Genomic DNA, 70665 nt, shown 5'->3' with positions numbered 1-70665 from the left:
ACCTATGTTACTGAAGAATCTATTTTGTTATGCTATAATATTGAGCCATGAGTTTAATCATGTCTCAACAGGAGGGAGTGATAACGAAAGAGTGTTCACAGCATATGGATTTGCAAACTATTCAAGAAAAACTTTAAGAAAAAACTTTTTTAGCATACCCGATTTGAGTGAGAACAAGATATTCATGAGCTTTATTGAGCTAAAGAAATGTTGTAAAGATTCAGGGATGGGCCGATGACGAGTCAGTTGCTTTCCACTGACCTCTGTGAGAATGTAATTTTAATTGCTGTGTAGTCTACTTCTTCTGAAATTCCAGACAGGAGAGAGATGCTGTCTCAATCCAGTGAGAGGTCCCTGACCTAAGGAGACTGGATTGTGGTGACGGATTTGACACGTTAAGTCCTGGAAAATGACCCAAGGTGAACAAGGTCATTCCTGGCTAGTTTCAGAGAGGATGGCATGGTACATGTGAGTCAAGCGTGCATTTTGTTTGAAGTCAAATTTAAGGAAAACTCCGCGCTGTGTCTATAGTACAGTGCGTTGAGGTTGCCGTTTTGATCAACTATACTACATTTTCTATGAGAAGATTACACAATCATCATGCACACAATCATGGCATCCGTTTCAGCAAATTGGACTTTGAGAAACAAGGAGAAGTAATAATGTAACTGTTTTATTGATAACAATGCAAATGTTAAATAGATTTAGAAGTGAAGTTTTAATCTTGAGATAAGTGAGAAACTTTTCTGTGGAATAAAATTTAGGTACAAACACTCCTATCATGATACGTTCTACCAGTTACGTAAATATGTTCCAGTTGATTTGTTATGTTCCAGGGCAGAAGTTTGAATGTTTTGAGAACAGTTATAGTCTGTCGGAAGAGGTGATAACAATGCTGTTTCATTTGTGACTTGATGAAGTGTTACTTGGGAATTGCATTAAAGCTTCATGTTTAGTTTTTGAGAAACTTGGTTCTACTACAGAAAATTTATATTAATTTGAAAAGAAACAGAAATTGACAACATGTAATGAGATTTCAGGATTTGTGCCAAAGTAATGTGTCTTATCATGCAAAGGTTGTAAAAGAGTTAGCAGCAGGCTGGAAAGAAATGTCTGTTGATCGTAAGTCCTGACTGCTCTGTAGGAGATCACCTTCGGGGGAGGGGGAGAAGCTTTTGCCACCTATAAAATGGAGATAAGGTTGACTGGGGGAGTACATTTGGAGACAAAATCTGGGGTGACTTAAGGGTTAAACAGGTTTTTGTTTGGGTAACTGAGGTTTATGACTCCCTGACCTGGAGAGAAATGCTTATCACTTAACCTGGAGAGGAAGAGCACAATCAGGGCCTGTCTTAGAAAAACCTGACTGACAGTGTACTGAATGTTTGATGGTTTTAGAGATGATCATGTTGACAACAAGTAGGCATGTTCTTATATCCTGATAATTTCTGTATTGATTTCTTTGTTGCAATCTTTGTTTCTATTTTGATTTTGTGTGAAGGAGATCTGAGATGACGTCCAGGTCTGTTGGTGAATGCAACAGACGTCAAATGATCACTGTTGAGTGATGACGGGTTTTTATCCCAATACCATGGGCTTCCGTCATGTCCAAGCATTCACACTACTAGACTATAATGCTGTGTAGTCTTATTGAATTTTACACATTTTTGATTTTTATGAATTATTTTATTTTATGTATTTTTATTTTAATGACTGTGTGTAGGGGTGGTTTTGGAATAAGACATTTTATTCAGGATAAACAGGAGGGATAAGTTGGGAAAATTGAAGATGTAACACATTTATCCTGTATAAGAATGATTCTGTGTTCAGCATTCCTTGTGTGTAGAGAGAGGCCTACCCCCAAATCTGAACTTTGGGGAACACGAGGCATATGTAAACAAGGTGACCTGGGCCGACCACTCTCTTACTGGAGAGGCCATAAAAGATGTCTGGCCTTATCTGTGTTGGGTGAATCATGTGGTCAAGCTTACAGGGGTCAAAAGACACACACACTCTAACACGCACGCACACACGCGCACCAGGTCTGCAAGGAGCCAATGAAGAAGAGCAATGGAACATTTGCATGCCTTTGTCTTAACCAATGACTGTAAAGAGCGGTTCTGCTTAAATAGCTAGCTAGCGCAACATGCTAGCGGACAAATTTTGTAGCACAATGGCGTGTAATGTTTTTGTCTCCTTGTGGGCCGGCCGCAAGCAATAAAGCTTTCTTAAACTTGTTCACCGACTGACTGTGTAATGCTTGATAGATTAATATTTCTGACAATGGGAACCAGTTGATTCAGAAGAATCCAAATCAAAATGTTTTCTGAAGGCCAACCTAGTTAACAAATATGTAACCAGTTGGCTAACTTTTCAGACCTGGTATAGCTCGCGGTGTAAATCAACGGACTTTCGTGTGTACGTCTTTTTGCTCTAGGGCGATCGAATCCCACTTCATGCGAGCCTGCAACTGTTTTATTTTTTCTCCATTTATTTTGTCGCGAATGCTAGTCTAATGTAGTGCGCAAGTAGCCCATAGGCCTATTTTCATATTTGCCGCAGCAAATATGAGATCCGACTTGAAAATCGCCAGTAATTTGTGACAAATCTGGTGATAGAGGCAGACTGATAGGTGCACTTTCAGCTGGGGAACCAGTTAAATTGGGAACCAGTTGGGACGTAACACTGGCCCTCCGCTGCTACACCCTGGAACACGTACTTTGACGATAAAGTACTGCCTCTCGTACCTTGTTGCTTAAAGAACACACGTTCCCACCATCTCAAACATCAAGTAGGCTAATATGTATTTCAGTATGACAGATTCAACAAAAAAAGTACATTCTTTGGATGTTGTTAATATGAATCAGAACTCACCTTGAATTCTTTTGAACAAATCCGGATGACGATCTTTCAGGTGTTTGGCTAAATTGGAAGTATTACCTCCCTTGGTCTGAAGACCACGGTAGCATATTTCTCAAAGTGGCTTCTGCAGATGAATTATAACCCCACTGCAGAATGGCCGATGTTTGACACTGTCATATTATATGATTTGACCTTGGCTGATAATTGAAGATTCTATAGCTAATCGAGAGTTGCTAATAGAAGTGTAGAAGAAGAGCAAAGGAAAAATGTAAATGTGTATGTATACATACTGTATATGGTGTGCAGCATTATAGAAAATTATATAAAAGAAAATTAATGTAAACTAGAAAGTGCATTTCCTGCAGAAAATATGTTGGAATGCTGAAAGCCTAAATTAATTTGTAAAAATTGCTGAAAATACAGAAATGAGAAAATACCCGCAAGCTGAAATGAATTTAAAAAAATGTGTGAGTCACACAAAAGAGGCAGTGTGAAAGCTGAACTGCATAATCTAACAAAGCTCAGAGCCTTAAGTAGAATATTCGTTTTAGTAGCTGAAATTAGAGAAACAGAAATACTACTCTACCGGCAGTTTCAAAAACGTGTTCCTTCTGCTTTCTCTGACAAATTTGTCACCAGATTTGCATTGGTCTCTATGGGGCAAGAGTTGGACTTTGTCTTGCTTTCGTGCGGCTCTGAAAAAATGTATAAGTCTGTTGGATTCCACAGACACCTGTCTACGACCAACACAAATGAGCTATTTATTTATCCAAAAATGAAGCATGAAGAGTGGAAATTGTTGCAATGCTGGCAAACTAGAAATACTTTTTGAAACAGATTTCGAAGCTCTAAGCGTTTCAGTCAGCACTCTAGGCTCTCCACATACACAGGATGGGAGTAACGAGTCCTCTCAGAGTGATTTGTTCATTTTCTCGTGGCTGCGCATAGGGACTGTTGCATAGGCTCGTCCAAGTAAACAGAAATGATTTGTTCATTTCCCAAATCGGTCTTCGGATAAGAGTCTTTGGATAATTTTTCACGTGACCTGTATAGGCTCTGTACTGGTAGCTAGAGGAAACGAACGATTTGTTCATTTCCCAACTCGGTCTTTCTACGAGTCTTTGGATTATTTTTCACGTGACCTGCATAGGCTCTGTAGTGGTAGGCTACCAGTGGTAGCTAGAGGAAACGAACGATTCGTTCATTTCCCGACTTGGTCTTTCTATGAGTCTTTGGATCCTTTTTTCATGTGACCCGCATTGTATTTTTTAGTAGAGGAAACAGTTTCCTTATTCCCTTTCGCGTGGCCGCTGTTTTAGTAAGACGTTAATGATATTCGCTCAAGTCATCATACTGACTGGTTTTATTTTCACTTTACATTTACACTTACAGTTTAGTGCAGTGTAATTGTTTGCCGTGATAATTAAATGCTAGTGTGATAATAAATTACCGAATCATACAAACTGTCATGATACAGTATTTTAATGCAGGATGCAGGAATTTCTTTTGAAATAGTATCTTCTGGTGCACATGTCATGCACTAACCAAATGAGAATATGAGACGTGTTTGCAGTGGACGTATAGCCCCCCCCCCCCCCCCCCCCGTTGAAATGATCGAATGACTCGAAAAAAGATTTGTTCATTTTACTGAACGAGATTCAGTTTACTGAACGAATCAGTAAAATGATCCGAACTTCCCATCACTATTGCACCGACAGTAATTCTGGATTGCCTCCACCAAACAAGTAAATAGGAAATAAGCAACAACTTTATATTTGGATTTTTCTCATGTGGGTGGAGCAAAGTGTGAAATGCCTGTCATTGGCCGAATGTGTCGTCAGCACTACCTGTTCCTTCAAAGTAAAGGTTTCCCCCATCTAACTCGATTAGCCTGATATATGTTATCTATCAGTTACATTTTAAGGTATTCACATTTATAAACTTTTAAGTGTCAAAAATAAGTTGCACTATTAATAATACAAAAGCTGTGTCAAGTTTCATGGGAGTTTTGATGGAGAGCAATCTTCAAGACATGCCACACATCTTTCATTGGATATAGGTTGGGGCTCTCACTGGGTCACTCAAGGATATTGACCTTTTTATTCCTTAGACCACCAATCCTGTTGCAGGAGAGTTCCCTTTGTGTATTGGTTTCACTCCACATGGCCTTAGCTGCCGTTAGTGAGTGATTGCACAACTAACTAGCACACACATGGTGTACTTTTCTCTGTTCCTTTGGGATGCAACATTCAAGTACCATACAAAGTCAAATACATTTCAACACCTAACTGCACCTTCTCTTACTGCATGAAATACCGAATCTTAAATATATACAGATACATGTGTTAGTTATAGTACATGCATTTAAGAACCCAAACAATGTGTAATTTCAACAACATTTCATTTCTGAAGAATGGTCATTTCAGGTTTCAAATCAATTTTATTACAGACAAATGCAAAAGGGCAACATGGCGTTAAACTTGGAGCTTTTTTATATACAAACTGTATATGTCAACACTTAATAGGGCAACAAGAGATGTTAAGGGTGTTAAGGCGTTTGTGTGTGTGTGTATGCGTTCAGTTGTTTGTCTCTGGGAAAGAGGAAGTTATCTTTTAATAGGTTTACAGTTTAATAAGATGGATCAGATGCATAAGAGCATCCTGGAAGGGTGTATATGTATTATATTGTCATGGAACTTTTTTATATACAAACTGTATATGTCAACGCTTAATGAGGCAACAAGAAATGTTAAGAGTGTTAACTCGTTTGTGTGTGTGTGTCTGTGTGTGTGAGAGACAGACCCTTTATAGGTCTTTTATTATGGCCAGAGCAGTTGACAGACCAGCCTCCTGGATGAGGGTCTCAAGGGGGCAGTCGGCCCGGCACTTTGGGCACTGGTTGGATGTCAGTGCCCATTCATCAAAGCATGCCTTACACCCAAGCAAGCTCTGGCAACACCCAGACAGCATAGACTCATCCATTATTTCTGCAAAAGATATAGCAAAGATGGAATACGTGTAATTGTAATGTTTGTCTTTCTCGGAGTATCGCTGCCAACAGAGGAAGTGGGTGGACTACGACCTGCCGAGCATCGCGCACGCCTGCCAAACCCCCGGCCCCTCCAATGGGTGACCAGCCTTACAGTGCGTGTCCACTGCAGCGACGCGATGCGAGCGACAACAAGTTTTCCATTCATTTTCTATGGAGTCAGGCGAATCGCTTGCGTGGTGCATTGTGGGTAGCGACGCGACGCGATTCAAGTTGAGATTTTCTCAACTTTATGCTAATGAGGAGCGATTTTCGCTAGCGATGGCCAATCGGAGTGTTTTCTTGTTTCTCGTAACGTAGAAACCATGGTAAACATTTCTAGCTTTCTAGGTTTCAAACTGGAGGAGAAACTAATTGTTTGTGTGGCTGCTTACCCAGTCCTGTACGATACATATCTGTATTCGTACAGAGATGTTAATACAAAAAAACGATGCATGGCGCAAGGTTTGCCGAAGTTGTGGGTGCTTGTACTTTCAAATTCAGTTTAGTCACATTACGTAACTTCGTTCTGTCCTAACTAGTTAGCTAGCCGGGCTGAAACTCCCTATCGTATCGGCAGATTAGCAGAGATTGAGGAATATAGAGTAAAACGTTTTTTTTACATATGTCAACGTGTATGTCTACAGTATTAAACAGTTTTATATTTTGTAAACAAGTTGTATTTTGATCGATGTTGCAACTACGTAAACCCAAGTCTGCACACTTGGCCATGACAACTACAACAGTGACTTTAGAGAACTACATTCTACATTAATCTGTTTGAAACGCCCCCGAGCGTGGTGAACTGTGGGAAGGCAAGCGATGGCAAGCGATTCGCGTCGCTGCAGTGGACACGCACTGTTACTGAGCTGCCTCTTCAGTGGATAATTGATGCCAATTAAGGACAATTAACGACTTAATTGTCCCTTGAGGGTTTAGGTTGGTTGAGGGGCAGTTCTATGGGCGTATGTGAAGCCCTCTGTGACATGCTTGCGTGTAAAAAGGGCTATACAAATAAATTTGATTTGATTAAATGGGGCATGTTGGCAAAGCAGAAAAAGGTGGACATTGGTGGTATCATAAAGCTGTGCGAACCGAGTGACGTGGGGTAATACGAACTGGTTATACTGCGATCCCCTGTTTTAATGTATCTTTTTAACCTATGTATTATTTGTTTGGTCTAATTGCGGGTGTACGTTGAGGCATTGTGTTGCCGTATTGTGTGCGTGTGCTCACTCATTGCATCTCGTTGATGGTTTGTGTATACTTGCAGTGCCTGTTAGTGTGGTTAGCTGGGCTATGTAGACCTATATCAGTGGCACTAGCCCTTGAATACCTGCCGTATGTTTTATTGTTATAATAAATTGACTACTCTCTTTTGATAACTTGTGAAGTCTACCGGTTGTTCACTGAAGCCCCATCCCAGATCTTTAATTTAGAGCATTCAAGAGAACCTTTACAAAGATATCCAAACATTTATATAATAGTGCTCTATTTCCTAATTCTTTAAACAAAAAATCAGTCTATTCAGATGCTGAACTTCACTGATTCCATACATATAAATGGCAGTAATCCATCGTTAACATACTTCCGTGACATCACTAACTTTGATCAGGTGTTTATATGTTTGTCTGTGACCTGTGTGGTCCAGGCATACACATACAATGGATAAAAGGATAGTAAGATGTCGCTGAGATGTGTTTGTATGCTCAGTGATTAAATCAATGACTTGCCAGATCAAAATAAAACAAGTGTTAGGCTCTGCTCCACCAGATTTCCATTAAAAGTCTGGTATTGAGACCAGCCACTCCAGAATATATCAAATACCTTAAATATGTTCTGGCCTATATGCATGCAATGTACAATAAACAAAATAGTTAACCAAAACTACTTGTTTATAAAAAATAAAATAAAATGTCTGTTTTCTACCTCTGCAAATCATGCAGGTAAAGGACTCTTTCAGGTGGGTTGCCTGGGGGCACGGGATGTTGATGGAGTCTCTGGTGACCAGAGTGGACAGCTCCCTCATCTGGTTAACTACAGCTTCTAGACCTTGGGAGGCCTCCAGCACTTCCTCAACTTTGTCCAAGACCTCCTGCAGTCCAGAATTGTCATCTCTTTGGGAGAAGTAATAAAACAGGACAAAGTTAATAATTGAGTTGTTTTTGATATCTTGGACAGTGACAACAATGTCAAACAACATTTTACATAAAGTTTTCATTCGTTTACAGCATAAGTCAAGTCGGGAGAAAACTACTAATTTCCTTGCATGAGAGAATGTGTCAAAGCAATTGAATGATAATATATACACTGTTCAAACTATTGAGGGAACAACCAAATCACACATTGTGTCTTGATGAAGGAAACATTTGCAAGATGAAAATCGTTATTGTACATTGTGTTATTTATTGAGAACAAAATGACATAACAAAGGTCAACGGAAACCAAAACCACCAAATTGAGCCCTGGATTTAAATGAACCAAAAATCTAAGTAAACGATTGGAATCACAGTCTGTTCCAAGTCATAATGTGACTTATATCAATAATAATGTGGAAAGTAGTGTGTATGGCCCAAATGTGTTAAGCAAGGGATACCATACATTGTAAAAAATGTGAACTACCGCCAACAATATGTTTCTAAAGAGGACCCCAACACATACCTGGTCCTTTTCCTTCTCAGTCGAATAAAAACTGAGTAGGGAATTTTGCTTCCAATACATAGACCCTGGGAAAGACATAGAAAAAACAAACCACACAATGAAATGTACAGTATACTCAGTTCTGGAAAAGCGTTTTACCACCATAGCCGTTATTGAATGTAATGTAATGTGATAGGATACTTCAAGTAAAATACAGAATAATAATTTTATTGAATCAGTATTTAGCATTATTGAGTTAAATACCTTATCCTTCGGTGTCCAACACTTCACACCAATTGGCATCAGTCAGCACCAGTGACTCAGTTGTCTTCAGACCCAGCATCACTTTTTCAATGATGCTTGGTACGTTTGCCTCCATTTCTGTGAAACGTAGTTACAACACTTACTGCGACTGGCTTTCCATTCTGTACCTCACCAAAGCTGATTGCTCTTTAACACAAAATAGAATAAATATTATACTTCATTAGTATGTGATCCCATGGTAATTAAGTGTCAGTGGATTGGAAAATATTTATTGACAATTATTTGTATTACATATCAAAATACTAATAAACAATAGTATATCAAACTAGAGAGGGTACAATTTCTGGGGAAATTGTAGGGTGTGCTTGCTTGCTTCAGATGCAGGTAGGTCCCCTTCTGGTGATATTTTCAAGCATTTAGCCAACTCATTGCATGATTCATTAAGAACACCCTTTGAAACAAGGAACCCCCTTTGAAACAAGCTACTGTAACAACGTTGTCACTGGCAGTATTTCAGATAGAATTGCGATTCAAATAGTACCGTCTGCTAACTGAAAACAAGCCACACAAAAAGTAAATAAGTTCGATATTAATTTACGGGGACATGGCTAATTCAAAAGCAGTTTGCTAGAGGCAAGCTAGCTGCCGTTCCTATCCACACTCGAATGATTGTTTGAAAGCGCAGGAAATTAGAACGTTTCTTTTGTAAGGGATAATTAAGCAATAAGCCCCAAGAGGCCGTGGTTTGCGCTGATTTTAGAACAGGTAAGGAAAGTTGTTAGGCACAACGCAAAGTGGAGTTTGCCAGTTTTGTTTCGCCATGAAGAAGGGTTATTTCCCAAATAATGACCGGCGTTCTATACATTATCCCGCTTATTACACGGCTACTTGCCAACAAAAATAACTTTTTACAATGAATTTGTTACCATTCGTTTTGATGATCAGCAGAGAAATAGTTCGCCAAAGACATTGAACTTCATAGACTTTGAGCATTATTTTGGCTTCAAATCAGCTGACGTTGCTAAGCAACAGAGTACGCTGTCGTCAATGGAGGCTGACAGGCTCTCATGTACCAAACAAATCAACGTTTTTACAGCAATCTATATTAAATTCTCACCACCTGGGTGTTTTCACAATAGTCATATTGTCATAAAATTTCCATCTTTCAGTTTTTTTTTGTAAAATTGAACTATAAAATTAGCTACTAAAAATACAACTATGATGCTTTCTAGCATGGCTGCCGCCTAAAAGACGAGGCGGTCTCATGGGCGACCTGCACTCACTCAAATTTCAAAGACTGTCACGGCCTAAAACAAAAATGCGAGATCGCAGTTCCACTCGAAATCGCTTTCTCTACAAAGCCAAATGGTTGTGATTTTTGGGGGGTGGTATTTTTCACTAATCCAAGCTCCAATTTGCGAGCTAGAAAGTCTCTATCACGTTGTATCCATGCGTCGTTGCTAGCGTGTGTTGACGTAGCTAGCACAGGTTACCCTTCGTCGACAAAAGGCACTTTGTCCCAACAAAAATGTTGTAACCTCCTAAACTGTGCAACGGAACGTAAATCCAAATAGAAGCAACGCAATCGAGACCAAGACAAACTTTTTGACATCGACGTTGTCTATGTAGTCCAAATATTGACTGAGCCTTAGGGGCGCGAAAATAAACAATAATAAATAATAATAATATATATGTGAGATAACAATGGTTTTTGCTCGCCGAAGGCAAGCACACCCTAATGAGAAAAAAATTGGTTGAGTCAAGAAGTGGAAGTGCAACAAACCACACACACATAGGATTAAGAAAAGTAATGTGACACATTACTTACATACAAGTCTTAAATTGGCTTAATGTTATGGTGTTTTTTTTCCCAGACAAGCTGTCAATAAAAATCCACCCGTTAAATTTGTGTTATATTGAGAATTTTGTTTATAGTAGGCCAATCTAATCACAATATCTGATTGTCCATGTGCAACTGATATACTTTTCTAGACTTCCCACCTCAGCAAACCAGACAGCAGAGGTCTCACACACAGGTAAACACAATAGGACATATTTCAAAAGCATTGAAGTGTATGACTGCAGTTCCAAGACCATTAAGTTCCCTTGATAATATATATATTTGTAAAATTACATATATTACTCGGCTGGAGGAGTGGTGTTAGCCTACTGGTTGGTTGGAAGAGAAGGAGGCCAAATGAAGAGTCAGAGCTCAGGAGGAAACTTAGAAAGTAAATTCTAATCAGATTTTAAACAACTTGTTGGTTGCCCAACATGAGGAAGACAGCCTGCTTCTTCAACGACTAATTAGTCCTCTCAAGGGCAAATGATTCAAAAATAAACACCCATCTTTGCTGTATTGAAAGGGTCCCGTGTAAGCTATGGGACGTATATTGCATCGGTCTATTTGTAGGACCGTGTTTCTCAAGTGGTGGGTCCCGACCCAAAAGTGGATCGCAAGCTGGTGTAGGTCATGTTGATTCATAAAAGCATCTTAATACATATGTTTTATGTTATTTAAAAGCAAGCTCAGAAACGTATGAATGCAAAAGGCATCTTTGTAAACCACTCTGATCTGTTGTAATGTGTAGGCCTGTAACTATGTAAACCGAACATTTAACTTACTTGACTGTAAAGAATGACTTTGTATTCTAGATAACCAACAGCGCAAAGACAACAAAGCTGACTAGATGTTAAATATATATATATATATATATATATATATATATATATATATACACACACACACACACACACATCTGGCTACTACAGTACGGCACTATCTGATGGCTGGACGAATTGTCAAGTAACCCCGAAAGCAGTCTGGAACCGAAGACGAAAGGTAGAAAATTAGCTGTAGGATTAACTAATTTGTCGTTATAACTGCCACTCGTATTGTACAGTACCGTAGGCTACCTCTCCAGGCCGAAGCGATCTGGAACGGAAGACTACAAGGTCGCAAATTAGCTCTAACATACGGTCTAACACTTTTGGTAATAGATAGTAGCAGAGATGTGCCGGGGAAACAGCTAGAGCCAACTACTCTGGGAAAATAGGAGACCGTTTAGCGTTACTGTACACTGTTTACGAAAGTAGAGCTAGACTAGCTAGCTATCTCTAGCTATAATCATCAGAGTACAAATTTCACACGTGTTTCATATCACACTTTTTTTTGCTAGTCAAATCGTTTACTAATGAAAGAATAAATCCAAAAACGAAAATGTATTTGTGAGGAATGTTTAATTAAAGATTGAAAACAGATGTAGAGTTACGTTGTATGTATGCCCTGTGTCACCCGGGCAACAGAAGCTTTGTCAAGACTCATGAAGCTAACACCTCAGCCGCAGACCATTGTTTCCGAAAATAGATGTACTAGCTTAATAACAATGTGTACATCATATTGTACACTACATTTCACAATTTTGAGTAAATAGTTATCACCCTGGTCTCTTTGCTTGTGGCGTTTCTAGTTAGCCTATCATCTCCCAGAAGTTAACAAGCTGCTAAACTGATGTTCTGCTACAGGTAGTCAAGCGTGACGTTAGCAACGTCAGTGACTGTGGCTAGCAAGTTAGCCACCGTTAGCTTCACTTTTCGCCACAAACTTAATTTCTACTTAATCCGTGCAACAGAACGTAAATCCCATTACAAGCAACTCAATCGCTACCAAGACGAAACGTTTGACACCTAGGTTGTCTATGTAGTCCAAATATTAACAAAGTTTTAGGGGGGCAAAAATAAAAAATAATAACAATATATATATGTGAGATAACAATGGTTTGTGCTCGCCGAAGGCAAGCACACCCCAATGAAGGTAAACCTTGTCCAAGACTTCACAGTGCTGGCACGGGGGGTACTAAAGGCAAAAGCAGAGCCAGCTGATGCTGATAGCTGCGATGAAAATGTTAACCTTGGTCTCGGTGATGGGCGGAGTGGTGGTGGTGGTTGGAATTTCACTCTCTCCATGAACCTCATAATGGGACCTATAAACAAGGTCAATGGCGCTGAAATAGCCTGGCTCTCCAGGGAATATCCCCCTAAGTTCCCCCTGTGCTGCTACCTTGTCATGGTGGGCAACCTTGCGTGTCTCTGTAACAGGTTAGGGGTTGGGCGTGGGGTCAACAACCCCACCCTGTAAAAAGACATGTTACGGAAACTTCTATGAATACTACTACCACGGACCTCGCAGTAGACTCGAGCCAACCTATTGGCAGTATGGCCGCCCCTGATGAAAACCTCCAGCAGGAAGTCAGGAGCGCGACAGGTTGCCTACTGGGGCCCAAAACTACCATCCGCCTGGGTGCACGGAACGTCCGCACTATGTTCGACACATCCAAAACAGCCCAAGTCACAAATGAAATAAAAAGATGCAGGCTGGACATCCTGGGAATAAGCGAATGCCGATGGACCGGCTCTAGACGCCAGGCGATGAGCGATGGCACAGTTATCCTGCACTTTGGGCACTATGATCAACACATGCGTGGCGTGGCCCTCATAGTCTCAAAGGACAAGGTCAACACCTTGCTGGACTGGGAACCCCTCGGCGACAGGCTGATCAGAGCCCGATTCAACTCCATGCACAGCAAGCTCCCCATCATTCAGTGCTATGCACCAACAAATGAAGCGAAGCAGGAGGAAAAAGACCAGTGGTATGAGGAGCTACAACAGGCAGTCTCTAAAGTTCCCCAGCATTACGTGATAGTGATCATGGGTGACATCAATGCCAAGGTGGGAGCTGATAACACAGACTGTGAGAGAGCTATGGGGAAGCACAGGTGCGGTGTGATGAACCCCAATGGTGAGCATCTTGTTGACTTCTGCCTCATCAACAACTTTGTCATCGGTAGCACCATCTTCTCAGACCAAACAATCCATAAACTCACATGGAAGTCACCTGACGGTTCTACCACCAACAAATCGATCACATCTTGATCAACGGAAAGTGGCGCAGGTCTCTCCAAGATGTTTGAGTTTACCGTGGAGCCGATGCCAACAGCAACCACTACCACGTAAAAGCCATTATTAAGCTGAAACTAAGGAAAGCGGAAAAACTGAGTCAACATAGGAAACATCTTGATGTAGCCAAACTAAAATACCCTAAGACCAACAAAGAGTTCTGCCTGGAACTAAGTAACCGCTTCAGTACTCTGGCCTACGTAGGGGCAGCCACCAAAGTCTTGGGCTATAGAAAGAGGGGTAATAAAGAATGGTTAACACCTGGCAACTGGGAAAGAATAGAAGAAAGGAAAGAGCTGAAAGCCAAGATGCTTAGCACCAAATCGCCCAGGTTCCATGAGTAGGTCCAGAAAGCCTACAAGGAAAAGGATAGATAGGTAAAGAAGCACAGAACTAAAAATCCAAGCCACTTAAAAAGCACAGAACAAACACGGCACAGGTGAAAACAATGTCATAATGAGAACAGATTAACAGAACCAAAAACAACAACACAGCGAGGGCCTCTGGTGGCCAACAAAGGGTCACAACCCTGACAGGACCCCCCCGTCTAGGAACGGCTCCTGACGTTCCTCCTAGGACGGTCGGGGTAACATTCGTGAAAGTCATGAATCAAGGTAGGATCCAAGATGTCCCGGAAAGGGACCCAGGCACGCTCCTCCGGGCCGTAACCTTCCCAGTCCACCAGATACTGAACAGAACCCCTCACTCTGCGGGAATCCAGTAGCCGATGCACCGTGTATGCAGGCCGACCTCCAATGCACCGAGGCGGGGGAGGCGGTCTGCCAGCAGGAGTAAATGGCGATGTGACTACAGGCTTCAACAAGGAAACATGGAAGGTAGGATTTATCCTTAGAGACCTGGGTAGGTACAAACGATAGGTGACTGGGTTCACTAGTCTGGCAATGCGAAAAGGGCAGATGAAACGGTGAGCAAGCTTGCGAGACTCCATATGCAAAGGCAGGTTCCTAGTCGAGAGCCACACTCGTTGACCAGGACGTAAAGCAGGCGCAGCTCGACGATGACGTTTGGCCTGGATCTGATACTGCCGAGAGGTCTGGAGAAACTTGTGCCTGGCCTTCCTCCAGGTAAGGCGGCACCGGCGAACAAAACGTAGAGCAGAAGGGACCGCGACCTCCGCCTCCTGGTCAGGGAACAGTTGAGGTGTATACCCACTGGTACTCAAAAGGGGACATGCCGATGGCTGAGGAATGTAGACTGTTATGGGCGTACTCTGACACATAAGAAAAGACGTCCAGGAAGTTGGGTTGTTTGCTGCCATACATCTCAGTGTGGCTTCCAGTTTCTGGTTCAGTCTCTCAGTTTGTCCGTTGGACTCAGGGTGGAAACCAGACGACAGACTGACCGTCGTCCCCAGCAGTCGACAGAAGGCACGCCAGAAGCGGGACGTGAACTGATGACCTCTGTCCGTGACGATGTCGTGTGGGATTCCAAAGACTCTGAACACATGCTCTATTACTTTTTCCGCAGTCTCCTTGGCAGATGGTAGCTTTTGCAAGGGTATACACCTACATGCTATGGAAAACCGGTCAACCACTATAAGAATAGTAGTGTGTCCTTGGGATGGTGGGAGCCCCGTAACGAAGTCCATCAAGAGGTGTGACCAGGGCCGTCGAGGGATGGGGAGTGGTAGTACCAGTCCCTGAGGTGGTCGATGGGGGACCTTTCCCTGGTTACACGTAGGGCACGCTGCCACAAACGTCCGAGTGTTCTCCTTCAAGGAGGGCCACCAAAACCTTCTTTGGAGAAAGTCAAGGGTCCTAGTTACTCCAGGGTGGCAGGTAAGGCGAGAACTATGACCCCATTGCAGAACTTGAGACCGGACAGTGGTTGGAACAAAGAGACGGTTAGCAGGACCCCCTGGTGGGTCTGGTTCCTGAGCTTGGGCCCTCCTTATGGTGGCCTCGATCTCCCATCTAACCGGGGCCACCACTTTCGTGTTGGTATGATGGGTCCTACTGTTTCCTCATGACCAGGAGGTGAGAAAACCCGAGACAGGGAGTCAGGTTAACGTTCTTGGACCCCGGACGGTAGGACAACGTGAACTGAAAGCGGCTGAAAAACAGCGACCACCGGGCCTGGCGAGGGTTCAGCCGCTTAGCCTGTTGGATATATTCAAGATTCTTATGGTCTGTAAGAACCAGGAATTGGTGTGGCGCTCCCTCAAGCCAGTGTCTCCATTCCTCCAATGCGAGTTTCACTTCGACGATAAATGGCTTGTCAGGGTCAGGGAGGATAAGGACAGGAGCAGAGGTGAAACGGTGTTTTAGTTCCCGAAAGGCCCCCTCGGCATCCGTGCCCCAGATGACTTTGGAGCCTTTACCCTTTGTGAGGGCTGTGAGAGGTGCTGCCGTTGTGCTAAAGTTTCACAAACTTGCGGTAAAAGTTTGCAAACCCCAAAAAACATTGAACATCCTTCACAGTGGTGGGGGTAGGCCAGCTGGCAACGGCCTGGACTTTCCTTGGATCCATCTGGATGTTACCTGGACTAATGACAAACCCTAGGAACTGCACCTCAGAAACATGGAATTCGCACTTCTCTGCCTTTACATATAAGTGGTTATCCAGGAGACGACGAAGGACTCTCTGGACATGCTTGATGTGTTCTTGCACAGACCTGGAGAAAACCAGTATGTCATCCAGATAAACAAAGACAAACTGGTTCAGCATGTTCCGGAAGACATCATTGATCAAGGCCTGAAAAACAGCCGGGGCGTTGGTAAGGCCGAAGGGCATGACCTGATACTCATAATGTCCTGTTGGAGTGTTGAACGCCGTTTTCCATTCGTCCCCCTGCCTTATGCGCACTAGGTGGTAAGCATTGCGCAGATCAAGTTTGGTGAACAGCGAGGCCCCTTGAAGCAGCTCGAAGGCAGTGGACATGAGGGGTAGGAGGTAGCAATTTCGGACCGTGATCTTGTTGAGGCCCCTGTAGTCAATGCACGGGCGGAGGCCGCCGTCCTTTTTGCCCACAAAAAGGAACCCCGCTCCGGCAGGAAAGGTAGAGGCTTTGATAAAGCCAGAGGCAAGGGCCTCCTTGATGTAACTATCCATAGCCACACGTATTGAGAGGTGTAGAGGGGGTGTTTGATGGGTGACCTCACCATGTCCCAGAGGACGCCCATCCAGGGCGATAACAACCAGGGGAGAAGAAAGGGGCTCAGAGGGGAGGTTAAGCCTCCTGGCTAGGGAGGTGTCAATGAAATTCCCAGCTGCACTGGAATCAACCCAAGCCTGTTGCGAATGTAACCTGGCCCCAGGAGAGTGTGACTGGCAGAAGTAACCCTGTGTCGGTGAGAGGGGAGGTTTGGGTGATGCCCGTCACAGACCACCCCTGTCTGGAGGGGTCAGAGCGTTTCCCGGAAGCTCGGGACAGGCAGCTCGAAAGTGTCCAGGCAGACCGCAGGACAGGCAGCACCGCTCCCTCATGCGGCGGTCACGTTCGGCAAGTGAAAGCTTGGTCCTGCCCAACTGCATGGGCTCTGATCTGTCTTCGAGTACAGGCAAAACCGGGGTTACAGGCATAGGGATGGCAGACCTACGGCCCCACACTCTCTCCCTCTGTCTATCCTCTGATATCCTCTGAGAGACCGTTGTGGAAGCATATGATGAGAGCCTCTTGATCCCAGCCGCTAGAGGCTGCAATGGTGCGGAAGTGTATAGCATAATCCGCCACACTGCTTCTGCCTTGACGAATAGACAAGTCTCTTTGAGGCCTCCCTTCCTCGGAGGGGATGATCGAAGACCCGGCTGAACTCCTCCACAAAGGCTGGGTAGCTGGCACAGAGGGGGCTGTGGTCCTCCCAGACGGCTGTTGCCCAAGACAGGGCTCTCCCAGGGGGGAAGGACGAGGGTTGTAATTCGAAAGTCAGACCACATTGCGTCAGGAAACCACTGCAGGTACTGGGGTCTCCTGAGAAGTGCTGCGGTGGAGGCAGCCGGGGTTCAGTCACAGGGTTAGAGGTAGGCCCCAGGTTAGGGGACGCTGGCTGGGTGGCTTGGGCTGGAGGCCCACCTGGAGTAGCTGGCAATCGCTGGAAAATCTCCTGCATGGGATATGAGAATGTCTGACAACAGACCGTCGTGTTTGGTCATCAGAACCTCATGCTGGACTAAGGCAGCCTCCTGACGAGCAACCGCTCCATAGCGCTCCTGTGCTCTGGCTGAAGCCGCTGGGTCCATAGTGGCTTAGTTTTTCTGTCAGGAATGCCAACGTGGACCCAAAAGCAGACTCCAAAAGATGTGTGTTTCCTCCTTTTATTGGAAGCAGAAAATAACATACAAAAGTAGATCAAAAAGGCATGACTCTCACTCTGTGGCAGGTCAGAGAAAAACTAAGCACAGAACAAAAAATCCAAGCCACTTAAAAAGCACAGAACAAACAAGGCACAGGTGAAAACAATATGTCATAATGAGAACAGATTAACAGAACCAAAAACAAGAACACACCGAGGGCCTCTGGTGGCCAACAAAGGGTCACAACCCTGACAAACAAGGGTAGGTTGATATAGCCATGAGTAAATAACTCACCAGTACATGTGATGAATGAGCTGCCAATCCAGGAACCCCCACACACATACAGAAACCTGGAATTCATCAGTATCATACCAGTACTTAGTACAAATAAACAAATATTTTTAAACAAACAATTATTGTTTGACAAATTGGAATGTTGATACTTAATTACTTTAGTTAATGTACAAAATGCACTTTGGAAAATAATTGTATTACATGCAGATGTTCTGATGAAGTTAAAGTCGACGTCTTGGATCAAAAATTCTCTAAGTTTGAAACAGCACAGGAAATCCAGATGTTCTGATGAAGTTAAAGTCGACGTCTTGGATCAAAAATTCTCTAAGTTTGAAACAGCACAGGAAATCCAACAGAGTTTTGATGCAAAGAGTTTTATTAGAATCCAAAACAGCAGGGTGATTCCAAAAAAACGTGAGTGTGATTCTGCAGAACCAGACTGAAGAAACCCTCTCCAAACACTCTCTAACACTATTTGTTTTATCACAATTAATTTTACCTCTTATTGGTCTCTCTCTCTGAGAGATTCAGATTGCAGGTGCATGAGAATTCATCTATTTTTTGTAGACCTACTCTGACCTTGACAGCCAGGCACACTGGGCTCTGGCCTCATCACTGCTGGGTCTTGTAGTTTTTCTTATGATAGGAACTTACTCACATAGATTTATCTCACACCCACCCACAATGATCCAGACACTTTGGGCTTAATTTTCCTTCTATATTATAGGGGAAATACTAAACCGTCAACAACTTTGCATCAGGCTTTTTCAATAGTTTAACATATAAAGGAATAAAGTATAACATATAAAGGTAAAAAGTGTAAAAGTATAAAGTATAAAAGTGATTAAATGGCATTCTTCATCATATAATCCATACTGATTCTTCATCTTCATAATTACAACAGTGTGATATTATTCCACTTCAGTTCAATCAGTTTTGGAAAACAATCTGCAAAAATGGTTTGTTACAGTATATTCTCAGATTATTCAAATGTCAGGATACTACATATTTCTTTCTTCTTGATCTACAGAATTACAGAATTGAGCAGATTTGGCCTGAAATGAACAACAGGGTCAACTACCCAATAAAGACAGCTTTAGTCTATCTACTTGACCAAGAGCGGATCAACATGGAAGACAGTAGAGTGAGGTTCTGTGTTTCTAATCTGACATGTCAGATTGCCAGCATTGGAATCAAGAGTTGTGGACTCATGGAATGCCCATAGAACTCCAGGTATTTTAATGCAGCCTTCTCACATCAGTTCAGGTCAACTATTTACATTATGAGGATAATTATGCAAGCATAATTACGCAAGTAATTTAAAGCTCAAGTAATTAACTATATTGCTCCAATGAATATACAATGCATGCAGTTACATATTTGAATTTTGAATGCATGAAACTCTGTGTCAGTGACAGACTGCAGGGAGGAGGTCAAGCGCCTAGCGGCATGCACAAGCTGTGTCTGAGCAGGGTGCACAGGACTACACACCACACTAACAGACCAATACATTTGATTGATGTGATCTTATAATATTACTAATGCAAATATAAATGGGAAAACACGACTAAGCCTACAGCATTTTGACATTAGTTTATTTAGCCTGTAGATATCAGTAGGCCCTAAAAAAAGTAGATGCATTGAATGAAGTTGGAAAGGTGAACTCCCAAGTCAATAAAGATTAATTGGCAAGTTTATAAACGTGAATAACATAAAATGTAACTGATAGATAACATATATTAGGCTAATCGAGTTAGATGGGGGAAACCTTTACTTTGAAGGAACAGGTAGTGCTGACGACACATTCGGCCAATGACAGGCATTTCACACTTAGCTCCACCCACGTGAGAAAAATCCAAATATAAAGTTGTGTTATGGTTTGTGTTAAAAAAGCGAGAAAACAAAATGACACGTCAGAATACGTTTTTTCGTTTTTGCTAAAAAATGAAACTGACTCACAAACGTTTTTCGTATCCATGCGTGTTCCGTTATAATGGTATAAAAAATTAAACTCTCGTACACAGACCCTACAGGCCTTGTCCTCCATTGATCTTGTGGTGAGGGGCCATTCCCAGGCTGTTACTCAGCTGAAGGAGTTGGCTAGGATCATCAACATTTAGTGCCCTTAGAGGTGGCCAGGAAGAAGAGGAAGAAGAAGTAAAACCAGAAGAAGTGATAGATAATTTAATAGAGTTTGTCTCAGAATAAAAAATGAAATTGAATATTACAAATTAGTGTCGGTGTATTTTGATCTTCAGAATGTAATTTTACTCTGTGCATATAGGGGTGGGCAAGGGATGTCAGGGGGTTGGTGGCAATGTAAGTATGGATATTTGCCACGGGGCAAGGGCTTCAATTACCTCTCTCTTGTTTGACCATACATGTGTTTGCATCCCTGCGGTATAAACCGTGGCTTTATTTAAGAAAAATATGGTAGTAGACTGTTGAGGAACCCCCTTCGTCATATAGCGATGCCTGCAAGAAAACTGCCCTGACGTTGTCTTGAACAACACACACTACTCGCATTGGATCTTTTCATCATCAACCACAGGGACGTCTACACCAAAACAATGTTTTGCAGGTTAACATTTATTCGAGTAGTCCAGTGAATAAAAAGTATTACAATTATTAAATGCATGGCTATAGTAGCATGGCTATTTAAAAATGGTTTGTGCAGTATGTCCCATGTTGAGATTTTCTGTGACCTATCAGTAGTCTGCAGTGTTTTGCAATCACCATGGTATTGTTTCAAGTTGCTTGGAACCTTAACAGGGAGGTACAAAAAAGGTATCAGGTTCTTACGGTGGCCCTGAAGTGCAAAACACCCCCCCTAATATGAGTACATCCCCCAAATGAAAACACCCCCCCGAATACGAGTCAACTCCCCCCAAATCGGATGACTTGTTCACCTCCCCCCAATACAAAAACACGCTCCCCCAAATGGAAAACGACAGTACATTAACTCTGAACGGAAAGGGTAGGTACTACACTTCAGCGCTGATTGGATGCAGTAAGCTAACTAACTAGAAATATGAAATTGATCGACAGAAGTACAAAATGCAATCGCCTGGCAGAGTTACGTGCACCAGGACATTTGTTTGTCTATTGAAGAATGTAGCAAATAGTATGCTACTTAGGCAAAAGTATTTAGTGTTAAATGTAAAAATCGATAGCCAAACAATAACTATCCTGGTCCACGACTCTGTCGTTGTGGCATTTTGGTCTTCTGTAGTGGACTATAGTTTTTTCTTCTGAAAAGTCCTGCTTCCTTCAACTGCGTTTTTAGCGTGCTATTGGCTACTCATTGTAATATTGTGAATCATTAACAGCATATCTAAGATTATTTCATAGGAATGACCCTGATTAAAATAAAGAGTAGTGTCATGACTCTGAATTGTTAACACATATGTTTCCTCTTTCCTTCCAACCAAAACGATCAAGTTCATGATAATGACAGAGTTACGTGGACTAGTTGTCTGGCTATCGATGTTTACGTTTAACACACAATTTATGCTTTAATGCTAATGCTTCGATACCCAAATAAATGTCCCGGTGCACGTAACTCTGTCAGGCTATTGCATTTTGTACTTCTGTCAATCAATTTCTTATTTTTTGTTAGTTAGCCTACTGCATCCAATCAGTGCTGAAGTGTAGTACCTACCCTTTTCGTTCAGAATTAATGTAATGTCGTTTTCCATTTGGGGGAGCGTGTTTTTGTATTGGGGGGAGGTGAACAAGTCATCCGATTTGGGGGGAGTTGACTCGTATTCGGGGGGAGTGTTTTCATTTGGGGGATGTACTCACATTAGGGGGGGTGTTTTCATTTGGGGGATGTACTCACATTAGGGGGGGTGTTTTGCACTTCAGGGCCACCGTAGGTTCTAGGTGCCCAATGGAAAACCAAGAATGGCATAGACTTGGGGGACACTTTCAGTCTATAAACTATACACTCACACAAATAAATAGACAATATATATGTAAACACTGCGTGTAAATGCAGATCCACACACACGTACAGCAACTTTACTGAATGTATCTTTCAGTCTTGGTATTGTATATAACTGTTCTTCCTCATAAAAAAAGAAAGTACCGCACCAATATATGTTTTACGTTGTGATCCAGGTATAAATAAAGCAGTCTATCACAAATGTTGAATGAGTCAGACCCCCAGATCATGGTGTCCTACAGTTGTCCTGTTTGTAGTTCATTAACTATCATCCCAGAGTCTTTTGCAGTCCATTGACAACCATGTTTGTAGTCTCTGTCAGAGAAAAGTGTGAAACACACGAGTCTTCAGGCTCCTGCTCTTGGGCATGTTCTGGACGGAGTACTTGATGACCTTGTATAACTTGGGGTAGGAGCTCAGGTTGGTGAGCGGGAAGCGGCGGACAGAGTGCTTCTTTCTGTGAACGTTCCAGAAGGAAGAGGAGCAGCGCTGGAGAACCTCGATGCTGACCGCAAACTGGTCGGACGCCCACTGGGACAGCTTCACCATGACAACGGTGGAGCTGAAGCCGCAGGAGTGAGGAGACACGCCTCGGAAAAGGGACTCCCCGGGACGCAGGGACACGCCTCTCTCCCAGACCAGCCCCGCCTCCTCGCCCTCCCCGACGTCGCCCAGGTTACAGAGGGCCAGCAGACACACCTGTTCCAGGTCCTTGTTGCCGTGGCAGCGGAGCAGGACCCCTGCCAGGCGGGGCATCACCCCCTGTCTCAGTAGCTGCTCCTGGTGAGTATCTGAGAACAGACCAGGAAACAGGGATGACATCGAGGAATACAGAAAATAAGTTGAGAAAAAGAGAGAAAAACCTGCAGAGCTGCTATACCATGATGATGTACCCATAACATTTCTAGGACGGTTTGTTTTGCGTGTGGGAGTCAGATGGCTGAGGGGTTAGGGAGTCGGGCTAGTAATCAGAAGGGTGCCGGATCGATTCCCCGCCGTGCCAAATGACGTTGTGTCCTTGGGCAAGGCACTTCACCCTACTTGCCTCGGGGGAATGTCCCTGTACTTACTGTAAGTCGCTCTGGATAAGAGCGTCTGCTGAATGTAAATGTAAATGTGTGTCTTAGCAGTGAGGAGACTTGGACTCACGGCTTTCGTAGCTCATGCGCGCTATGGCCAATCCAGTGTAGAGAAGAACTTCCTCATCCCGACAGCTCAACACACACAACAGCGCAGACACCAACCCTGCCTCCCCAAACCGCTTCCTCACTAGTGCTGAAACACACACACACACTCACCAAAACTGTATTCCCTTGACAGTGTATGTTCTTCATAAATCTTTTTGCTCTGTGTGACTCACGTTCTCGAGCAAGTTCAGCCACGAGTCTTGCAGAGATGAGGGTGAGAGGACCTTTGCTCTGAAAGGTTTGGGCCAGCACAGGCAGGATCCCACTTATCACCACCTGCTCAGGAGTGCCCCTCTCTGGACAGACAAGGAATCACCAGTCAGACACAATGCAAATACTCCTCAAATATTCAGACTTCCATATTTCAGACAGAAATACATGACATAATGTAATAATTACATATATGGGAAAGCTTACTGATACACAAAAGTTGCACGAAAGTTTATATATTTTCTACGAAAACATATAAATATAATTTTCTCTTTGAAAAAATATAAACCAAAGGTTTATTTATGAATACAGGCAGGCTATGTGTGCACACACTGTATTCGTTTTTTTAAATATTGCTTACATGCATTGGTCAAAACTGAAGTCAGATTGTCAACTCTTCAGTCAGCAAAACAGAAGTGAATAATATATTTTTTTTATAATGCTTTCACAAAAAATGCATTCAATTACAACATTCTCACTAATCCATGAACTCTTTTTCATTCATACTCCACCACTTGTAAAAGCTGGAATTTATTTGCAGCACATTTTCCAAATGCTAACACACTGTTTCCAAAACGGTTAAAAACACTGGGGAAGCTCGGTTGGGGAAAAACGATGTCCAAACAGCAGCTGGGCGGACCAATGAAATTGTCAGGGCGGGCTTTATACGATGATGGACAGATGATCAACAGTAACGTAATAAACCACCTCAGCAAAGAGTGCTTGGGTTGAATTCATTTTCAACAAACAACATATTACGTTGCTCTGATTGGTTCTAGGTCTATCCAATTGGGAGAGGCATTTGTTTTATGAGTTTGGCTGAAACACACCCCATACTCACAGCCCAACGGAGAGTTATCAGACTCACATTCTGACTAGAATTATGAGTATGACAACGGCAGGCTACAATACATGTTGTTTTTTATACTTATTGCAATTGCATTATCATTGAAAATTTGGTTTTGTGTTTTTAGTTAATGATTGTGTATTTTTAGTGTACGTCTACCATATATATATACGTACTATCTATACAGTAAAGATATTGAAAACATAAAGGATACTGAAGCAAATTTCTGCTTTTTTGATTCATTCTTTTATAGACTTTTGTAGGCAGAGTGAAAAGTCGTTTTTTGTTCTATGATGAAAAACGGATTCATGTGAAAAATAATTCAAACTTCAAAGATAAAAGTCCATAATTTTTGTAATGCTCCGTGTTGTTTCCAGTGTTATGGTCAAACAAGCTTATTTTGAGACATGTATATAGTGTGTCGGCAGTTTGAGTGAGTTTTGGAGGAGAGATTAACTGTTTGGTCCACCTGCTAATGTTTTTGGCTTCAGTTTTGACCAACGCATGTAAGCAGTTGAAAAAAAAACCTAAGTACATAATTAACAGCCTTGCAAGCCCCTCCATCTGTCACCTTCCCTCTCTTCTTTACTACGACAAATACGGCTTAACATGTGTCAGTGTTTATCCTCAGAGGTCAGCCCTCTCCCTCTCTCCCTCCCTACATTTGATACATTTACATTCAGTCATTTAGCAGACGCTCTTATCCAGAGCAACTTAAAATAAGTACAGGGACATTCCCCGAGGCAAGTAGCGTGCCTTGCCCAAGGACACAACGTCATTTTGCACGGCCGGGAATTGAACCGGAAACCTTCTGATTAATAGCCCGATTCCCTAACCGCTCAGCCATCTGACCCCCTGACTCCCTCCTCTCTCTCTCCCTCTGTCTCTCTCTCTCACCAGCCCTCCCACTCTCTCTTCCACCTAACAGCCTTCCATTCTCTTTCTCCCACCCACATACCATCCCTCCTTCCTCCTCTGTCTCTTTCTCTCTCTATCCCTTACCAGCCCCCTCTCTCTATCTCCTACATGCCCCCTCCTTCCCCCTCTCTCACCTACCTCCCCTCCCTCCTTCCCCCTCTCTCACCTACCTCCCCTCCCTCCTTCCCCCTCTCTCATCTACCTCCCCTCCCTCCTCTCTCCCGTCCTCTCTCACCTACCTCCCCTCCCTCCTTCCCCCTCTCTCACCTACCTCCCCTTCCTCCTTCCCCCTCTCTCACCTACCTCCCCTCCCTCCTTCCCCCTCTCTCACCTACCTCCCCTTCCTCCTTCCCCCTCTCTCACCTACCTCCCCTCCCTCCTTCCCCCTCTCTCACCTACCTCCCCCCTATCCTTCCCCCTCTCTCACCTACCTCCCCCCCATCCTTCCACCTCTCTCACCTACCTCCCCTCCCCCCTTCCCCCTCTCTCACCTACCTCCCCCCCATCCTTCCTCCTCTCTCACCTACCTCCCCCCCATCCTTCCTCCTCTCTCACCTACCTCCCCTCCCTCCTTCCCCCTCTCTCACCTACCTCCCCCCCATCCTTCCTCCTCTCTCACCTACCTCCCTCCCATCCTTCCCCCTCTCTCACCTACCTCCCCCCCATCCTTCCACCTCTCTCACCTACCTCCCCTCCCTCCTTCCCCCTCTCTCACCTACCTCCCCCCCATCCTTCCCCCTCTCTCACCTACCTCCCCCCCATCCTTCCACCTCTCTCACCTACCTCCCCTCCCTCCTTCCCCCTCTCTCACCTACCTCCCTTCCCTCCTTCCCCCTCTCTCACCTCCCTCCCCTCCCTCCTCTCTCCCGTCCTCTCTCCCCTCCCTCCCCTCCCTCCTCTCTCCCGTCCTCTCTCCTCTCTACTGAGATGACAGAGCACTGCTCTGCTGGTGTGTGTTTGTGTGGCTCACTCCTCTCTTGTACGATGGTGAGCAGCACATCCAGATGGGGTCGGAGTTCCTCCTCTATGAGCTCTGTGCTGACTCTGATGGCATCTAAAGCACGGTTGAGAGAGTCTACAAGTGGAAAAGAACTTTGAGTAGACAGAACCAGAAAAGAAATACCACACCCTACATGAAATGAACACACCATACGGCTGTACATTTGTTAGCATTTAGTACAGAAGTCTACAACCCTGGTCCTAAGGGACCCCCTGTCCTGCACGTTTTAGATGTTTCCCTGCTCCAACACACCTGATTCAAATGAATGGTCTTTACCAGGCTTCTGCCTAACTTGATAACGACCTATTCATTTAAATCAGATCACTTGGACATTTACAATAAAACCTTTTTTTGCTCCATCTTCCACGTGTCTGCATTTTTGCCTGCCCCATCGTTTGTAACACAACTAGGCTCCTTTCCACAGCCAAACCCGGAGCTTTACAATAGTCCCTACTACGTTTGCTAGAATGTGGCACGTCATTTGCCATATATACAAATTATTTTAAATAGGAAAGTGTTATGACAAGTTGTTATGACCAAAATACAAGCCAAATGGATAGCTTGTGATGCAGACTGCTGTGTATGGTCTGTAATGCCTAGACAGCTGGTCAGCAGCATGTTCAATTTAACTGGAACAGTCAACCAGTACTGTATTTGTGTTGCCTTAGATAACATTGTTAATTCTCATTTGTTTTTTTTCTCTTTTCACTACTACAGCTTTCACTATTCGAACATTTGTCATAATAAGCATCACAGTAAACAAAAACAACACAAGTTGTCACAACTATTCCATTCTTCCAGTGAGTGGTTCTGTAGCTGGCTTCCAGGGAGCTTGCTATCTCATGGATTCTCAGGGTGTGGAGTCTCAGTGCTGTCTTGTTTCCACTCACCTTTAGGAACTCGCTGGACTGGTAGACTGGGCTGCATTTAGCCATAGGTGTTCTTAACTGAGTCGCACAAGGGTCCGATGTGGTTCAATCCCTGCGTTCCATGGTTGGTGCTTGGTCAAGTCTTCTGTGTAGCCAACAGTGTCCATCTCTAGCCTCACCTACACTCCTCTCTGCTGCTGGCGCGTGTTCTTTATCTGTGTGAGTGGTTAACTGATCATGTGAACCCGCTCAGTTCTGCTGTCGCTCATGCGGGTAATGTTTCTGTAGACACACTGACACTGCCTCTCCTGTCCTGATATCTGCATGTTTTCTTCTTCTCACCCACTCCTCAAGTCTTGTTCCACTGTCTCTCTCTCTCTCTCTCTCTCTCTCTCTCTGTCTCTCTCTCTCTCTCTCTCTCTCTCTCTCTCTCTCTCCCTCTCTCTCTCTCTCTTACACTAATTCAGAGTAAATCCTAATTCTCTGCAAAGCTGCTCTCCCTCCCTCCCTTCCCCACTGTTGACGTGTAAGAGGCCCTCGGCTTTCTCTCCAGCTGAGAGTTCCCTCTCTTGTCCTCCCCAGTCACAACAACAGCAGGCTCAGAGAAACAGCACACCTTTCAGCCACTCCAACCAGCTGAGGGCACACCCTCTTCTAAGAGGCCTTCCCAGACTCAGATGGACGTGATGAAGATGTTCTGTGCTAGCCAGAGTGTGCACACACTGTAGAGAAGTAGACATTTAAAGGAAGTCGCAGATTGGAGCTAGTTGTGTCAAGACCGTGTCCCAGGGGTCTCCCTGTCCCCTCTTCTATGTCTCTCTGTCTCCGTCTCTCTGTGTCTCTCTGTCTCTGTGGCTCTCTGTGTCTCCATGTCCACTATTCCCTGTATGTCTCCATGTTAGTGTTATGTCGTGGGCGTGTCTATCTTTCTCCCTCTCCCTCCTGGTTCCAGCTCCACCTACCAACCTACCTTCTATCACTTCAGCTCTGCAGATGATCAACCTTCGCTTCTTCATCCACTCCTCATCTGATTGTCGTTTCGGCTCAGTGTTAGTCCCACTTTTCTGCTTTTTTCCCACTTTTTCCGACCACTTCAGTCTAGTACAAACTCTTTGCAAAGACTTCCAAGTTGTATCTTCTCTTGTGCTCAGGTTCATTCCTCACCTGCCTGCCAGTCTGCCCACTGCCCCAGCCTGTCTATGCTGTTCACCTTCACTCCTACAGCAACAGTCATCTTCCATAAAACTTCCTATACTTATGCTGTGTCTGTTTTCTCTGTACAACCAAGTTATCAAAGCCAGTTATCCATAATATAGAATGCAATGATATCTTGCCATTTTGCACCAAATTCACAACTTGAATCTGTCAAACAAGTTAGCAGACCATGTTATTGGTTGAGCCTATACAAGGCACAACTGGCCAGGACCTGATCACCTTCTGTCCTGTATGATAACTACGAGAGACAAAAATACAAATATGAAGTTTAGTTAAGAAATGTATGCCTTTAATACAAGTATTTCAGCAATACTGGTTTCATTATAAACATACTCTCGCTGATTATTGACATATTGTGATCTGCTTCAAAAGGGAAAAAACAGGAATAGGAGACAAACTGAAAGCCTGGGAGAACTGATATTTGCACATGAATGGATTGTTTTTTGGGATCAAACAAATCTGAGACATGTATTTCTGTCTCTGTCTCATCCTCCATCCAGTGCTGATGGGGACTACTGTTACAAGCATTTATCAATCTCAAGCAAGCTTCTGCTATCATTAACTAAGTAAAAAACTAAAGGAGTGAGCATCATGATCACTCCGTGTGAATGTCCTCTCCAGCCCTGTCCATGGGGCAGACCTGAGCAGCTACGAAAATCCCAGAGTTCTGGACCTCAACAGAGAGCATGGTTCGTCTGGGTCAGGACGCTCTCACACTGCTCCTGGGGTGGTGAGGCCGCTGGAGATGGTCTCATACCCGACGGAAACCAGGGTGAGGACACTACTCTGCACATCCTCGCTCTGCTGCGGCTGGCTCTCCATGATCACAGGGGCTTCGCACTCGGGCCGTACCTTCTTCCTGCCTCTGCCCCGCCCCTTCCCCTTTCCCACACCCTTCCCTTGCCCTTTCACCCCCCGGGCTGCCCTCTGGGGCTTGTCCTCATCAATGCAGCGGGGCTTGCGGTGACGGCGGCGGATGCGTCTCATTGGTGGGCCGGAGTCGGCGGGGTCGGAGGCCGCAGCGCCCGACAGTATGCGGATCTGACGGTCGATCACCATGGTGATCATGTCCAGGGTGATGTCAATCATTCCCAGGCCCAGGCCGTGGGTGACGTTGTCGAACGCACCGCTGTTCACCGGGTCACGGAAGCACTTCCTCATGTCCTCCAGGTGGGTCCTACAAACACCAGAGGGAGAACATGAGGAAAAGGGCCAGGCTAGCAGCAGAACCTGGAACAACGGCAGCAGTCTTACTTGGTTTCAATGATCTTGGACCAGTGCTGGACTGTGTTGGTCTCAGGTATGAGCTGTTTGGCCATTTTGCCAAAGTCGATGTAGTCATGTGAGAAGTCCTTCATGTCATGACATAGTGCCCTGGTGTCACCTGCAAAACACAGCCATCCATGAGAGGAGAAAAGGCATCCCACTCACGCACACACTGTCACACACGCTGTCACACACGCTGTCACACACACTGTCACACACAGCCCTACCCTCAGTGAGCTTGGAGAAGGATGAGGAGACAGCAGTGGTGGTGCTGGGGCTTAGGCCCAGGATGTTCAGGGACTCCAGCAGAGTCTTCTTGCTGGCCGGCCCTCGGCTCACCCTGGTGTAGGCTGCTAGCGAGCGCAGCGACATCCTCTCTGGGGGCTGCAGGCGCCGCTGGATCTCCTCGTACGAGATCAGGTACTTCCCTACAACCAGGGAGACGCTGGGGGGTGATGTCGTTGGACTACACGCTCAACTGCACACCTTCCCATCTCACCTAGTTCACAAAGTCTTCAATATGTTTATTTACATATTTTCCTGTCCAACCAATGATCCTATTTTTACTGCACCACTCTGTTGTACAGCATACTGCTTGATCCGTCTTAAAATAGATTAGTGAGATACAGGATATTTCTGACAGTTTTCCATGATCCTTCCCTGGCTGGTTGTGAGTACTTACGAGCCTTGGAGCCCTTCATGTTGGGGTCCAGGAGAGATGACACCTCAGCAAAAGGCACGTGGGGCACCAGGCTGTGGCTGAGAGCCTGCTCCTGTGTGTGGACCACATTCCCGGCCAGGTCCGCTGCCTGGATTTGGGTTGGATTGACTACTACTCCAGCTTGCTGTCCCGGGCCCTCCACAAGCGTCATAGGGGTGCCGGACAAACCTGGCAACTCCCCACCCATCTGGCCAACACTGTTGGTTTGCTCTGCTGAAACCTGGAAGATCCCCATGACTGGCTTGACCACGGTAAACACCATGTTCCCCTGGGCATCTAGCCCCACAACACTGGGAGATGCGTCCATTTCCATTGACTAGGGAGGTTTGGAGGAATGGTGACTTTACTGCTATATGGCAAGTTTCTCCTACTTATTTGGCTCTACAAAATATACATATGCTTTATATTTACAACAAGTTCACGGCTGGGCTCACGGAGATGCTGGATGTTTAATTGTGTTTTTTGCCGTCTTTCATGGTTTTACCAAGCCATTATTGTTTGTTCTTATCAATTTCAATCTGTAGACAGAAAAAAGGGACAATTTCACAAATTATTTCCAGGTGAATTATCAAGAACAATCTGTCACAACAATGCAGTTGGGATCTGTCTGGTTGCCTGGGGAAAGGACTACTGAAAAGGCTGGATGTGTTGACGACGACGTCACACTCTAATCACCATAAGTAGTAAGTATCTACCACAGCGCTTCTAGTTTGGCTGAGCCAAGCGCGCCTTGTAGCCTACTCGCACCAAAAATATTTTTTCTCACAGATGCTCCGTTAGTAACAAATCAAATAATATCATTCTTTGTGTACTTTTGAAATTATATTTCTATTTCGGTGCTTTGTGCAAACTGGCTAAATAGGTCACATTTCGTGACTTTGTCTGAAAATGGCTGCTAGGCCGCGGTAGGGTCGATTGAATGTTTGGTAAGGACCGAACTATTATAATCAATAAACATTAATATAGACCCAGGACGGGTTGTTCTGAATTTCTCCACTAACCAAACCAACGCAAGTAGTGACGGCTTTCCTACTCACCCTTCTGTTTTTGCCTAAAAGGGCACTGATCCTAGAACGGTCCGTGGTGGAACCACCGACATTTCCTTCTTCACCGCTCTTCCTACAGCGGGTTGCAAATCAGCTGTACATGTACTACCGCCTGAGTTACGTTACCTCTGTGCCTATTGGTCGAATTATCCGTCATTCAAGAAATAGGGCTACACATTATTTGCCGTGAATGACGTCGATCGAATTTAAGGGGTGGAATTTCCGACTGCGCTAAGAATCTTAACAATGACATTTCGCTCCTATTGAGGGAAACGTGTTGTGACGAGATAATCTGTAGGCCTATATAAAAATAAAAATCCAACCCCAACACTTTGGATTCCGAAAGACATTGGAAACCGAACATGACAAGGGAAACGTTAATGGCCGGGTTTCCCAGATTCGTTAAGAAGCACTTAATGCTAAGTGCTTCTTATGAGCGTTCTAAGAGCGTTCTTAGCGTCAAGAGCTTCTTAACGAATATGGAAAATCCGGCCAATATCAGGTCAGCAAGTATCATGTTCGGGCCAACCACGTCTTCGCATCCAATTTCTTGCACTTTCAACGTTTGAACACAAGGTGGCAGTATAGGCTAGCCAAATGTGTGTGTGACTCATACTTATTATTTAAATAATATTCTTATTATCTGGAATCAACATGCACAGATTCTCATTCAAACAAACTTCTTCAAATATCCTCACTAACTAAAGGAGTGTCAAATAATTCCAACACACACAGCTCATGTGGTGTCTCCATATGGTGGAGGTGGGAGATGCCGGTAGTGTTTTGTTATGAGCATCTTCTGACACACACACACACACACATCACAGACACACACATCGAAGACACACATCACAGACACTGCCTGCTGTGGATGTTATCTGTGAACGCAGCCAGCAGCAGGAAACATATGATAAGCGATCTGCTGCTGTGTGGGCCCAGGGGAGTGCTACACTACAGTCACTACAGTCTCCCTCCCTCCCTCCCTCCCTCCCTCCCTCCCTCCCTCCCTCCCTCCCTCCCTCCCTCCCTCCCTCCCTCCCTCCCTCCCTCCCTCCCTCCCTCCCTCCCTCCCTCCCTCCCTCCCTCCCTCCCTCCCTCCCTCCCTCCCTCCCTCCCTCCCTCCCTCCCTCCCTCCCTCCCTCCCTCCCTCCCTCCCTCCCTCCCTCCCTCCCTTCCTTCCCTCCCTCTCTTCCGTTAGCTGTGTTTCTCATACAGCCTTCTGAGACAGGAGACAGGTGTTCCGTAGGCACTGTGATCCTTGTATGATCTAAACATATGTCCATCGTCAATTTACCTAGAGTTCATCCAATGTCAGTGGTATATTTGCTGAAAGTGACACATTACGAGGAGGACAGCCTAACAACAATGGCCTCAAAGCAGGACATAACATTTGAAACTAACAAGGTGACGTTCCTTGTATCCCAACTACTACAGCTACATTGAGGCATTTTTGGACCATTACGGATAATCAGATCATTTTTGGGAGTTGAAGACATTTACATTTATGCATTTAGCAGACGCTTTTATCCAAAGCGACTTCCAAGAGAGAGCTTTACAAAAGTGCATAGGTCACTGATTATAACAACGACATGGCCCCAAACATTGTGAGCAGCCAAAACATGAAGCATACATTGTGAAAACCAAATAAGTGCCAAAGGGAAGAACCATAAGAGCATGCAGTTAAACAAGTTACAATTAAACAACATGAAACTCAAAAAGTGCAAGTGTACCTGTAGAAAAACAATCAACAGTAAAAATATTTCAGTGAATACAAGAATGTAAATCCGTTACAACTAACCAGCAACAAGTCTCTCAATAAGAGTCATTGTGATCCTGGAGGAAACTGACATCAGATCCAGCCAAGTCTTCCTAATTGCCGTTGTACTCCTGGAACAAGTGCGTCTTGAGCCTTTTCTTGAAGGTGGGGAGACAGTCAGTATCCCTCTCGTTCACCACCCGGAAGGTCAGTACCAGGGTCTTGAATCTGATGCGGGCCATGATGGGTAGCCAGTGGAGGGAGATGAGGAGCGGAGTATTGTGGGAGCGTCTGGGTAGATTGAAGACCAGATGGGCCGCCGTGTTCTGAATCCTCTGGAGAGGACGGGTTGCGCATGCTGGGAGACCGGCGAGCAGCGAGTTGCAATAGTCCAACTTGGAGAGGACCAGTGCTTGGACTAGCAGCTGGGTGGAGTGCTCAGACAGGTATCTCCTGATCTTCCGGATGTTGTAGAGGGTGAATCTACACAACCGGGAGACCGCAGCAAAGTGGGCTGTGAGGGAGAGCTCGTCAACCATGGTCCCAAGGTGCCAAGGTTCCTGGCAGAGGATGAAGGGGTCACCGTCGCAGATCCCAGGATGATTGAGAGATCGTGGGAGATGGAAGGTTTGGCCAGGATGATGAGGAGTTCTGTTTTGGAGAGGTACAGCTGGAGGTGGTGCTCGGTCATACAGTCAGAGATGTCTGCGAGGCAGGCCTCGATCCCCGGATCAGTCGGGGGGAACGACAGGTACAACTGCATGTTGTCAGCAAAGCAGTGGTAGCATGATGATTGGTCCAGGTGAGGTGGTGTACAGAGAGAAGAGGAGGGGTCCAAGGACGTAGCCCTGTGGGGCACCAGTGGAGAGCTGGCAAGTCTGACACTTTGCCTCCCCAGGAGACCTGGTAGGATCTTCCCGACAGGTAGGATGAGAGGACATCATCTTCAAGACATTGAACAGGGTGAAGTTCCAGTAACATCCCAGGTTAGTACCATTAGATCCTGGTTAAAACCATTAGATCCTGGTTAGTACCATGAGATCCCGGATCATTACCATAAGATCCTGGGTTTAGTATCACTAGCCATCCCCATGATATCAGACTGTGACCGGTTTCTAATTCTTTTAATAAACAACATTTGCTTTATCTTGTACATTTTCATATTTCGAATTAAAAAACAATTGGATAAATAACCTTGTCAGTTACTAGTTGACTGCTTTGGTCATTTTTTGCTCCCATAATAAAAAAAAACATGAAATGCATTCTAATTTCTGTGACAAATGTGCATTATGCCTGTTAATTTGGAAAGTAAAAGGCAAATGTAATTTAAATTTAAATCTTCAAATGATAATGAAGCCGCCTGCCAACCTGCAACTTCATACAGTTCTTGAGATAATGGAGATATACTCAGACACACACGGAATCCTGTAATTTCAATGTCCATGGTGCCCGTGATGCAGCCGATGATTAAGATGTTGATAACTTGTTGATTTGGTGTTAGCTTAAATGGAGTTTAAGTTAATCTGTTTCACAGTTTGGTTAGAGCTAGTACTCTGCATCCACGTGGATGATCAGTAAACACATTCAGTGCTGACTGACAACGCTGTCATAATAGTTTCTACTTGCTTTTTCATGGATGAAAGCTGGCAAGCTAGCTAACAGAGGCACGGGGGTACATTATTTTCAGTATAGATAGTTAATTTTGTTAGGCCTAACTGGATGATAATGTCCACCAAACAAGTTCAAATGGAACACAACTTAAATTGTGATGGAGTTTTATTCACTCACAAACTATATGCTGTATAATAAACATCCACAACATTAGACTTACTCTGGAATATAAGATATATTAAAGCCTACTACAATATTCTGCTCCATAATATTCAAATCTCACTCAAACATACTTCATATACTTAAGCAACCACAGATTGACCTTAATATTGAACACAGTTTCTATATTGTTGAACCCAATCAGCTGCTCGCTTCTTTTGCGAGTGTTGTCTGCCATATTACCGAAGCGAACGCTGCTGCTGCTACCGCTGTTGACAGCTGTGTGCTTTACTTGCATGTGATAGTTTAGGCTGGAAGTACTCCGGTGGTAACTAAACTCAGCCTGACAATCAGTACATACGCCAGTTTTGTCAACCGAGCCGTCTCACAACTTTTGAAATTGAACTTCCCATCTAAAATCCCTCTCTCCATCATTCAGCTACCGTCGGCACTCAAAATAATGTGACGACAGGTGATTCCCAGGGTCAAAAAGAAACCAGCGTTAGCGGCACTATTTATTTTTTGTCGCGTTTAAGATAGATTGCGTTATTAACGCGTTAACTTTGACAGCCCTATAAATTACATGTTCACTTGATCAAATCTAGCATGAACACTCATTGCAAGACATTTGCTGATGTGTGATAGAATAGAGGACAAGGTGGGGCTCTCAGACTAATGCGTGCACCATGTAAGCTGAGGTCTCAACGGGGCGGCCTGGGTCCAAGTCCAGCCCAGGTCCCACTCCGTGTGTCATCCCCTCTCCCCATGTTTCCTGCCCTCTCAACACACAGTTTCTCCATCAAAAATATTGAGAAAAAATATGGAACAAATATGGAAAAATATGGAACAAAAATGATCCAATACCATAAGATCCTGGGTTACTACCATAAGATCCAGTCCTATAAGATCCTGGGTTAATACCAAAAGATCCGGTCCAATAAGATTATGGGTTAGTACCAAAAGATCCAGTCCAATAAGATTATGGGTTACTACCATAAGATCCAATACTATAAGATCCTGGGTGAGTACCATAAGATCCAGTACACTATAAGATCTTAGTTTAATACCATTACACAGGCTCTGGCATGACTTTATCAACAAGGCATTGATCAATATGTTTTTTTATATTTATATTTATTTATGTATTCACTTTTTGGAGAGATGGACAAATATATATAAACTTCTACCAGTTTTGCAGGGGTAACTGCCAAGGAACAGTTGGTAATTTGCCAAAGAGTGGAACAACGACAACAACAACAATATCATCATAAGGAGAACTTCCACATATATACTGATTTTCTCAACATAAAGAAACACATTATTGAAATGCTGGATATTCAGCATTTCACCACTGCCTTCGTCAATGTATCCACTTAGTTTACATTTCCATAAACAATTTGCAAGCAGTTACATTTCTGAAGACTTCAACAACAACTGTACCAAATGTACTCCTAAATGTACATTTTGGACAGTAAGTTTAGTAATGACACAGTTACTGACACAAAGTTTTATTATTTTGGCTGTTTAACAAAACATATTCAAGTTACAGTTAAATAATAAGCTTAAAGTGCAGTCTCTCAGCTTCAATTTGAGGGTATTTACAAAGAAGACAATAGGGGTAGATGATCGCAGAATCCTTTCCATTGTGAAGAAGAACCCCTTCACAACATCCAGCCAAGTGATGAAGAACACTCTCCAGGAGTTAGGCGTATCACTATCTCTAAGTCAAACATAAAGAGAAGATTTCACAAGAGTAAATAAAGAGGGGTTCACCATAAGGTGCAAACTACTCATAAATCTCAAGAACAGAAAGGAAACAGATTAGGTTAAAATAGGCTGTTTAAAAAGACAGCCCAGTTCTGGAACAACATTCATTGGACAGATGAAACTAAGATCAACCTGGATGATGTTCTTAGTGTTTGGTGATGTCAATGGGTTCCAGACTTCAGTCATTGCTTGCAAAGGATTCTCAACAAAGTATAACAAATATTTTACAATATAGATGATCAAAATACATTTGAGCCCCTAAAATAATACAAATGTTTGCAATTCCTAAATGTTTCAACCAATATTTGTGTTCAATCCCTTGAATTGAAGCTTAAGTTTGCACTTCAGCTGCATTTCAGTTGTTTAATTTTAAATCCATTATGTTTGGCGTAGAGAGCCAAAATTATTAAAATGGTCACTGCCCAACTATTTCGTGAACTCACTGTAAATACAAGTTAAAATATTATTGCCATTTTCTAGCATGCACAAACGTAACTTTTCTAATGAAAATTATTCTATTCGATAACTCATAAAAAGGGAATTCATTTATTTTTCTGATTTACAGAAACATTTTCACGTATGGATCCTCATCCACTATAAAGCACAGTATTGTTAGATTCGTACTGTAGAAGCCATTTCAGGGACACTTTTGAGCCACGTAGCTCCCAGTAGGATGATATATGTAGGAAAATACTCTCTTGATGATTTATTTGTTTTATGATGTAAATGGTTCTAGGTTAATCATGTTACTGCTATTGAGGGAATTTTATGGGATGGCTGCAACCAGTAATAGGTTCTTAAAGCTGAGATTTGAAGCTCCACTGATCTGTTTCCATACCAACGGTTTCTGCTGAGGTGATTGGCTCCTCTCTATGTGACAGTTTGGGGAACTGGGGGGATAATGGGATTGGAAGGACTGCTTCTGGGTAGAACTGAGACACACAGATGAGGATGTACACACACGCAGGGACAGTGTGTGTGTGTGTGTGTGCATTTCTGTTTGGCACATGTACATGCTGCTCCTGAGTTGAGTTAATCTTCAAAGCTTTCTATTTCTCAGTGATCCAGGATTTTACAGAGGCTTGCTCCCAAATGGCTAATACTGATTTATTCTCAGTATTTTAATAATACTCAACACATTTATCCAAATTTGACAGAATTTTTTTTTGTGGTCTTGTTGTAGGTTTTCAAAGGAACAATAGAGCTTGGACAAAGCCCTGTCAACCACTCACGCCGTTTTAACTGCCTCTGTTGCCATGACAACCGGACATTTGTAAAATCATTATGGTTTCCTCATGTAGTCATGCCGCCTGCTGATCCAGACAAGATACAGTGTGGATCCAACGAGTCAAACGTGGGGTTGGGTTGTTCAGGGGTGGGGGAGGGGGAGGGGGGGGCTGATTAGTTGTGGGACTGTCTTCTGTACAATGCAATATAACAAGGTTTAACACTCTGTTTTCCTTAACTTCTATCGGAGCCAGGAAGAAGAGACAGTAGGCCTGCTTTTATTGGGAGGGGAGGTGGTGGTGGTGGTGGTGGGGGGGCAGTGGTTTGGGGTACATAGATTTAGGTTAAAGATAAACTATTAACTGTGAACACTGACATCAAAGGCAAGGGAGAAGAAAATAATTAAACTTGGTGACTTATTTTATAAGTAATATCTGGTCCTAAGGCTTGTGAATATACTATCTATATATATATATTTTAATAGTATTCCCAATCTGACTCACACAGGCTCCAGGGACAAGCCACAGTGCAGTGTCTTTGTCCATGCTGCAGTGATAGTCTTCAACAAACTTGAATAGCCAGGTATATACAGTACATACACTTCTGAGATGTCCTGGCCTAAAAATCTCAAATTGAAACCGAATGTAGGAATGCAGGCTGTGGGTAGGAATGCATGCTGTGGGGATACACAACCACCTACACACCAAACTGAAACCACCAGCATGTCTGCATCGTTCAACCTTGAACAGGCACAGTCATACTTTGCTGTTTGCTGGGACACACATGACTGTCAGCTATCTTCTCCTTAAAAGTATTTTTAGATTCGGTAACAGCAGATGTTTCCTATGTCCAGTACCAGCTGGGACTTTCGGGAATAACGATTAATGAAGTTGTCCTTATTGTGTGTATAAAGTCATCAACTGGTTAGTTTCGTATAATTGATCAGTCTGAAGGAGTGCATTTACATGTAATCATTTTACATTTAGTCATTTTAGCAGACACTCTTAGTACACAAAAAAAAACGCAAAATGATAAATGAAAGAATGTCCCATAAGCACAATGGTCACAGCCTCTGAGAACCGGGATGTCGGTGTTCCATGTGCACGGCCACTGGAGAGCTTCTGTACCATGTGGCACAACAATCTCCTCTCGCGCAGCTGTAAGGGAGGCCGACAGCGGTTTAGGTTTTGACACGTGCTTTTCTGTCAATTATTTCTATGGGCATTCACTTACCAATTACGAGACAAAGGTTGAGAGGCAAATATCAAACCCCCAGAGCGTTACCTATTGGACGGCTGTGTGGCCGTTTAATCATTATAAATTTGTTTCTACAATACGATACAAATGATATATTCAGTAACATGCCCCACCTATGTGTTTTAGGCTTGGGGTATCTCAGTTGAGCGCAATGTTAGCTTGGCTAGCAAGTTGGCTTCATTTCAGAAATAAGGGTAGGCTATTTTCTCTAACATAGATAGGCAATATTATGGCATACAGGCATACAGAGGTTTTCACAACCAGATGTTTTAGTAGCTAAGTAGACTGCATGGTATCTTTTCCTTTGGAAAGTCTAATAGTCCGTGCGTGAATATATGGCTCGGTCATCCAAAGTGGGTCCGTCACATGGCTGTGTGTATGTGTGTGTGTGTAGCCTATATACAGTATGTGTGTGAGAGAGGGGGGCAGGAGTTTGTGCGCGTGTGCTGTGCGTATTTTCTGCGCTTTAAACGCCCCTTTGTACGCCCACTGTTCCCAGGCTGGCCAGAGAACGGTTCACCTCACTGGGAAATTGTGACAGAAATGGGAAAGGTGTGGTGGGTTTTCAGGCTATGACACTGACACATCGGGCAGGATGGATGTAACTGGCCGAGAAATCTTGCTTCTTATCGGCGTCAGCTGCCTCTGGCTACCAGTGTTGGCAGAGGTATGTTATCGGAGAACAATTATTGTAATATCTGGCATGTTTTATAAATGCGTCCCTTGTAGGGGCTCACTCCTGTCTGCTGCAGATTGTCATTTAGTCCAGTTCAAGGGTATAAGGTGAGCTTTAATGGGTCACTAAAGCAGCCTTTTATCAATGCATAACCTTGATGTTCCACCTTCTGGTGATGGGATTACGTTCGAGCATTAGTGTGGGTGCGCGTGGTCTTGACATGACGCTCTCAAAAAAAGCGTTTTTTCTTTTGCTTTAAAATGTTAATGTAAACTCATTGTATAGAATAAGAATAACATTGTGAATTACCATTGCTATATTGTTGTTTTTCTTATTTCGCACAATTTCATTTCTCGCATTGTCTAATAGAGCATTAACACACTCGCGCACATAGCCTACACACCCAGGCGCATGGTATCCCTTATGGCGGGCTATCATGATAAGATCCAGTCGTTCACCCGTTCGCCCCCGGTGGCGCGTGAATGAATGCTATCACGGGCTATTGCCCTTTGTCGCAGCAATTTAACATCAACAACCAGGCACCCTCAAACATACGCTTATGTGGTTTATTCATTTAATTATTATCTAATAATCAATTGTCTATGATATGAGAATTCAGATTGGGTGTGTAGCCTACACAACTAAATTTTGCCCTACATTCTATTAACCTAAAACACAAAAAACAGCTAGATACACAGTATGTTAGGTGGGTGTTTCCCATCCGTCTAGTGTTCTTTGTCCAATAGTTATTGTATGATAACCTATAATTGTATATACAGTACTTTCATTAATTATATTCAAGTTAGGTAATCATGGCAGATTGGAATAATCATGCATTAATTGTCTCAGAAGGCATTTGATGCAGCCACTGCTGTGGTGGATACAATATGAATGGGATCAGGGGAGCCCTAGAGGGAGAGAGGTGAGACAGGATAGCACTCAAACACAACACCAGAGAGGTGAGACGGGATAGCACTCAAACACAACACCAGAGAGGTGAGACAGGATAGCACTCAAACACAACACCAGAGGTGAGACAGGATAGCACTCAAACACAACACCAGAGGTGAGACAGGATAGCACTCAAACACAACACCAGAGAGGTGAGACAGGATAGCACTCAAACACAACACCAGAGAGGTGAGACAGGATAGCACTCAAACACAACACCAGAGGGGAGACAGGATAGCACTCAAACACAACACCAGAGGTGAGACAGGATAGCACTCAAACACAACACCACAGAGGTGAGACAGGATAGCACTCAAACACAACACCAGAGAGGTGAGACAGGATAGCACTCAAACACAACACCAGAGGTGAGACAGGATAGCACTCAAACACAACACCAGAGAGGTGAGACAGGATAGCACTCAAACACAACACCAGAGAGGTGAGACAGGATAGCACTCAAACACAACACCAGAGGTGAGACAGGATAGCACTCAAACACAACACCAGAGGTGAGACAGGATAGCACTCAAACACAACACCAGAGGTGAGACAGGATAGCACTCAAACACAACACCACAGAGGTGAGATAGCATAGCATTCATAAACACAAAACCAGAGAGGTGAGACAGGATAGCACGACAAAGCATGAGAAGACAGAAGTGAGATGAGAGAACTATAAAAACCAAAAATAACCACTCTAAGCGGGGCAGTCAGAAAATGATCACTTCATCAGCAAGCCGAGCAGGGAGCTCAGACAGGGTAGAGCCATGGTCCCAGTACCAGAGCTGAAGCCATGTTGAAATGTGTGTGTGTGTAATACTGGACTGGTGAACAGTGCACAGATGTGTGTTTCGTGCAGCTTTGTTTTTGTCTGTGTGGTACAGCCATGCTGGACTCAGCTGGCAGAGCGTCACGTTCAATTAGTTCTGTAACCAGCCCATGTGATTGACATGAGTGGAGATATCAGCACTCATGTTAGGTATCAGAGATCGCTGTTCCCAAGGTAATATGATTAGCCTGGGTGAGACATCAGGGAGAGGTGTGTGTAGCACATACACTCACACACGTAGCAAGAGCAAATACATTGTTTTAAGTTAGGATTAAAAATATTAAGAATTAAGAATCCTTAAGATTTCATAGGTTAAGAATTCCGATTTTAGTTATGAACCTCTGTCCTCTCCTCTCCTGTCCTCTCCTGTCCTCTCCTGTCCTCTCCTGTCCTCTCCTGTCCTCTCCTGTCCTCTCCTCTCCTGTCCTCTCCTCTCCTGTCCTCTCCTGTCCTCTCCTGTCCTCTCCTGTCCTCTCCTGTCCTCTCCTCTCCTGTCCTCTCTTGTCCTCTCCTGTCCTCTCCTGTCCTCTCCTCTCCTGTCCTCTCCTGTCCTCTCCTGTCCTCTCCTGTCCTCTCCTGTCCTCTCCTCTCCTGTCCTCTCCTGTCCTCTCCTCTCCTCTCCTCTCCTGTCCTCTCCTGTCCTCTCCTCTCCTGTCCTCTCCTGTCCTCTCCTGTCCTCTCCTCTCCTGTCCTCTCCTCTCCTCTCCTCTCCTCTCCTGTCCTCTCCTGTCCTCTCCTGTCCTCTCCTGTCCTCTCCTCTCCTGTCCTCTCCTGTCCTCTCCTGTCCTCTCCTGTCCTCTCCTGTCCTCTCCTGTCCTCTCCTCTCCTGTCCTCTCCTGTCCTCTCCTGTCCTCTGTCAGACTGTTCAGTGTGGAGTAATCTGACCTGATTTATGTGACTAAAACTCTGTAACATACAGCGTGCTGTCAAATGCCATCTGAAATAATCTGGTTCCTTGGCTTCAGTGCAAATGTCTGTCTGTGTATGCCATTCTGCCTGTATCTGCTATCAATCGATGCCATTTTTTCCCTATTCAGTTCAATGAAATATAATTATTCCTTAAAGCAAAAGTTATCTGAAGCAGTGTATAGATGCAGGCTGTGTATGTTGTGTCACACCCTTTGTTTGCGTGTGTATGTGTGTGTGTAATTGCAAAACGTGTGTATTTGCTATAAGTGTGTGTGTGATTCAGGCCTGGTCTCTGACCTGTCTCCCTATCCTGCAGGTGGTGTCTGATGACAGCTATGTAAACGAGGTGCAGAGCTCAGGTAGGCTGTCGTTCTTTCTGGTACAATCTCTCTCCCAAATCACTAGTCTTTCCATTCTCTCTCAGTATTTATCTTATCATTGGTTTATACTGTACACCCTCCTCTCCATCCTTCCATCCCTCAATCTTTCCTCACTCAGAGTCACTCCCTTCCATCTGTCCTCCTTCTCCATTCACACCCTCTACTGCTTCCCTTCTCCTGTTCCCAACAAGCTGTCTTCCCTGTATCCCCCCTCCTCCCTGCCTCCCCCTGCTCTCTACCATATCCCTGTCTGATGGGGGTGGGGCACATCATTCTCTCTGCTGAGAACCAGCCAAGTCATCATCTTTCTTTCTTCCTGCATGGCCTAAAATACCCCTCAATACATACATACACACACACACACACATTTCTAGCCTGTCATAGCACATTTTCTGTATAACTTGAAATGTGCAAGACAAAGATCAGATATAAAATATTTGGTTTGATTGAACATAACGTAATAAATGAACGATAACTGAAACGACAATAACGTGTGTGTGTGTTTGTGCTTGTGAATGTATTTAGCTGTAGCTGCCACACACCCCCACCCCCCATGAAGAATGGCTTGTGAACCATGTCAAACACTCATTGTGGCGGGGAAATGGATTATGGGAGCAGAGAGACTGTGTTCCCATGGCGATAGGAAGAGTAGGTTGTTGTGGCAATGAGGGTTGTCTCAGCTATTACATTTTTGTGAGTGAAAATCTAGGCTGGTGTTTGGAGTTAATGATGATACAATGTCTGCTGCTGGGGCTGTCCCTCCTTTCCTTTAAGAGACACACAGCAAAGGCAACGTCAAAACATTTGATAGAACACTCGTGAACCGCTTCTTCTGGAATACTAAGATTTTAATGTTGGAAGAAAAAAAACGAGGGAAAAAAAGGTTTGTTCTTGAGAACGTTTAATAAAAGTAATGTCATTTGTTTAATTAACTCAGCAGATTTGTCCATAAATATATTAAGTATGCAGGGATTTGAACTCTATCTGCAGTCAATTGCTCTAACCACTTAACTACAGTATATCTGTTATCGGAGACAATTCATTGGTACGTTCATGGTGATTTAGTTTGTGATTACACAAACCCTACTGGTGCTGGATGTGTGTGGCTGAAGTCTCTGGGTGACCGGTTAAACAATGATTTACTTTTGATACCAATAAATCGTCCACCATATTATTCAACAAATCAGCTTAAATTGATATAACTTTTTCCTTTAAAAGTATATGAGCAGCAGTGGACCCTTTGCAGTTTGGTCATAACACCACAATATGAAACAGAAACATTAGTCATCCACCTGATGAATCCTATGGTCCAAACTCAACATCATTACATTGGATTTCATTACATTGTATTCAATTGTATTTGTAGACTTACTTAAACTCAAAGCTCACATTATAATCAAACTGTATACCGTAAATATATTTTTTTTTAGGAACAATTATTTTAATCAGAATAATCAAAAGACATTTGTTCGTGTTCGACTGGACAGATGACCAAGGGTTCTGTGTTGGGGCCAAACTCATTGTCACATGGATTCAAGTATGGGTAGAGTGTCTCAGTGAAGGTCGTGCCAGAGTAGGAGTAGATGAGCCATCCGTTTTTCACATCATAGAAGGACACCTGACCTGCCTCATAATGCACTAACACCCCCACCTTCTCCACCTTCTCTCTCGGGTGTATGTGTTCTGGACGGGGGTTCAACACTACAAACTTGTTCACTTGAAACGTTAGAGCCCAGACTCCGTCCTCAGGTCTACCGGCTGAGGGTTTCTTTCTAGTGATGGAATGACTGGCCACCCCTAGTGACCATTCAAGCTTGTCAGTAACGTTCACCTCAAAGTAGAACTTCCCTTTGTGGAAGCCTTTGTTCCCCAGGACAGCCAACAAGCTTTGAAACCGCTTTGGGTTGTCAGGAAGAAAATTACTCAAGCCATTATACTTCACCTGTTTCCTGTCCCTGGACAGGGCGAGTATAGGATGTGCTGTATCAATGTCCAGAGTCACATCCACTGCATGCTGCTGCAATGCCTTCAAGTCAGGCATCCCTTCCTTCGTGTTGGTGAGTTCCTCAAGCTCAGAAAAGGCTCTTTTAGCAGCCTCCTCCAGTTGAGCTACAGAGCTCCTTTGAGCTCTCCTGAATTTCCCCAAACCCAGGTGGATGCTGACACCTGACCAGTCCTTGCCGAGTGTGGGGGGGCAGAGGGGTGGAGAGCTCTGGAGGAGGTGGAGGTTGGTGTGTGACAGCTGCTCCAGTTCAGTGGCTCGTCTCTGCAGCTCAGAGATCTCCTCCTGCAGCTCTTCAATAAACCCTTCAGCCTGTTGCTTCGTTGCTCTCTGCTTCTCCTCAATCATCTCAGTGAGTGCAGCCCGACAACCTTCAAGGGAACTCATCAGATCCATCAGGACCCTGTTGCAGTCTGCCATCTCTCTCTCTGTGTTTCTCTGACTGAGCTCTACTGAATGTTTGATCTCTTGGACCTTCTGGAGTCTTTCCAGGATCATCTTCCTCAGCTCAGCATTCCTTTCCCCACACTCTTCCTCCAGCATCACCACGTGGTGATTCTTGTGGTCTGTCGCGATGCAAGTCTGACACACCCAGATCTGATCAGTCTTACAGAACAGCTCCAGGAGCTTGTTGTGCTGGCCACACGCCCTGTCCTCCAGGCTCCCCACGGGTTCCAGCAGCTTGTGTCTCCTCAGGGCCGGGGCTAGCTGGTGAGGCTCCAGGTGAGTCTCACAGTAGGAGGTCAGACACTCCAGGCAGGACTTGAAAGCCTTGAGCTTCCTGCCAGTGCAGACATCACAGACCACCTCTCCTGGTTTGGCAGTGGATGCGTCTCTGTCTCTTACCGTCATGGCTCGAAAATGATCTGCAATCTCTTTGAGTGTTGTGTTGGTTTTGAGCTCAGGCTTTGCATCAAATGTCTCTATACACAGTGGACACATATAGTGACAAGAGTTGTTCCAGTATCTACCGATACACGCCTTGCAGAAGTTGTGTCCACACGGAGTAGAGACTGGCTCAGTAAACACCTCCAGACAGATAGAGCACTGGAACTGCTCCTCAGATAGGAAACTGCTGGATGATGCCATGAGGGGATGATTTCAGAGTATAAAAGCAACTTGTGTAATCTGAAAACAGAACGTAGAAGTGGTGGTGAGTTTCCCAACAACATAGATCCTGCTTTATTGTCATGATTCCTCAGGCAGAAACAGTAAAGAGGAGTGGAAAGAGAGGAAAGATCTTCGGGAGAAATGGAAAGACAATATAGCCAGGCACATTTACCTTTGTTTTGTGCCCCAATCATGTGCTCTGCGTCCTTCCACAACACAAGGCACAGTTGAGAAGGAACTCTGGTTAATGATTGATATACTGGAAACAATCAGCTGAGGGAAAAGAGAATTCAGTTTAATAAATGACTAATTCAGACAATTCCTATAGAGCGAAGGTACGTCCAAAACAGATCATGTGCAGAGGAAAACATTGTGATTCATGTGGTTTCCATGTTCAGATCCTTTTTGGGGCCCATGGAGAACAGGCAGTAAATACTCAGTGGACACATCCACCCTCTCCACTAGGAAAGGAGCAATGTTTTAGAGGAATATTATGCCAGTAGCAAACAGGGTTACATAAAAGCAGCACTGTGTTAATAAAACATGGGTTAGGACACGGTACTGACGACTTTCATCAAGTCTCATTAAAAACCAGCAAACATTTTAGGTCCTAGATCCGGTTCTCTGATTACGCTGGCCAAGTAGGTCATCACACCTTGCCAGCAGAGGGGACACATTTGGGCTTCAGGCAGCCAGTGAGCTCCTATCTCCAAGGGAATTGGGAACAGCCGTAGATAGGGAAGGCAGACTTAGAGCAGGGGACACAGTAGGAGAGAGGAAACACAAATCCCATTGCTAAATCATTCACTTTATCAAACCTGTCTCACTGTCAGGGTATGTTAGAGTTGTAGATTTGGACCTCCACTGATATTGGTTTGAAAGATACAATAGACCACTCATTCACACATCAATACATGTTCCTTTACTCATGCTTCATTGATACAGTTTCACCCGTTTAGCATGTGAACCTGTTAGGTATCTTGTAATTAGCCACAAATGCCCACTCAAGGCACACCTTTGCCAGCAATGGTAAATTGAAAGCTGTTCTTGAATAATTTGGAGTAAATGCATGGTTTTGGTCTCTTTTGAAAAGATGACACTCTGAAATGTCCCTGTAAGTGCTGGTGGTTTTGAGTAAAAGAAGTCTGAACAAAATTCTATCCGCCTGAATTTTGTTTTGCATACACAGATGCCTGCAGATGACTATAAATCGGAGTCATTACCTTGAAGTACAGCTTAGTACACATACATGCTCAATGTAGCATGTTAGCTCAAACTGTTTGTCTCTACTATGGATATGGAGTTGATCCACCGTCCCAGTATGCAAACACCCCCAGAGGCTCCAGTGAAGCTCCAGTAAAGCTCCAGAGCATGGCCAGCCCTATTGTAAGTGTCTCAGACGCCTTCAGTTGGACCTGCTTCAAAAGCATACATGACATGAACAGTTAATAGCCGTGTCAATCCAACTAGCTCAAAGTATTCACCACCTTAGTGTGAGAGATGCATACAAGGAGAACCAGTAGCTTTGTATGCAAAATTAGAGTTTATTATCTAAATAATATGATAATCACTAAACAATAATCATGAAACAATCAATACAGAAACATACCTCCAGAGTAATCATTAGCAAAGGCAGCTACAGTACATAAAACTGGGAGCCTTACTCACTGGAGTTAGTATAGTAAACAAAACTGGAAGGGTCTACACTCCTATGCATGGGAGAACAGCCTCAAATAAGTTAAAGATGATTGTCTAAAATACAGAACCCACAGGTCTAACCAGATAGGCTTCAACAAAGGGGAAGCCTGAAAGCATAACAAATTGGACCATTACCATTACTCAGTGGCCATAGCAGACCAAATGTGATGCCTTTGGAAGACAAGAGAAATATGCATACACATTTTGGACTTCTGCATGCACAAGCTCTGTAAAACAATTAAATACGCTCTGTACATCACAAAAAATGAGATGCATAAAAAGAAAAAAAAACATGATCTTAATAGCTGTTCAAAACAGTATTTACAGAAAAACAGCTTTTAATGACCATTTCAGAGTCTTCATCAATTCCTCTTCCTCTCCAACTGATGTAATCCCCTCTAAGGAGTCGTACTCCAAGGTGATAGTCTGCTGGGAACAATGGTTTCCACAGAGGAGGAGGGAACTCCCCCCACCCTCTCTTAGCATTTGAAAGAAAATGCTAAGTCTGGATATCCACTATGGGCCATTAATTAGGTACCCCCAAATTCAGCCCAACACCATTATACTCAAACTATTTACATCCATTTTTTCACAAAATATGTGCAAACTATTTGATGTCCCTGGCAGCATGCCAGTCATTGTAGCAGTCACGTTTGGGGACAAAGCACAAGGCCATATCACAGCTGGAGCACTTCACTGGCGTCTTGGCACCACAGTGCCTGCACTTCAGCCGACCAGCCGTGCTGTCTCCACTGATATGCACTAGCCTGTGATGTGCTATAGGTGGAGCAGAAGACACCTTTGCACGCCCTGTGTGACACCCCACCTTCGCCAGCTCCTCAGCAAGAGTCTCTCTGAAGGCCTTCTGGGTCAGAGGTACCCGTCCTTCACTTGTTGCAATGTCTGTGTGGAGGAGGAAGGCGTTCACCATCGCGATGTCCAGGAAATAATGGAAGAAGGCCTTGTACCAGCTGTGGGTCTTGCGATTTAGATTATAGTTCCCCATCAGGGTGTCAGAAAGGGCTACTCCACGCATGCACTGGTTGTACTCCTTCACTGCTGGAGGAACTGGGATGTCTTTCAGTACCCAGCGCTGATCTGCTCCTTTGACCCTCCTCTGCACTGTGTCCTGTGCATGCGCAGTGTGGAACGTTGAACACAGGTAGACGTGCTTTGTGTCTTGCCACTGGACAAAGAGGAGGGAGTCGTTCCTGATCCAGCGTATGCTGCCGCTAGCACATTCAGAGTCCACACTGTTTACTTTCTTTTTCGGGCATCCACTTCTCTCGGTAAGGATGGGTCCGCATGCCCAGATCTTCTTATGAAGGAGGACGAGGAAAAGGGCAGGACTCGAGTAAAGATGGTCAACAAAGAGCTTGTATCCGTTGCCCAGCAACGGTGTGTCAACTAGCTTCATGACTGACTCATAACCGAGCCCCAAGCCACTGCTTCCCTGGAGCTTTCCCTCGTACACAAAAAAGTCCCACATGTAGCCGCTCTTGGAGTCCACCAGGACGAAGACTTTATACCCCCCACGAACGGGCTCATTTTTCAGATGCTGTTTGCCCCCAATGTGGACCGTTCGAGCATCGATGGCAATCTCCTGGTCAGGGTGGTAGTTCCTTTTGCAGGCCTCTCTCATCTCATGGTAAAGTGGCTTGATTTTGCTAAGACAATCAAAGGCTTCTGTGCCACTCTTCTGCTTGTTAGCCTCACTGTCCGCCATGCTACTGAGGCGAAGGGCCCGGGAGATTAAGAAGAACTTCTTACCGGTCATTAACTGTTTTGTGAACGGGAAGTTGTACAGTTTGCCCCCTCGCCAGTAATCAGTCAATGCAGAGCATTTTACTAGTCCCATGTAGATGATCGCAGACAGGTATGAAAACATGTCCTGCAATGTCAAATCAATCCATGGTTTACTTGGTGTTGATTGGTGAGTTGAGCCAAAGTCATTGGTGTTTTGAATGATTGTTTGTAAAACAGCGTTAGTAAAAAAAAGTTGGAAAAGCTCCAGGACTGTGTAGGTAGCTGTTTGGTCGAGCTGGGGTCCAGGTGGGTTGGTAGGTGCGAAGGTAGGCTGTGGTGGTGTTATGTCTGGAACGTCAACATCATTCCATCTCTCTTCAGGTGTGCTTGTAAACACTCCAGATTGACTGCCGCCCCTCCCCCATCCTCTTGACAAGGTGCTGCCTTGCTCCTGCTTCTCCTCTTCATCTGAATACTTGCAGAGGGGTGCACAACAATCCTGCTCCCAATCGATTTCCGATTCCTCAACAAGCCTATAAAAAAGGAACAAAATAAAGACATTTGTCATTTATAAAGCCAGACAAAACATTTCCATATTTTTTGAATTCTAACTTTTTACAACTCGCTGCCTCACAACTCAGTTCACGCAATGAAACAAACACACACTTCCCCCAAAGGTCAGCAGGAACACTACAAGACACACACACACAAAATATATATAGAATTTATGTTTTCGTGTGTTAAAATGTGTATATATACTGTAAATACAGTACCCTTTGGCAATATATATTAACCCAAAACATTGGGCTTTACACACGCTCAAATACAAACACCGCCTGTTTAAAATACACCAATAGTTCAACAGACTCACGTCAAAGGGTAATCTACAAAATACGTATTCATAATTCCAAAGCGTATTTATGCGGGACATACATTATTAGATTATTAGATAGATAATTATGGGAAATAGGCTACTTACTTGTGGAGAGCAATGTTTCTGGACATTTCCTCTGCCTCGTAATCTGGATCTGATCCATCAGTATTTATTTCGGATACATCATCTTCAGACTGGTCGCTTTCCACTTTGCCAGTCCACTTTGCCATAATTCGAGTTCCAAAGGTCTCAACAGCGACCAAAACTACACTTATTTACCTTCCACGCACCGACGCACAAAACCTGGGGTAAATACGAATGGTCTTCTTATAAGCAGCTTTGAAACTTCCGTCTAAAGCGGTTTTCAGAATTTCATTGGCTATACTACGTACAAGTTATCCAAATAATCGGTTGTAATTGGCTCGATCTTTCCACGATGGAAAGAGTGGGGGGGGGGGGGGGGGTTCCTTTCAAAGCGGTCTCTCGTTGGCTATGGACACGCCCTATAAGCTCCTATTGAGTGAAATTAGGGTGTCAACCAAAAGGTCAGAGTGCCGTGGCCATTTAGACATCAAGATATCAGAACTGAAGTAGGAGAAAACTTCAAAGAAATATCACAGCTGAGAGACGATGATTCACCACGGAGTTTCTGGCGTGATGCCATATAGACTATACATGTAGCCTATATAATCTCATTATCAGTCAAAAATATAACATTTAGAGAAAACCAACTTAGAACTAAAACATATAATGTGTTTATTAAACAATGATGAACAATGATATCTGAAAAAAAGGCAAACCTACTGTGAATCATATTTTGTTCATTGCTTTCACACAAAATGCATTGAATGATTATTGAATGTATGCATTCTCCAAATCTACACCTGCACTATACAGAACACTGTATTTGCAGCACATTTTTCCAAATTCTGACACATTTTGACACAAACCAAATTATGGCAAATGTTGTGCATTTCTGCTGTAACCACATTGAATATATATAAAACTTTATATTGCATAAATAAATAACAGTAAGTCTAGCCTACAAAACGAACCTAAATCCATGCATATCTTCATATTCCCGGCACAAAAAGCATGTAAACGGGTATTGGTTCATATATCGGTTAATAGTAAAACAATGTCGAAAAAGTCTACTTAAATGTAATAAAGGGTGTATGTTTTTTTTATCAATAAAGTTAAGGTCTATAAAAAGGAGCCTACTTCAACCTATCGTTCATGTCAATCATGCCGTGTCATTGAGGGAGCTGTCATATAGGCTATACATAGGCCTATGTGCTAATATGTGCAATGTATCAAAACATTTAGTAATTTAGCGATCGCGTTTAGATAACAGAAATTACCGTCTGAAGACAGCCGTTTTGAACGTCTTAAAGATCCTATAAAGCAAATTACATGATTTGCTTCTCGGGACATTATATAGGCTACCTGTGAACTAAGTTCCTGAAAGCGTGTGCAAAGCGCGAAAACTTTTTTGCATTGAAATGTGGAGTTAGACTGTTGAACAGTTTCAGCTCAGGTTTTGTATAGGTGGAGCCAAAACCCGACTGATCTATGTCACAGCGACTGATCTACGTCACAGCGACTGATCTACGTCAGATCACAGACGGTTGAATTCTGTTACTCAGCTGGTCTGATGCAAAGACAAAGTAATTAACGCATAAAACACTCAGAGACTGCAGGTATGGCTGTTCTGATATCTGCAATTGATTTAGCTAGTGTTGCTGTTGTTGCTAAATTCAATAAATTCAGGGGGGGGGGGGCTTCAGCTCCTTCAGGCAACACGCCCCCCGAGTCTAAAGCAGAGAAGACAGCTGATTTTCTCATGATTTCAAACCCTAATTTAACATACTTGTCTGTTTAAAAAAAAATTCAAATTAAGATGGGTAGTAAACATAGGGTTGCCAACTTCCTCAACCCCAAATGAGGGACACTTTCTTCCAGGTGCGAGCGTGCATGCTTATAGCTGACCAACAATAACGGAAATCGCAAGCTTTCATTAGTCATACCATAAACCTACTAATTCAGTGTAATTTTGGCTAACCACAACTGTACTCGCTTGGATGTATTGTTCTTAGAAATAGTCAAGAAGACAATTATTCCAAGTTTCTCATTTGGACACAAGATAACCTCCCCAGTGGCCAGTTCACACACACTGTCACCAACAAGCAACAACCATGTCCCATAGCAATGTTTGCGTGAATTTTTGCGCGTTTACAGTGTAGTCTATAATAATAATTGTCCGGTGAGGCTGTGATTGGAATGTGGGACTGGAGCTGTCCCTGGCGGGACAAATCAAAATCACCCAGAATTCGGGATGTCCCGGACAAATCGGGACGGTTGGCAACACTATCAGTGGACCAGAAGTAGTAGTGTGCAGTATTGAGGCATGTCAAGCCTACTTTCTTTCATCCTACTTCTTATTACGCAGGGGGGTATCTGGAGCTGCCTCCTCCATTCTTTCAAATCGACTCTTCGCCAAGAAACCCGCCCTCCTCTGACTTTTTGGCCGTGAACCTGAAACAAACCGATCAAACCAATGATGGCAGCGAGTAGGCCTTTTACCCAATCAGGGGTAGGATAGGATGGGTCTTCACAGAATGCGGGTGGGATGATTTGCATGGGATGCTGAGTTGAAATTAACTTTGAAAATACGGGACAAACCCTATCCTGTATTGATTCAAAACGGGACGTGCTATTTTATTCTCAAATATGGGACAATTCCGTATTTTAAGGGACGGGTGGCAACATAGATATATGTCTATGGGTGGCAACCCTATGGCCAAGGGCGTAACCATGCATTCTTTGGAGGGGTCGTGTCCCCCCCAATATTGAGAAAATACCTATCTGTCCCCCCCAATATACAGCAGAAAATATGTAAAATATATGTTCTCCTTTTATGAACCCTGTCCATGGATCGACTTCTTGTTATGTTTTATTTATTTTCTATTTATTTCCGTTTGTTAAGAAAGTGTGTAAATCCCCCCTCCTAATGATACACTTGTGTGATTTAGTTTGATTCCACCTTGCGTAGTTCTGCGTTGTCATAGTTACCTAAAACCTTTTCGTCAGTCAGTTGAGAGCAAAGAAAGTCATGTTAGTTAACTTGTTGGAGAGGAGGTAAAGTAATGGAGGATTTGAGGTTATCTTAAAAGTGGAGAAAACTGCACTAGCAGCCAAGCATACGCTATTTTTTTCAGACAGTAAGTAACTTGATACCGAGCTAAATGTGTAAGCAAATAAAACAAGTAGCCTCATAAAAGCATGAGTCGATGTTTTTCTGATAAAATGTGGTCACAATGCAGGCACTGTCTCTGAGAAATTACACTATTCTTTTAGATGTGAATTCAAATGGTCAATGTAGTCCTCAAAACTATGTTCTAAATTAGCACATTTGTATATATAAATATAGAATTGTAGGCAATGCACTTAACAACAAAAATATTATGGGGAAGGGTATTCATTTGGACCCCCACAATGTCTAAACCATGGTTAAAACCCAAGTCTTGCGTAGTCATTGTGAGTCATTGTGATCCTGGAGGAAACTAACATCAGGTCCAGCCAAGCATTCCTAAGTTCCGTTTAACTACATAAAAAGTTTTGTTCATGTAAATATAGTTTTAAACAGCTTTTAATATCATGTTTGATATGATTTTGTTTCTTATTTTATGTATTACATTTTAGTAATTATTTTAATGTTGTTACGTATATATTTACAAGGTTTACAGAGTTTGTGCATGCAGTAGTCCAGGCATCACACTTGGTCTATTGCAGCCATTGAGTAAACCGGTGATGGTCCAATTTGAATTTGTATGGGTTAAGCAACCTTTCTTTCATAGAGCCGGTGTCCCTATTTTCATATGCAGGTTTGGGTGTATATATGGTGAAGCCCTCTGCTAATCATGGCTTCAGTTAGCAAGTATGTTTCAGTAGGGTGTTTGCTCTACTGATGTTACACTTGGTTTAAGACCAGGAATGTTACAGGCCTTATGTTGACATTTAAAAACAAAATAGTCCATTTACAATGTATTTTTCTCTCACCTTTGGTATGACTTCTTTCTCTACTGTCTGTGACTGTCAGGGAGACGCTGTTAGGAGCAGGAAAAGAGTTAACTTTCACAAAGAAACAGACAAAGCTTTCTGTGTTCAGGTTTCTACTTTCACTTCTGGAAAGTGACATAATAATGATACACTAATGATACACGTGTGATTTAGTTTGATTCCACCTTGCGTAGTTCTGCGTTGTCATAGTTACCTAAAACCTTTTCGTCAGTCAGTTGAGAGCAAAGAAAGTCATGTTAGTTAACTTGTTGGAGAGGAGGTAAAGTAATGGAGGATTTGAGGTTATCTTAAAAGTGGAGAAAACTGCACTAGCAGCCAAGCATACACTATTTTTTTCAGACAGTAAGTAACTTGATACCGAGCTAAATGTGTAAGCAAATAAAACAAGTAGCCTCATAAAAGCATGAGTCGATGTTTTTCTGATAAAATGTGGTCACAATGCAGGCACTGTCTCTGAGAAATTACACTATTCTTTTAGATGTGAATTCAAATGGTCAATGTAGTCCTCAAAACTATGTAAATTAGCACATTTGTATATATAAATATAGAATTGTAGGCAATGCACTTAACAACAAAAATATTATGTGGAAGGGTATTCATTTGGACCCCCACAATGTCTAAACCATGGTTAAAACCCAAGTCTTGCGTAGTCATTGTGAGTCATTGTGATCCTGGAGGAAACTAACATCAGGTCCAGCCAAGCATTCCTAAGTTCCGTTTAACTACATAAAAAGTTTTGTTCATGTAAATATAGTTTTAAACAGCTTTTAATATCATGTTTGATATGATTTTGTTTCTTATTTTATGTATTACATTTTAGTAATTATTTTAATGTTGTTACGTATATTTACAAGGTTTACAGAGTTTGTGCATGCAGTAGTCCAGGCATCACACTTGGTCTATTGCAGCCATTGAGTAAACCGGTGATGGTCCAATTTGAATTTGTATGGGTTAAGCAACCTTTCTTTCATATAGCCGGTGTCCCTATTTTCATATGCAGGTTTGGGTGTATATATGGTGAAGCCCTCTGCTAATCATGGCTTCAGTTAGCAAGTATGTTTCAGTAGGGTGCTTGCTCTACTGATGTTACACTTGGTTTAAGACCAGGAATGTTACAGGCCTTATGTTGACATTTAAAAACAAAATAGTCCATTTACAATGTATTTTTCTCTCACCTTTGGTATGACTTCTTTCTCTACTGTCTGTGACTGTCAGGGAGACGCTGTTAGGAGCAGGAAAAGAGTTAACTTTCACAAAGAAACAGACAAAGCTTTCTGTGTTCAGGTTTCTACTTTCACTTCTGGAAAGTGACATCTCCCAGCTGCTCTCAGGCCTCTCTGTCTTAAAGGACCAGCAGCAGCAAGATGCTCTCTCTTGGAGAGCTAATCTGTCTGTTTTGTTAGCAGTTGTTTGATTTGGTGTGAGATTCTCAAAGTCTTTCTATGAAGTCGCAATTGTATAATATGCCCCACTCTCTCTCTGTCTTTATGTTCCATTTTCTTCCTTTCCCGCTCTCCGTCTCTGCTGTCTGTCTGCTCTCTCTCTTTCTCTGTCTCTCTTTCTCTCTTTGTTTTTCTCTCTTCTCTCTTTCGCTCTCTCTCCTCTCTCTCCTTCGCTCTCTCTCCTCTCTCTCCTTCGCTCTCTCTCTTTCTCTTTGTAATTCTGTATGTTTGTGTTCCAAATTGGAACCATTTGCAAGGAGTGGGAGTAGAGTATGTGGTAGTGTGAGGTTGTGTGTCGTGTGCGTATGTCTGTGTATGGCTGTGGATGGTTATTGTTGATAAATCTCCAGGACAGATAAGCTGTGTGTGTCGTTGAGATAGCGCTGCTCTTAATTAGCCAATCCTGTCTTCCATAAATCACACTACAAAATGGCCACTCAACTGTTTCTCTGCCTGCCTGCCTGCCTGCTTGGCTGCCTGCTTGGCTGCCTGCCTGGGCTTGAGGGCTTGATGAGTGTTCAAGGATTAGTCTTCAAAGTGAAGAAGACAGAGGGACAGGGGAAGATAGGGGAACACCACAGTTGAACGTAGATCAGCCTTAGAGATCCTCCTCAGAGCCAGTCCATACAGAGAGTCACACAAACCAATCATGGACAGCAAATTTCAGTATTTTAGATGCACAGAACCACACAAGGTCAGACTGGGCACTGAAATTCTTGGGACAAGACAACACAAAGCAACCTGGCACGAAATAACATATAAGTACACGGAACATGAATTACATCTATGATAAGTTAAAATATATTAACCTCCGAAATATACAAAATAATATACAATATACAATACAGTAAACTAAACCTCTCGAATACACATAATAACTTATACTAACCTTATAAACCTATCTAACCTAAAGACAAGTGGGGTACAATTAGTGCATTAGTGCAATATTGCTGATAGTGCAGCCAGTAGCTGAAAGTGTTAAGTGTTAAGTGTGTTAAGTGTGCAGCCACAGTACAAGAATACATATTATTTACCTTCAATCCCCTCTTCTCCCAAACCCTCTCTTTCCCCCCCCTGGTCCCCTCTCCTCTCCAGCCCCTCTCTCCTGTTCAGAGGGCTTCACAGAGCTGGGCTACTACAACGGCACTGTGTCCCAGACAGACTCTGGCGCCCCCTGTCTGCGGTGGACTGAGTTCCCAGACTACGTCCTCCAGTACCCGGGCCGAGGGCTGGGGGAGCACAGCTACTGCAGGAACCCAGACAGAGAGTCCAACCCCTGGTGCTTCTTCAGACAGAGCTCCGGAGCCATCGGCTGGGCCTACTGTGACTGTCACCAAGGTACACATATGGCTTTCAAAGCAATCTTGACTGCTACGCACTGAGCTATATAACACAGCTGCACTCAAACACACATCCCCCAGTCCTGCTCCGTTCCAGAGTGTGCCTGTCCAGGTGTGATTCGTGTTTGACGCTAACGGACCCGCCTTCTTCCCCGTCAGGCGCGGCCCGGCTGGTGGGGGGGGTCTCTGGAAGTGGCCGTGTGGAGGTGTATCTGAACGGCCAGTGGGGATCTGTGTGTGGCTCTCACTGGACGGAGCGGGATGCCAGCGTGGTCTGTAGACAGCTGGGCCTGGGGTGAGAGTGCTGGGACAGGACAGGAGCCGGCAGACTGGCTGTGTGGTTAGGAAGGATGGACCCGTGGTGTCAGTCATGGTGTCATTCGCTGTGTTCTGACTCCAGATTGTGTGTGCGTGACCCATTCCTCCCCTCAGTGAGATCGGCACACCGGTGCAGCCGTCCACGTTCGGCTCGGGTTCGGGCCTCTTTCACTACGAGCGCTTGGGTTGCCGTGGTGACGAGACCTCCCTGAGTCAGTGCCGAGGCAGGACGTTTGTCACCGGCGACTGCAGCCATGGAAACGAGGCTGGACTGGTGTGCGCGCCTCCGGAAGGTCAGTGTGACCTTGTGACCTCCTACCGTTCCAGGGACCAAAAAATCTGGTCCCTGAGAGAGAGGAAGAGAGTGAGCGGGAGAGAGAGAGAAGGAAAGGAGAGAAAGAGTGAAGGGGAGAGAGATGGGGGAGAGAGACAGATAGAGAAGGAGAGGGAGAGAAAGCAAGATGGAGAGAGAGGAGGGACTTGCAAAGGAGGGTAGGACATTGAGAGACAGCCAAAACAGTAGAAACTAAAGTCAAGGGTGTACACAGATGTCCACATGAAAAGCCATCGCTCAGATTCATCTCAGCCTTTCCTCTGGATGGTCCCCCTCTCCCTTCCTCACGCCAGGTGTGCTTCCCCCCCAGGCAGCGGGCCTCCCTTGAGGCTGGTGGGAGGGGATGAGGACTTTGAGGGCCGCGTGGAGGTGTTCCATGGAGGTCGCTGGGGCTCTGTCTGTGATGACCAGTGGGATGACAGAGATGCAGAGGTGGTGTGCAGACAGCTGGGCTTCAGGTCAGTCTCTCCCACAGGGGCTGGTGGTGCTTCACAGTGTTCGGATGGTGTCTGATCTCATCTCTTTCTGATCATATTGTCCACTGTTGATGTGATGGTCCTGATAGGTGACCATGCTTAAAATAGCTTAGTCCTATCAAAGACAACACCTGGCACCCATACCTCTGATTGTTTCACAATAAAACAATTTAACGGTATTTAAACAGAAGAGGAGTAGTGTTTAAGAACAAGTAGGGAGTGCTTGTGTTTCCCAGCAGGTGTCTAAAGAGCTGTGTGACGCAGTCACAGGGGCACACACACAAGGTCCACAGTCATGACCCCAGAGTTAGCTTGAACTCAGATCCCAGTGGGCAGAGAATGAAAGCCCTTCCTTCACTGTGTGTGTGTGTAGAGATGGTTTCTTATAAATAATAGACATCCTGTGGTGTGTGGTCATGTACTGGTCATGTACTGATCATCACATACTGGGAGCTGTGGGTTGTGCTCATGGTGTGTGTTGTGTGTCTGTGTCTGTGTGTGTGTGTGTGTGTGTGTGTGTGTGTGTGTGTGTGTGTGTGTGTGTAGTGGCGTGGCAAAGGCCTGGTCCTGGGCTCACTTTGGCCAAGGCTCGGGACCCATCCTGCTAGATGCTGTACAGTGCACTGGAAACGAGCTGTCGCTGGAGCAGTGTATCCATGGCGACTGGGAGCAGCACAACTGTGATCATATGGAGGATGCAGGAGTGTCCTGCAGTCCCTTTACAGGTGACACACACACTGTACACACATTGTACACACGCACACACATACTGTACACGCACACACACACACACACACACACACACACACACACACACACACACACACACACACTGTGTACACACACACTGTACACAGACACGCAGACGTGCTGACTGCTGCTGCTGTGCCGTGTGTGTCAGACGGCGTGGTGCGGCTGGTGGGAGGAGAGCGCCCCTGGGAGGGTCGTGTGGAGGTGCTCCACTCAGGAGACTGGGGCTCCGTGTGTGGCCACCACTGGAGCCAGGACCACGCCCACGTGGTCTGTCAGCAGCTGGGATACAGGTCCTCCACTAGCTACCTTCTCCCTCCTCCACCACCCTCCATACTCCACCACTCACCACCCTCCCTCCTCCACCCTCCATACTCCACCACTCACCACCCTCCCTCCCTCCTCCACCACCCTCCCTCCTCCACCCTCCATACTCCACCACTCACCACCCTCCCTCCCTCCTCCACCACCCTCCCTCCTCCACCCTCCATACTCCACCACTCACCACCCTCCCTCCCTCCTCCACCACCCTCCCTCCTCCACCCTCCATACTCCACCACTCACCACCCTCCCTCCCTCCTCCACCACCCTCCCTCCTCCACCCTCCATACTCCACCACTCACCACCCTCCCTCCCTCCTCCACCACCCTCCCTCCTCCACCCTCCATACTCCACCACTCACCACCCTCCCTCCCTCCTCCACCACCCTCCCTCCTCCACCCTCCATACTCCACCACTCACCACCCTCCCTCCCTCCTCCACCACCCTCCCTCCTCCACCCTCCATACTCCACCACTCACCACCCTCCCTCCCTCCTCCACCACCCTCCCTCCTCCACCCTCCATACTCCACCACTCACCACCCTCCCTCCCTCCTCCACCACCCTCCACCCTCCATACTCCACCACTCACCACCCTCCCTCCCTCCTCCACCACCCTCCCTCCTCCACCCTCCATACTCCACCACTCATCACCCTCCTTCCCTCCTCCACCACCCTCCCTCCTCCACCCTCCATACTCCACCACTCACCACCCTCCCTCCCTCCTCCACCACCCTCCCTCCTCCACCCTCCATACTCCACCACTCATCACCCTCCCTCCCTCCTCCACCACCCTCCCTCCTCCACCCTCCATACTCCACCCACCACCCACCACCCTCCCTCCTCCACCCTCCATACTCCACCACTCACCACCCTCCTCCAACTTCACCCACCACCCACGCTCCTACATGACCCCAGCTTTCTGACGCAACACATCTATAGGCATGTTTGTAAAGTATTGTTAGAAAAATGAAGGATGGAACCTTTATAGTGCATAAAAAATACTGTGTTCGGCATTCCTTTAGTGCAGAAAGAGGAACCCCCCAAATTAACTCAGGCAACGCCAAGCTTATCTTTACAGTATGCCATTTGGTAAGCCTAGCAGGGCAAAACACCAAGACGCACATACACACACCCGCGAGAACTTTAGGATATACACTATCAGCTAGACAGCTGCTATGCAGGGGAGGAGAATTCTTACCAATGTTGTATAAATGGTCTTGCATGAAGACTAGTTTTTCAGATAACTTTGTACCGTGACCAGACTTGTCTCCCTGCTACATGCGCAAGCAAATAAATAAAATCATCGACTCTGTGCACTACTTGATACACATTTTTCTAACAAGTGTTTATTGGTTTACATTTATATTTATTCATTTAGCAGACGCTTTTATCCAAAGCAACTTCCAAGAGAGAGCTTTACAAAGTGCATAGGTCACTGATAATAACAACAAGATAGCCCCAAAGCATTGTGGGTAGCCAAAACAAGAAGCACACATTGTGAACAACCCCCAAATAAGTGCCAAAGGGAAGAACCATAAGAGCATGTAGTTAAGCAAGTTACAATTAAACAACATGAATCTCCAAGTGCAAGTGTACCTGTAGAAAAAGCAGCAGCAGTAAAAATAAAAATAAGATGAATTAAAATAGAATATTTTGCAGCAGGTTTGTATGCCGTGTGTCTTAGCTCATCCCAGTGTGCTTATCGTTTCTCTGCGTCACTTGTAGGGGGCATGCTGAGGTGGTGGGGGGCGGGGCCTTTGGTGAGGGAACTGGGATCATCCTATTGGACGACGTCCACTGCGAGGGCTCTGAGTCGTCCCTGCTGGACTGTCGCCATGGCATCTGGGGGCGGAGCACCTGCTCGTACAGTGAGGTGGTGGGTGTGCGCTGTAGAAGAGACCCCAGCACAGACACCAACCAGCTACCAGCACTGGCACCTGCTACAGGTGTGTGAGGGAGGGAGTGAGTGAGTGAGTGAGTGAGTGAGTGTGTGTGAGTGAGTGTGTGTGAGTGTGTGTGAGTGTGTGTGAGTGAGGGGTGAAATGTCATGTGTTGACAGCATAGTGAATGAGGTCCGCTGGTTGTGGGAGTGTTTCTGTGCTCCTGGTGGGATGTGCTCTGCTGTTCCTACTGCTGGATTAGAATGACAATACAGCTGACATTTACCTCTGTCCCTACACTGCCTGGACACACACACAATGACCTACATACTGTGTGTGTGCTATATGTGTGTGGTGTGTGTGGTGTGTGTGGTGTGTGTGGTGTGTGTGTGTGTGTGTGTGCAGGACCCCTGCTGCGTCTCAGGGGCGGAGACAGCCCCAGAGAAGGTCGGGTGGAGGTCTATCTCCATGGAGAGTGGGGCAGCATCTGTGACTCTGGCTGGAACGACCTGAACGCTGCTGTGGTCTGCAGGCAGCTGGGCTACAGGTAACACACAGAGAGAGAGAGAGAGAGAGAGAGAGAGAGAGAGAGAGAGAGAGAGAGAGAGAGAGAGAGAGAGAGAGAGAGAGAGACAGAGTGTAGTGGTGTGTACGTGTGTGTAGAGGGATGTGTGAGTGTATATGTGTGTGTAGAGCGGTGTATTGTATGTGTGGAGTGAGAGAAACTTCCAGGAAGCTGTTGAACCCCGCAGCCGTCTGTCCTTCCCCAGAGGGCGTGCAGAGGTTCTGGGGGGGCAGGGCCGGGGGAAAGGTCCTCTCCACCTGGACCAGCTCCGCTGTACGGGCCAGGAGGACTTCCTGGGGGAGTGTCCGTCTCTGGGCCGCTCTCAGGCCTGCGCGCGGCAGGAGGACGCAGGGGTGAGGTGTGACTCTGAGGGCCCCAGGCCAGGACAGGACACCTGTGGGCAGAGGAAGGTTCCGGGGGTCAGCAGCCCAGAACAAACAGGTGGAGGACAGATCTCTCCCAGGTGAGGGTTTTGTTTAAGGCGCATCATTTTCTGTGGAACCTGTAGATTGAGATGAAGATTGTTTCTTCTCTGTGTCCTGATCTCTCCTCCTCTTCCTCCTGTTCCTGATCTCTCCTCCTCCTCCTGTTCCTGATCTCTCCTCCTCCTCCTCCTGTTCCTGATCTCTCCTCCTCTTCCTCCTGATCTCTCCTCCTCCTCCTGATCTCTCCTCCTCCTCCTGATCTCTCCTCCTCTTCCTCCTCCTGATCTCTCCTCCTCCTCCTGATCTTTCCTCTTGTTGTTCCAAGGAGCTCCATGCCGTGGCAGCTGTCTGTGTGGCTGCAGGGTGACAAACAAGATGGCCCCCCTCTCTGTAGTGGAACACTTATCACCCCTTGCTGGGCACTGACCTCCGCACATTGCTTCAACAAGTACGATTCCTCCCGTCTCCCCTCCTTTCTCCTCTCCTCTCCTCTCCTCTCTTCTCCTCTCCTCTCCTCTCCTCTCCTCTCCTCTCCTCTCCTCTCCTCTCCTCTCCTCTCCTCTCCTCTCCTCTCCTCTCCTCTCCTCTCTCTCTCTCTCTCTCTCTCTCTCTCTCCCCCTCTCTCTCTCTCTCCTCTGACCACACCTCCTCTCCCTCAGGTACGGCCGTGAGCCCTCCAGGTATGTGGTACGTGTTGGAGGCTTGGGGCTCACTGTTAGCCCAGAACAAGTGGTGGTCCACAGGAAGTTCAAAGGTGAGAGTGGGGGTCATGACCTGGCCCTGTTGAAGCTACCCAGCGCAGAGGGTCGCTGTGTCCGTTTGGACGGCGACACAAACGTCGCCTGCCTCCCCAGCCCTGAGAGACTGGGGGCCAGCAGCCCCTCCTCCTGCATTGTCACGGTGACCACAGCCTGGACTGGAGCAGGTAGGCCTGGGGCCAGTTGCATAAACTCAGTTTAGACTAGTCTCCGAAGCTACAGTCCAGCCGGTAGCAGCAAACACTCAGTCACATGACAATGTAGGCAGTTTAAACATCTTCAGCATGAGTTTCTGTGAGATGTTTAGGGTTTGCAAGATATTTATTTGGTGTACTAACATACTGTAGAAGATTCCTCAAGATAACCATGATTGAGATTGATTCCTCAGGAAAATTATATATACTGTATAATGGCCAGTTTGCCTGGCACATTTGATTCAAAATCCTCCCCAAAACGTTTGTAGTTTTTACAGACAGTAATTAATAATGTATGTATTGAATTCAACTTGTTACGACAGCATTTTGAAACTCCAAACTCCAAACACAAAAGTTCTGTTTCTGTTTTTCCCTCTGTGGTCTCTCGCTCGTCTCCTCTCTCAATCAGATGCTGTCCTGCCATCCTGGGTGCCTCTCTTGTCACCGTGGCAATGTAAGAAGCACTATGGCGACGGCTACTCCAGCCACGGAACGCTGTGCGCCGGCAGCCCCCCGGACACCAGCCGTGTCCATGGCGATGGTTGTCAGGGCAACAGCGGCGGAGGGCTGGTGTGCCAGGGCGAGGGGGGCCGCTGGGTCCTGACCGGGACCGTTGCCGGGGGTTACGGGTGTGGCGAGCCCTCAGCTCCAGCCCTCTACACCCGGGTCAGCAGGTTCAGGGGCTGGATCCACCAGGTCACACACACACACACTCAGGAGGATCACACACACATCACAGAGCAGAACATAGACGTTCTGGAAGACCACTCAAACACAGCGGCAGTCACACACGCCCGGGGTCATCAGCACCTCTCACACACAGAGCAGCTTGCAGACACACAAGATGACCTCCCACACAGTCAGAATGACATCATAAACACCCACAATGACCTCACACACAGTCAGAATGACATCATAAACACCCACAATGACCTCACACACAGTCAGAATGACATCATAAACACCCACAATGACCTCACACACGGGCATAAAACGATGCATCACTCAGCTGTGCATGAGCACCAGAAACACACACACGCTCCGCACACTAGCACGCATGCACCCGCTGCCAGTGAGTTCAAACAAAACGCTCACGCGCAAAAGGATCACGGTAACACACACGAGAAGGGCACTGCCACAGCCCCCCCCATCCTGGTCTGATCCAGGTCGAGCCAGCAGAACCACCGCCTCCTCAGAGGAAGAACAAGAGGAGGAAGAGGAAGGATGAGGGAGAGAAGGGAGTGGAGGTTGTTGTGAACCTGTCTGAACGCTGACTGTCCAGTGTATACTCACGTGATCTCTGAACTCCAGGGCCTCTTCAAAGGCCCTATTCACTGCACAGTGATGCAGTATGATGATAATGACCTCATCAGTGACTGCCAGGGGAAGTACAGTATGACTTTAAGATGTGCAGTATCATGTGTGTGTGTGTTAGGGTTTAGGTAGCAGTAGTTAGTTAGGTCGTAGTTCGGCAAGTGCTTAAGGAAGTCTGTACACTGGCTGATTATGGATTGGTCGGGCTGATGTGAGAAATACACAAACATATCATTGAATAGGGTACAAGTCAAGGGTTTCTTCTGAAGGATGTTCATCTCATGTTTTCCTGTGTCCTCTGTTCTTCTCTGCATACTAATCTCTTCTCTCAAAGCCATTGGATGGCAGTGGTTAGATCCTGGTTGTGTTTTGTACTGATATCCGCGAATGACTCAATAGATGCACTGTCTTGGGTTTAAGATGTAGCTTAGACTGTCTGTATTGTGTGCATTGTTGACCGAGTTTGATGGTCAAACTGTTAACCCTGCTGTCTGGAATGTCTGTGAACTGAGCGAGGGTGTGCAATCTAACCAGGAGATGGCAACAGTGTTCTATGTTTGCACCTCCCAGTAACACCGTACCTGTATTTATGACTGGGAGGATTGTTTTTTTTACTCTTACTTATGGACCTCAGATCCATCTTGTGCTGTGTCAAGGTATTGTGAAGCATCTTGTATTATATAACTACCTGTCTGAAACAGGAGCTTGTAATTGGCATCTTTTGTAACCCTGTACATAGTCCTGCCCCTTGACTGTACAGGAGCTTCCCACCCTGTCCTGCGTAAGGGGTCCTCAGACTCAGAGGTCCTCTGCTAAACACCTGTAAGACAGTAGATTAGCTCCATGTTCAGTCATCTGATGTACTCAGAGAATGAAGTGATCATTTCTGCTGTTTGTCTGTTCCTTATAATGTATGTGAAGTAACACAGTATTAAACTACATGCTTGATGACACCTGATTCCTAGTGTGTATATGGGTGTACCAGGTCGAACAGCTTTTATTAATATGGGAACTAATAGTATTATGAATTGTATATTCATAATCTATTCCTGTTTATATATAGTATGTTGTCCAATAGTTGCTACACATACCTTTCCCATCGTTCACATGTAGTTTAGTTAAGAAAGTTGCAACTATAGAATGTGTCTGACCAGGGTGTTAAACCATTCAGTGTCGCCGATAATGCTAGCACAAACCACTACTTGACCAGAGTTGCTTCATCCAGGACAGGAGTTCACAAACCTGATGTTGAAAATGAGGACCAATGTAATGAAGTGACACCACAGTTTTAGCCCTTCTGAATCCGAATCCGAATGGGCTTTATTCCCCAAGGATGTTCACACAAACAAGGAATTTTCTGTGGCAGGAAGCATACGATAAACATATATGAATCTTAAATATAAAAGTAGAAAAGTCTAAATAATTCTAAACAATACTATACAATGGAAAACTTAAAATATAAAATAACATCTAAAATAAAATAAGATGACTGGTAGATGACATATGCAATATGCAATAGATAGATGTGATAGAGGGACTTATGAATACAAGTTATAAATAAAAGAATAATAAAAGTGTTAATGGCAGTGGGAGTCCTTTTTAGCCATGTTGAAGAGACCACACTTGCAGCAGGATGGATCTGGATCTGCTGCAGTATAAAGGGTCATTCAGGACCTCAACCCTGTCTTACAGATACCTCACTAATGTCAAGGTGGGCCAGGGGAACGAACACAGATTAAAACCGATCGTCAATCCAGTCTGAGGGCTGCACTCACTGAGATGATTGAGGAGAAGCAGAGAGCAACGAAGCAACAGGCTGAAGGGTTTATTGAAGAGCTGCAGGAGGAGATCTCTGAGCTGCAGAGACGAGCCACTGAACTGGAGCAGCTCTCACACACCAACCTCCACCTCCTCCAGAGCTCTCCACCCCTCTGCCCCCCCACACTCGGCAAGGACTGGTCAGGTGTCAGCATCCACCTGGGTTTGGGGAAATTCAGGAGAGCTCAAAGGAGCTCTGTAGCTCAACTGGAGGAGGCTGCTAAAAGAGCCTTTTCTGAGCTTGAGGAGGAATTCAATAAATCCATGGCACATTTCCCTGATTTGAACCTGAAAGTGATGCTGCAGTATGCAGTGGATGAGACCTTGATGCAGCATGTTCAGAAATGATCCTGTCTGGAGATGGGAAACATTCATTTAGAGTCTCCCTTCAAATCCCCCAAAGTTTGAAAAAGTCCTGTCTGTCTTGGCACCAAACAGTTTCTCTTCAGGGTTATTTGACTATGAGGTCTTGATGGGGGGATGGGAAGAATGATTGGGCAGTTGGATTAGTGGGTTGACTGAAACTGGATTCTGAACTCTGAGGCACTGAGGTAGACACACACGTTAAACCAGCACCTGTTCAGCTTTACCCCAGCATGAGGGAGGTGAGTGTTTTACGCTAGCATGAGGGAGGTGAGTGTTTTACACCAGCATGAAGGAGGTGAGTGTTTTACACCAGCATGAAGGAGGTGAGTGTTTTACCCCAGCATGAGGGAGGTGAGTGTTTTACACCAGCATGAGGGAGGTGAGTGTTTTACACCAGCATGAAGGAGGTGAGTGTTTTACGCCAGCATGAGGGAGGTGAGTGTTTTACACCAGCATGAAGGAGGTGAGTGTTTTACACCAGCATGAGGGAGGTGAGTGTTTTACACCAGCATGAGGGAGGTGAGTGTTTTACACCAGCATGAGGGAGGTGAGTGTTTTACACCAGCATGAAGGAGGTGAAGGTTAGTAGATTATGAAGAGCCCAGGTCTCCTGTCATGATTTAGATGTCATGTCTACTCTTTCACATCCTGTAATTTAACTGAGGAATTATATCGGTGTCTATCGTGGATGTACACACAGATATCCACTGGTTAAAACACATAAATCAGGGGAAAAAGGATGGTCTTAAATTAGATTTTAAAATGAGTACTCCAGAATGCAGGAGTGTTGAACATCCAGAATGAGGTGAATTGGTCCAGAATGCAGGACTGGTCACAGAGGTATCAGTCAGAAGTGTTAAAACTGCATTATGGGTCTTTTTTCATTTAAACTACAGTCATCAGGAGATTACCTCAGGAGACCCCTGCGAACTGTTAATACGTATTTAGTGCTCTAAACAAATTGCAAACAACAGAAGAATAAATCTATCAATTATTTCCTACGTGATCATAAAACATGGCAGGATGAATGTTGCCTTAACAGGACTCCTCCTGTTGAAAACTGCAACCTGGGATTCTCACAGGACTTTTCATGCCACCTTGTGGCCACAGATAAAAGCACAATCAGTAGTGAAGTCAGAAAGATTCCATAATATATTGCTGAAGGTACAGAGGTCAAAAAGGGTTCTCAGTTTTTCACCCTTATTATCAGGACAGTGTAGTGGGCATCCGCCCTTTGCAGTTTTTCAGTAATGAACCAGCATCAACAGGGGCCATGCCTATTGCTGTGACTGTCCTGCTACAGGGGATGTGATACAATAAGGATTAGTAGAGATGTTAAGTTAATTATTAGAAGTCAGTTAAACACATCTAGCTGTGGTTAGACTACGGAGGCTCTGGTTGTCCTTCACCTCTGTTGATTCTGTTCCGTAACAACAGAATAGAACTGCAGTCAGCTTTAGCTGCAGGAGAAATAAGACTTGTTAATAACCATCAGGTGATCAGCTAGTGTTCTGATCTGTTTCCTGTCTTAATATTCATATTCTGAGAGGAAGATCATGTATCACAGTCCTGTACAGCTGGGGTGTAATCCCGACATACAGGAGTCATTGATATTACAGTAGGAACAAACACATACATGATTGAGTGTAGAAAACTGAACACATAAGCAAATATTAAGACAAAATCTACTGACTGTGATTAAACAAACACGGAGAAAACCCAGATTTTGCCCAACTGAAGCAGCTCCCTGTAGAGCTCGTCCTCTGGACTCACAGGGACCATGGCGTCTGCTACGGTTCAGTTTTAGAGTCAGTGCCTCGCATCCATCCATCACCTTTCATCCATGCACATCTGGAGCTCTCGAGGTCTTCTCCATGTCTTTCAGATGCTGTGGAGGAGGGCTGGGGGTGGAGGAGGGCAGGGTGGGTGTGGAGGAGGGCTGAGGGTTAGGAGGGCTGGGGGTGGAGGAGGGCAGGGTGGGTGTGGAGGAGGGCTGAGGGTTAGGAGGGCTGGGTGGGGGTGGAGGGGGGCTGGGTGGGGATGGAGGAGGGCAGGGTGGGTGCGGAGGAGGGCTGGGTGGGGGTGGAGGAGGGCTGGGTGGGTGTGGAGGAGGGCTGAGGGTTAGGAGGGCTGGGGGTGGAGGAGGGCTGGGTGGGTGGAGGTGGAGGAAGGGTGGGTGTGGAGGAGGGCTGAGGGTTAGGAGGGCTGGGTGGGGGTGGAGGAGGGCTGGGTGGGGGTGGAGGAGGGCTGGGTGGGTGGGGGTGGAGGAGGGCTGGGTGGGGGTGGAGGAGGGCTGGGTGGGGGTGGAGGAGTTGACCTGCTGTGAAGTCCTCTTCATTAATCACAGTGTAGAAGCACCTAGAGAGCTGTCCTACATCTCACACACAACCTAAAATAAAACAGAACAGCTATTATAAGAGCCCGTCTTAAATAAGACAACAGTTCCTTCTTAAACAGGGCCATGCTGTCACCTTAAACAAGGCTGTGCTGCCCTTGACTGTGGACTGACTTACCAGCCATTACAGTCAGAAAGTGTCGACTTGCAGTATAGAGCATAAAGTGGGGATGTATCCGGTCTTGAAAACAGCAGTTTCATTAATGACATGGAATAAACAGACTGCCAGACTAAGCAATGCTGAAATAGTATTTTTATTAAATACTTTCAAGATCCAAGTTTTGAAGAATAACAAAGCTATGATGAAGACCAACTAACATTCAGACAAACACTTAATAGTCGTCAATTCATGGTTGTATTAATTGTACATCATGATCATGCAAAAAACTCCAGCGTCCGAGTGCAGGCTGGAGAGAAGCACAGCCCTGTAATAGTAGTAGTAGTAGTATATCGGTACAATGCTGGGGAAATACTAACAACAAGGGCCTCATACCAAGCTACGGCTCCTCAAAACGTTTTTTTCAAATGCTTTTTTGTGTTTTTAAATATATATATTTTTTCATGTCACCTATTCAACATTCTGGATGGAGGCTTTCATTTCAAAGATGCAAATATTGTTATACATGATAAACTCTTATCTCCATCCGTATTCAATTAGGTACATGGTAGAAATGCTCAACTGAAACATGCATATACTAGATGTCCCTCTGGTGTTCCACAGCTCGGTACATCTCATCCTGCTGGCCAACACTCTCTCCCTTTCTCACCCTCTCTCAGAAAGAGCCCTGCAATTCAATTACCGCTAAAGGGTAGATTACTACAGATCAATAATTGTACTTAAATCAATAAATATTCAATCATATTCCAATGTTTTCAATTACTGCTTATTGTTATTTCCCTTTGTATTTATGTTTATGTGTGTGTGTGTGTGTGTGTGTCTGTCAGTGTTTGTTAACTTTCAGTTTCAATCTGGTTGGCGATCATATTATAAATCTAACTGAATCATTGTGTCAATAAGGGGCATTCAGTCAACGTCTGTGTGTGTGTGTGTGTGTGTGTGTGTGTGTGTGTGTGCGCTACAGGGAGACTGCAGAACTCTAGCTTGGCTGAGCGGTACATTACCAACAGTAAACAACAGTAAAACAGCAATAACCACAACAAAACCCAACACAGAAACAGAGAGACAGAGAGACAGCCATGTCTGAAACAGCCATGTCTGAAACGTGGATGACCAGGTCATGATGAAGGGGGCACAGCTGCATGGGTGGACGAGCACACAACATCAGCACAGCAGCAGGCCAGCATCTCCCCCACACAGGCATCTCCCCCACACTGCTCCACAGCCAGGCCCTGCCCCCAGGCCCTGCCCCCAGGCCCTGCCCCCAGGCCCAGCCCCCAGGCCCAGCCCCC

At 44.9% G+C, this 70665-nt stretch overlaps 6 protein-coding genes and 1 long non-coding RNA gene across 23 annotated transcripts in view; 1 reads left to right on the top strand and 6 right to left on the bottom strand.

Moving 5' to 3' along the window:
• Positions 1–7825: 7825 nt before the first annotated feature.
• LOC146260494 (uncharacterized) lies at positions 7826–8920 on the bottom strand. Its single transcript, XR_014729488.1, has 3 exons — positions 8795–8920; positions 8552–8616; positions 7826–8007 (listed from the first exon to the last, which is right to left on the bottom strand). It is a non-coding gene; the product is annotated as an uncharacterized LOC146260494 (long non-coding RNA).
• A 5377-nt stretch (positions 8921–14297) lies between these two features.
• Positions 14298–17950, bottom strand: LOC146260493 (uncharacterized). Its single transcript, XM_084670549.1, is given in 5 exon segments — positions 14298–15257; positions 15781–16132; positions 16134–17053; positions 17447–17691; positions 17848–17950. Coding segments are annotated over 5 exon segments (2580 nt in total).
• A 4463-nt stretch (positions 17951–22413) lies between these two features.
• LOC146260492 (rap1 GTPase-GDP dissociation stimulator 1-B) lies at positions 22414–27333 on the bottom strand. Its single transcript, XM_084670548.1, has 5 exons — positions 27297–27333; positions 26377–26481; positions 23605–23727; positions 23394–23519; positions 22414–23035 (listed from the first exon to the last, which is right to left on the bottom strand). Exons 1-5 carry the CDS (start codon positions 27331–27333, stop codon positions 22563–22565), a joined length of 864 nt encoding a protein of 287 aa, XP_084526674.1. The 3' UTR covers positions 22414–22562.
• A 1424-nt stretch (positions 27334–28757) lies between these two features.
• LOC146260491 (uncharacterized) lies at positions 28758–31651 on the bottom strand. Its single transcript, XM_084670579.1, has 5 exons — positions 31515–31651; positions 30439–30995; positions 29984–30184; positions 29745–29874; positions 28758–29667 (listed from the first exon to the last, which is right to left on the bottom strand). Exons 2-5 carry the CDS (start codon positions 30788–30790, stop codon positions 29202–29204), a joined length of 1149 nt encoding a protein of 382 aa, XP_084526705.1. The 5' UTR covers positions 30791–30995; positions 31515–31651; the 3' UTR covers positions 28758–29201.
• Positions 31652–39838: 8187 nt separating this feature from the next.
• LOC146260489 (neurotrypsin) lies at positions 39839–64590 on the top strand (the record flags this gene model as incomplete). Its single annotated transcript, XM_084670547.1, has 16 exons — positions 39839–39967; positions 42985–43027; positions 57096–57338; positions 57500–57635; positions 57773–57951; positions 58303–58450; positions 59015–59193; positions 59370–59511; positions 61266–61486; positions 61826–61967; positions 62191–62448; positions 62736–62858; positions 63070–63335; positions 63772–64094; positions 64221–64305; positions 64529–64590. Coding segments are annotated over 16 exons (2679 nt in total), but the record flags the coding sequence as incomplete, so codon positions are not given.
• Positions 43926–55850, bottom strand: LOC146260490 (E3 ubiquitin-protein ligase TRIM39-like). Of its 2 annotated transcripts, XM_084670577.1 has the most exons (4): positions 55734–55850; positions 54538–54584; positions 46333–46433; positions 43926–46178 (listed from the first exon to the last, which is right to left on the bottom strand). In XM_084670577.1, the coding sequence occupies exon 4, from the start codon at positions 46137–46139 to the stop codon at positions 44490–44492; it is 1650 nt and encodes a 549-aa protein (XP_084526703.1). In that variant the 5' UTR covers positions 46140–46178; positions 46333–46433; positions 54538–54584; positions 55734–55850; the 3' UTR covers positions 43926–44489. The 2 variants fall into 2 exon arrangements, with proteins under 2 accessions (XP_084526703.1, XP_084526704.1); XM_084670578.1 differs by lacking the exons at positions 54538–54584; positions 55734–55850 and having other exon boundaries at positions 46333–47080.
• A 4901-nt stretch (positions 64591–69491) lies between the features above and the next one.
• The window catches only part of camk2g1 (calcium/calmodulin-dependent protein kinase (CaM kinase) II gamma 1), a 36293-nt gene continuing 35119 nt past the window's right edge, over positions 69492–70665 (bottom strand). For all 16 annotated transcript variants that reach the window (XM_084671016.1, XM_084671017.1, XM_084671023.1 and 13 more), the window contains one exon: positions 69492–70665. This exon is cut by the window's right edge. The gene's annotated coding sequence lies outside the window, so the exon portion shown is untranslated.

The sequence above is a fragment of the Hypomesus nipponensis genome, chromosome 13, assembly GCF_054491055.1.
Source record: "Hypomesus nipponensis isolate SF chromosome 13, ASM5449105v1, whole genome shotgun sequence".
NCBI classification, from domain to species: Eukaryota; Metazoa; Chordata; class Actinopteri; order Osmeriformes; family Osmeridae; genus Hypomesus; species Hypomesus nipponensis.
Note: the sequence above shows the minus strand (reverse complement) of the source record. Positions and strands in the feature narration are given on the sequence as shown.

What these genes read in the sequence shown, in the direction of transcription:
- LOC146260492 (XM_084670548.1), bottom strand. Translation starts at nt 27,333, where the DNA reads ATGCAGCCCAGTCTACCAGTCCAGCGAGTTCCTAAAG. An exon ending in AGTCCAGCGAGTTCCTAAAG is followed by an intron (nt 26,482 to 27,296) that starts GTGAGTGGAAAC and finishes TTCCACTTGTAG; the next exon opens with ACTCTCTCAACCGTGCTTTA. An exon ending in CACCATCGTACAAGAGAGGA is followed by an intron (nt 23,728 to 26,376) that starts GTGAGCCACACA and finishes TTGTCTGTCCAG; the next exon opens with AGAGGGGCACTCCTGAGCAG.
- LOC146260491 (XM_084670579.1), bottom strand. Translation starts at nt 30,790, where the DNA reads ATGGAAATGGACGCATCTCCCAGTGTTGTGGGGCTAGATGCCCAGGGG. An exon ending in CATGAAGGGCTCCAAGGCTC is followed by an intron (nt 30,185 to 30,438) that starts GTAAGTACTCAC and finishes CCCTGGTTGTAG; the next exon opens with GGAAGTACCTGATCTCGTAC. An exon ending in CTTCTCCAAGCTCACTGAGG is followed by an intron (nt 29,875 to 29,983) that starts GTAGGGCTGTGT and finishes TGTGTTTTGCAG; the next exon opens with GTGACACCAGGGCACTATGT.
- LOC146260490 (XM_084670577.1), bottom strand. Translation starts at nt 46,139, where the DNA reads ATGGCATCATCCAGCAGTTTCCTATCTGAGGAGCAGTTCCAGTGCTCT.